Consider the following 72,089-nt stretch of genomic DNA (forward strand, 5'->3'; position numbering starts at 1 on the left):
TAAAATGAAGATGCTCTTCTATATTTCCTTCCATAGTGCTCCGCAAGCTCAATAGCTTTAAAAAGAAAAGTAGTGTTTTGTGCCATGACATCAACTGATAAAGATGGCTCTAAGCCATACATATACTTGTGGAGCTTAGCCTCATCACTGATGCTCTCTACATACATGGTTAGGTTGAGAAATTGGTTAGTGTACTCTCTTATACTTAGGCCTCTTTGCTCCAAACCATACCATCTCCGTGCCAATTTCTCTTTTTCAAAAGGGGAGACAAAGACTTTAGCCATAAGTGTCTTGAAAGCTTCCCAATTTTCTACAAGTATATTCTCCTTTTTAATATACCTCCACCAAGTATGCGCAAATCCCTCCAAGTGCAAGGAAGTAAAATGAATCTTCATGTCATCAGTTCTAGGAAATATGTCAAACTAAGATTCCATTTTGCAGATCCACTCTTCTAAATCAGATGGTAGAGATGACTGACCATTGAACTTGGCCAAAATGATATTGTCTTTCAGTTCTCTTTTATGGAATGGTTGTTGTCCCAAAATAGACTAATCATGAGTGTCATGTATTGAACCCCCAAAATGAGATGGAAATCTCCCAATAGGTGGCTAAGAACCACTATGCAATCTTCCCATTGGTAGAGGACCTCCAGAAAGTTGAGTATTCGGTCCAAAAGCTTGAGAGTTGGCTCCATTCAAACTGCCCAAATAGTCATCATGCCTTCGTGAAGTCTCACCTACTTCATATTGGCTATTTGAGATACCTCTTCATCCAATAATTCCATGACCTTGACCATTTTGGTTAGGTGGCTGAAGTGGGATTGAGGGCTCACTGTTTGAGATAGCTTTCTCCTTTGCTTCTTTAGATCCCATTTGCATTTGCATTTGCATCCATTCAAAGAATTGAGCCATTATTTGAGCATTGGATTCCACTAACTTGTCAATAGAAGTCTTTGTTTGAGACATTGAATCCACTAATTTTTCAATAGAAGACTTCGTTTGATAAATAAATAAGACCATTTGTTCCATCCTTGATAATAGGTCCTCGTGACATTATTTATGCCTTTGTTCATGTACACACAAGGTATTATTAAGTACACTGATTTCTCCAAGTTTTTGAGGCTCTTCAAGGCCCTCTTGGGGTGTATTCTCCAATATAGAATCTCTGATTTGCTGAGCGTAATCATCGTGGACCTTATATTTACCTTTATGCCCTGCCATAATAGTGCAATCCTGCAGTACCCCCTGTCAGAAAAATGGTTATAACTTGGGCTAGAAAACTTTGATTTACGACCTCTTCAAGATGAGTTATAGCACACTATAACATGTTTAGGACGGAAAATTCTGCAACTCAATCTTTGAGTCTAAACTGTCCAAGCCTACACCCTGTTTTAACCAATGAATGCTATGTTTCCACCCTGCAAGGTAAAATAGTAGCCCTAAATAGCTACCAAACCCTATAGAAGGCTGAGCAAGACTTGTGGGTACCCTGTAGTACCTACACATGTACTTTAGTAATGAAGTTTATACCTATAAGGACCTGTAAATGCAGTGTCCTATAAAGTCCCTGTTTTGCTCCTGAAAGTACTCGAGTCTTTGGAAACTCTTGAATCTTCAATTCTCCACTCGTTGTACCTATGTGAGGGGTAAAATGGTAGGACAAGCTCCCTACACGGGCTATGAATCACCAGGAGGTGGGCAAAGTTCCCCTTGGGTCAGTTGGTTGCACCCCTCGGGATCTTCAATAGTGAGGAAGGGTCACCTCTCTTTTGTCCCACTATCTCCCCCAGCATCCACCTTTTTCCTCGACGGGAATATCAACATGGCAATGGCATTCTGTTCTAATCAACCAGCATGAAATGCATTCCTGAAATATTCATTCAGTCCCTTTCATGAGATGCAATTGGATGAATTCTTGAAAATTTGGATAGGAAGATGGATCTTACCAATGTAATTCAATGACTCACTGATTGCTAGTACTTACCCTTTAACAATATTTCACATTGGGCAAAAGAATTTCAACCAAAAAAATCAAGGTTATGCATCAAACTTGGTAAATGATATCTATGATGAGATATGATTGAATCAATACTGAAATTCAATGAAATGGGTTGAGATTAATAGGAATAATGCTAATCTATAATCTATTGATCAATTCAGAGAATAAATTGATCAATAATCTCTCATCAACAAGTGGAAAAGCATTAGCAAGTGGATTATTGAGAGATTTCAGAGATTAAGCAAGAAAAGTATATTGATTAAGCTTGAAGAGGCTCGTAAATGTCAGCTCCAATCCTATTAATGGAAGAATTCTTCAAAATCCACCATGAATCCACCATAAAGCTTGAAAGATCCATGAAATCGGTCCATATGAGCTCCAATATGATCAAATCCGTGAAGAATCAAAGCCTTGAGCTTGCTTGAATGCTTGGATACCAAATATTCAAGTATCTTGAAGGAAAGCCCCAAAATAAACCTTTAATATGAGCTCCAATATCCTCCACGAACTGAAATCTTTACAATGTCTTCAATCTTGGAGTCCATTCAGCTTATAAATGGTACTAGAGAAGCCTTGGAGGTTGGGAAGATCCAAATATTGAAGAAATTTGAGCTTCCAGGTCTGTGACTATGGCTACCTTGCTGTGTTTTAGGGTTTTCAGCAAAGAAGATGGAAGTTGCTGAATATATGCTTGATGAAATGCTTCAAAGTATGCAACCAATTCTATAGGAGATGTAGAGCATATGAAGAAGAGGATTAGAGCAGGGAATTCAATGCATTTTTCGGTGCAATTTTCAAGCTGTTTGCTCCTCCATTTACTGCAAACAATCCTTGACCATGGTTCTCAATCTGAAGAGCAAGAGATAAGGGATCTTTGCCCCATGGTTTGGCTAAGAGAAAATGATCAATAGAGAAGGATCTTCAAGGATTTCTTGGCAGCCACCATTGAAGCTTCAAGCAAAAGCTTGGAAGAGAGATAAGAGAAGCTCCCTTTTGAAAAGTAACTAGAGATTAACCCTCAGCTAAGCTCGGTTAACTCCCATTTAACCTAGTTACCTCTAGATTGCATAAAATTTTGATGACAACCTGCTATTTTAGCCTCCCGCCGCCATATCTGACCTTGAAGATCACCAGATGTAGTCTCCTACTAACTGTAGATGGTCTGCATCCCTCCACTAGTCACTATCTTTGTTCAATACTTGTCTGAAATTGATTTTGATGGAGAAAATTTGGATAGAAATAGAAAGAAAAATGGACCAAAGACCAATGCTCTGATACCACTTGTCAAGAAGTGGACTGGGGAGAGAGAAAGAGGAGAGAGAAGACTGTAGAAGAGAAGAAAGAGTGCAAAAGAGAGAAATAGAGTGATGAGGAGAGAGAAAGACTAGAATAGGAAAGAGAAAGAAGTCATTGAAGCTGTGAGCAAGGAGAGAGAAGAATGACAATAATGTATTAATGTGTCAAAAGATAGGATAATTTACATGTCCTCTCATTTTATACCAATGTTAGTGTGACATGGCATAACATCAATATTATTTGCATACTAAATCCTTTTCTTCCCACCTTCTTACAAGCATACACCTAAGTTGATCAAGAGATTTATCATAGTGATAGTGAAAGGGATGGAACAAAAAGAGAATCAACCAATAATAGAATGTCACAAAGCACTTGACAGAAGATAATGTTACTTTCTCAATTGTATTTTCACAAGGATATCAGAGATTTACTGGAAGAATGTGAAAAGTTCTTCAAATAGCCAATGACATCATAAGAGCAAGAATACATTTCATGGAGCATGAGTCCAAAATCAAATCTAAGAAGTGTCATTTCATTCCCTCTTTCCACACTAAGCATTGTGAGAAGTGTATAGAGGAGGTGCAGGCACTAGAATGGAAAGTAGAAGGACAAATTGAGTTAAAGGTTAACTAAAGACTATACACTATGCAAAGACAAGCTAAGTGGAACTCCATGATCGATCCAACATATGTAGCTCCCACTTCCCTATAAGTACTCGTGAGTGTACAAAGGTTGAGCTAGTTCAACCAGTCCAAAGCCAACCTCTTGTGGACAAACTCTTCACAAAGGGAGAGCTAGATGTTGCTAGTAGAATAGGCCAAGGAGACATGGTAGTTGAAATCATTACATACATATTCTTTCTTGCCAAGGTGCAACAATTTCTTAATACCTATGCTTCATCACAATTTAGTTTAAACTTTTATGAATAGCTTATTCCGAGGCCAAGTGACATTGTGCCTCGTCCTTCCTCTCCTTCTGCTTACTAACACATAGAAGGCATCTTCATCCAATGTCACAAAGCAAAGTGATGTACATAAAACTCGTACTAACAAAGATACGATAGCAAAGAGCAATATAGTAACCCCCTTGATTCTAAGTTAGTAGCTACCACAACCATTGCTTAATCTATCCACTACTTTGACCAAGCCAAACAAGTCAAACTCATAACAATCTAGAGAAAACAACCTTGGTCCACCTCTAAATTAGCACTACTAAGCCACTCCCTCCTATTGGCCTAAAACTTCTACACAACTATTGATCAATTTGCAAAATGGCCACTAATATGGCTAAGAAAACTAACTTTTTAGACACATAATGCTTCATCCAGGTGGATTTGATAGAAAACAACCCTAATCCACCTCTAAATTAACATTGTCAAGCCACTCCCTCCTATTGGCCTAAAACTTGTACACAATTATTGATCAAATTGCAAAATTCCCACCAATATGGCTAAGAAAACTCTAAATTTTTAGACACATAATGCTTCATCCAACTAAACTTGACATTCAAACCCTTTGCAAGGGTTTTCACAATGATAGGTATGGGTCTCATCGATGATTGAAGTGGTCAAACTTATTTCCCAATGGTACCCCCTATGGGAGAAAAACAAGCATCTCTTTTGCAAAAGCATTCTACTATAGGAGGAATTCTCCAAAACCTTTAAACAAAAACAAATGCAATCAAGTAGATTAATGTTGGCATATGCATCTGAGTCCTTTCCTGATAAGTGGCATGACATAAGGTTGAGAACACATGCACTAGCAATCACCTTATGATGATGGTTGAGTATTGTTGCACTATTAGCACACTTCAATATGACCCTACTTACTATGAGACCACCTCTTTTTAGTCCATAATTCTCTCTCAAAATCTTACTTTCCTACTAGAGTTGCAACACTAGAGCCACTTGTTTGCCAGACCTTCCTTATTTTGTGATCTTATATGTATTCTTGTAGACTAGCCATCAAACCAATTAATTCTGATGCTTTTGTAGAGCTCAAGTATAATCCCAATGTTTAGAATTTCTGAATTCCTAAAGTTTAAATTCCTTAATCTCTATGCATACCTAACCCTGGCTAACTTTGTATACATAGCAATTAACCATACACATCAAAGTTTTGCGCACGCACAAGATTTTGATCCTTGCAATGCTTGGAATTATTGCATTAATTCTTGTGCAAAGAGGTACAAGCTTAAAACTACAATATATGTATGATGGCAATGGCTCAAATTGCACTCAAATTCTTTTAGTATTTTGAGCTAGAAGCAAATGCATGATGCTCTCAAAGCTTCACAAAGTGAATGTAGGATAATAGCAAGTGACAAGCTATGTGAGATGAAGCTCAAAGACAACATCAACAACAATAATTTTTTTGGAAGACCTAAGTTATGGAAACACCAAAGATGACAAATCACCTTCAAGCCTTAAGGATCCTCAATGACACATCACCTTAAAGCCTTAAGGATTCTCAATGACATGTAGGAAGCATCAACAACAATACGGGTATGTTGTACCTTAACTTCTACTTCAAGCTACTCTCAATTTCCTCAAAAAGAGTTGTGATTTGCTCCAACAAGAACACATGTCCACCGATAACTATAGTTCTTCTTCCATAACTTTTGTAGTAATATCCAAGCATTATGCTTCAATTGTATTAGCTCAAACTTCACTTACACACTTGAAGGTATTAACCATTTTGAGAGTCGGTTTTATTGTCTTCAATCATCCTTCCAATCTCATACAACTCCAATTCACACTATGTATGATTGCACCTAGCTATATAACATTTTTTTGATGGGGGAAAAAGAAAAAACAAAACAAGATTAGAAAATCAAAAAGAAAAAAATTACATACTCATGGGCAGCATTGCATTGCACCTAGGGGTTCTTAAGAACATTTGGTGGCCTTCCTTGATCAACTCCTTCTCTAACCTCCCATCCCAACTTTTTCACTTCCTTTGCATTTATCCATATCCCATCAAGGGTATAAGCCATAGCTAGGAAGCGTTGGTTCGTGTTGGCTAGAACTATCTCCCTAAGTTATTTGCACTTTTTGCCTCTTTATGCCATCCACCTTAGTGCTAGAAAATCAACTTCAAAAGCAAGGCAAAAAAGGTGTTTCAAGTGGAAAATAATATTTAACTAATGAATAGTATTAACCAATTAATAGTTAACTTATTAATATTTACTAATTAATATTTAAATATCTAATTAAATATTATAACTATTTAATGTTTTGATTTTGATTACAACTAACTAATTAATAGTTAACTTACATTAACTAGTACATTCATGAATTCTTAATTGATTAATATTAAAATTTATTAATTACCTAATAACTATCTAGTATTAATAATTAATAATAAATGCAAAAGGAATGTCTAAAAATTGTAAGAAAAATGAATGCATAGATGATGCATAATCTACTTAGGAAATTGAACATCCAACCTTCTCCTTGAAAGGCTCAAGGTCACACCATTACGCCATTCACCATCTCAAGGACTATAATGTGCAAAACTAAAATCTAAAATAAAACCTTTTTGTAACCCTGAGAGAGGGACAAAGAAGAGTATTTTGTGTGAGGAGAATGGCATCGACATCTTCCTCTTAGCAAAATATTTTCACTCTCTCTCTCTCTCTCTCTCTCTCTCTCTCTCTCTCTCTCTCTCTCTCTCTCTCTCTCTCTCTCTCTCTCTCTCTCTCTCTCTCTCTCTCTCTCTCTCTCTCTTTGTGGTTTTACTTTATATTAGCTATACATATGTGTGTGTATATATACACAAGATACTCCTATATATTAATATCAATATGTGCTAATTTAATAATAAATACAGCAATATAGACATTAATATCAATATTAGTATGTTTATGTCAATGTTATAATAAATATAATAATACTATTATATTATAGTTATATATTATATAGTAATAGCTACAATATTATTAAGTATTTGTTTTTTAATATAATATATTTATTATCAACTATTATCTATACATAATATATATAGTTAATATTAACGATAATGATTTATAGCTAATATAAAGTAAAAACAACAAAGAAGACAGAGAATGTGTGTGAGTGAGCGTCTATGTGTGTAAAAATATTTTGCTGAGAGGACGGTGTTGTTGGCATTGTCCTCTTAGTGAAATATTTTTGCAAGGTAGAATTGTCCTCCTAGTGAAATATATTTATAATGTTGTCTCCCAAGTATCATTGATCATGGAGAATGGCGCCAGGATGGCATCAGTGCTGTCCTCCTGGCAAAATATTTTTACACACACACATTCCCCTCTCTCTCTCTCTCTCCCACCTTTGTTTTTTAAACTTTATATTAGCTGTAATTCATTATATTTAATATTAACTATATATATTATGTATAAATATCTAGTTAACACATGTTAATATGTATGTATGTACACACACGCATGCATATATATAGTATTACCAATTTGCTTTGGAAATAGAAAATGGTCTTATCATACAATCCTCATTTGAACATGAGCCTTTTTGGGCCATGCTATAGGAAAGCACAAAAGAGATTGCTCTTAAGTTTGTATGACTATTACAACATTCAAATGGACAAAGATTTGTTCTTCTAGTTCACATAAGTGATAAAGATAAAACATAGAAATAACATGTTTCGTATCATTTTTAATGATTTCAAACTTGATAATGATATTGAGTCTCAGAAGTCATGTAAGTTAGTGGCATAACAAGATATCCTTCTATACAAGCACATTTACAATTGTATCTTGTCGATGTGTTCTCTATATGTAATAGAATTATGAATGTGAAGTTCATGTACATGCAATTGAAGAAGGGATTGCTACAAACTTTGCCCAAAGAATGCAAGGACTGGGTGGACTTGGAGAGGAGTAGTGCATGGATAAGAATCACCAAATTGAGTAGTAGTGGGACAAGGAGATGTATTGGAGATGCCCTATCTTCCTTGAATACCCTAAAGGTGAATTCCCCTCTAATGAGAAGGCATTCTACCAAAAATACTCAAAGAAAAGACACGTGTAAGAGACATAATGATCTAGAGCTTTGGTAGGTAAATCCACATGTAATATTTAGAATATATCACACTTTTATGTATTCTTTTAAAGAGACTATGGCTGATGGTCGTCTCACAGGAAAGTAATATCAACAATGCGATTGTTAGAAAAGGGAAACAAAACAGCAAGAAAGCTCCTAGTATTGAGCAAGAAAGGCCAAGTGGAGATTGATCCTTATTGTCAATTAATTTGGTTTCTTGAATCCCAAGAGGTTTGATATATTACACTTGGTAGCCAACACTTCTCTTGTATTGTAGTGGAAATATGTTGCCGTGAACATAACTTGTGACTACAATTTTGTAGGTCCCACAATTGAGACCAATGAAGAGCAAATCATAATTCCACCAGTGCAATGCAAGAGAGCAACAAATCTAAACAAAGTTCTATAAATCGAAAATTTTTCATTCATTACATATTCATCAAAATGTGCTAGATGTTCTCAATATTCCATATTGATACTTGTCTTAAATTGTCTAGTATTGCAGTGGAAACAACAATCAATACAATTCATATCATTGGTATGGATAGAACGACAAAGGAAGTCTTCCCAAATCTTGCATTAGAGACTCTTACCTTCCATACTGCTATATCAAGAGGTGCAACATTGGTGAGAAGCACAAAGAGGAGTGTTGAGGAAACAAGATTACACTCCACTCAAATGCAAAGTTTGGATCACCTAGCTTGTAAGATTGAATATATTGTAATCATATGATGTGAAAGCTTTCAAGTCTTCTTCTTTTATTTAATATCAACAACAATGTTTTAACTTATGTAGAAGAGGAAATAATTCAAGAGCGTAAACATGCAATGCTAGAGGACAACACTTACACATGTAGGTAAAAACAAAGGATTCATGCATTTTATGTGTGGAAATATACATACAAGAAAATATATGGCTGACAATCAACTCTATTTGCAAAGGGCCATACTAGTGTCTATGTGGAAGCACTCTCCAAGACATTATCTCGCATTGTTTAGTGATGAAAAAGGTGGAGCAACATATCATTCTCTATGACCTATTTGAAATAGGAAATGCTTTGAGAAGCGATCAACCAAGTGATGCATTCTCCCAATTCCTGAAGGCAGAGGAGGTTAACCAATACAAAATGGTTGAGGTTGACAAAGAAACCACAAATACTGAATGTGATATCATGGTGGTTTATGTTCCTAGTGATAGTATCGTGCATGGATTGGGGGATTGGATTCCATCATGGAACTCCCATACTAAGATGGAGCTAGTCGATGTCATGCATCTAGTTAATCGTAGACTCAAAGACACAAGAATGTTAATTTTCATTGCCAGAACACCCTCCATGGTGGAGCCCATTAAGCAAGTTATGGAGGACAAGTGCCAATCGAATAGAGTTAGGACAAAAATGTTGGGCCTTAAACATAACACAAGTTATTCATAGCAAGATGTCTATTTATGTCATTGGAAGTAGAGAGGTGAGTTATATTAAGTTAGAATATGGTAATGTTGGTTTCTTTGATAGTATAAAACTTGCTAGCTTCTTTTATGGATTGCAGTAGCCAATATTAGTATTTGTGCTTGAAATGCATCTATATTTGATACATATTTTAGCATACATGTGCATAGTTGTCTTATCCCTTCAGAATCCATAACAAATGTTGTAACTATGGATAAGTCGATGCGAGATATAATAGGAGTCCCAATGAGAGATAGGTATGAGATCCATTGTTGTCAAACTAATAAAAAGCTATTTTTTGGACTTTCAGTAAATTCCCAATACCTTAATATGAACTTTGTGTGTTGTAGGTGGTATGCACAATGTGATATGGCTTTTTGGAGGTCATTTTGCAAACATATACAAAAAAAGGGGACATTATCTTAGATTGCAATGTTGAGTGTGGTGAGTTTGGATCGATAACATTAGACTTTCAAAGATAGCTCATATGCTTGTATTGCTTTGCCAAAGAGGGGAGTTTTTTAATTTAATTAAACTTCTATAATATGAAATCTCGATAGAGCTCTCTTTTTTTTTGGTAGCAATACACACATCTACTCATAATTTCCTAATGTTCATCTATAGCTAGTCCTAATCAACAAGCTTATTGTGTTGAATGTGGATGGGGTGCTTCTACATAGGCATTTAAAGCAAAAGGGATCATTATCTCTCAAGCCATTGGAAGTAGGTAGATATTGGGCAACCAGGCCTCACTAAGTTTCTAGACAAAATGCATGCATTGTCTGACATTACCATATGGAGCTTGATGAAGGAAGAGAAGTTGAAAGAGATACTCCAAGTAATTAGAAATGATTGTATACAGCAAACAATGCAAGCACCACAATTTGTGTTTCAGTATGATCAAGGCAAGTGCAAGACAGTTCCCATAACTCATTCTTCGAGAAGAAGTTAGGGTAAGCCACATTTTCTAAAAATATTTTGATGTTATTGATTGGCCAAACTTTAGCCCTAAAGCAACACTATTTATGGATGATAGCATAGAGAAGATGCAATGCAACCCACCTATCTCCTTTATATATCCACCTACATTTTAGGAAAATCTTATGGATATTGTCCTATTGGAACACATGCTTCCCTATTTAATCGAGCTAGTAGATTTTCACAAGGGAGTCTAGGAGTTTGTTACAGAAGACCCATTTCACCCTCCAGCAATGGAGTTAGATTGATATAACATTTGTAGTAATATATCCTCATTTGCTTTGTACATTAGTAGCTCACTAGCTTGTAGATGCATTTGTAGATTTAGTATATATATTTTTGTAGTGAGTTCATGCAATACAATATGAAATTCATCATTGTATCAAAATGAAATTTGGAGTGTAAAGTGAAGAATTATTGGAAGGAATAACAAATGCAAGTAATTAAGCAATACAATATAGCTATACTTTATAGAGATCATGGAGCAATTGCTTGCAAGGTCTATATGCAAACATATACATAACTTCAATCCATACGTAAGCCTAATCAAACGAGGAGGAGAGGGAGTAAGAGAAAGAGAGAGATGAATGTATGTGTATGTGGTTTTAATCACATGTACATAAATAAAGTACTAACACATCAAGATGTAATTTTAAAAAACATGCAAAGAAGGGAGAGGGGATTTGAATGTATATGTGAGAGTGATATGGCATGTGTATGCATAATTTAACCACTAAAATTGTAATCATATTATAAAAAATAAGTACATAAGCTTAATCTAGTGATGTAAAGAAGTTAAGGAGAGATAACTACTAATCTGTTGAGAGAGAGAGAGAGAGAGAGAGAGAGAGAGAGAGAGAGAGAGTGAGTGTGTGTGTGTGTGTGTGTGTGTGTGTGAGAGAGAGAGAGAGAGAGAGAAAGTGTGAGAGAGTGAGAGAGAGAGAGATGAAATAAAATGATATGTTAACATCTACAAAAGGCCAAAATGACCTATGATACTATGAGTTACAACCATTTGTGATGATACAACAGTTTGAAAGAAAGTAACTGTAAAGGAAAATCAACCAAATAGGCTATGATATAGTGGATACAATATTGATGTATAAGATCCTCAAAAACCCATGAGGTAAAGAGCAACTCATTGGACCATTGATAGGGAGGACATCATGAAGGTACATATGAGAGAATATCATGGAGGTCCATGCGACCTCACCTTGGCCCAAGCAATGATCTTTTGTATTTGCATATGATGTGGTGCTATCATCGATATCGGGGCCTTGGGCATCAAGCTAGACTGTACGATCAATTTGCATCCCTCATGTAAGCATAGGTTGCTACAATGTTGTGTCTCCTCAATGGTCCTATATTAGGGTAGGGATGGGGCCTCATGGATCACCTTGGCAAAGAAGTTTGTAAGCCGCTTTTGTGTAGGACCTCTCTATCATGGGGCTCGACTCCTAAGGAGCATCTCTCTAAGTCATTGGATCTCCAGAAGGAAGAGGCCAAGGCATCTTTGATATGCATAATACATGACTTGATAGAGGACCAAACTCGTCTCTAAACAAACAATGAAAGCAGCCTCAAACCTCATAATAGGCTAGACAATGACATATATAGTGATTCTTGGTCTTTGGCTCAAGCTAGCAGATCTTGCATATGTGCTCCTTTGGTGGTATGGATCTGTATTTGCTAGTCTCAATCTCTAATTGATGTGAATATGTGCACAATTGGCCGATAGTACATTTGATCCCATAAGATAGATGAGCATCCATGTATCTTGGGTGAATAATAAAGCCATCATCTACAGCAGAGAAGAGGCTCTTTGTAGAAAGCCATCTTCATCCCTAGTTTCTACACAAGTGCTAGCTAGGTCCTCATGTTATCAAGCTAGGTGATGTCTACCTTGACGATCTTGCCAAGGGATGGCACATGCTGTGAGTACTAAAAGTGGGGTAGTTTATCCATGCTAAGGCCATGTAACTCAAACCACGTTGATATATGTGCATACCAACATGAAGTATCATCTTCTCTAGCAAGTTGACCGCAAGACTCAAGAACTAGTCGAGTGTATCTATGTTGAGGTAGGTACCATAAGCTGTGCATGCAAGCAAGGACTGGGTGAGGGCCTCTACTACAATCAGTATGGTTGCTATCTTGGCTCTAATGATCTCATGTGAGATTGAGACCTAACACACGATCATTCAAGAGATCGTGGATACAAGGGGTCCCTCCATCAATCTCCATCCATCATAGATATGACCTAAGTAGTTATAACGGTCAAAGCTAGGCCCCCATATCTACATTCCATACAACAATGTAGACATGACTAATGTATCAAATAGTCATAGCTTTTTGTGGGGTTCTTGGAACTAGGCATGTGAGCACATCCTCTTCGAGCTTCCTAGTGTTGTGTATCCCCTAATCAATCTAGTATCTACTACCTCTCTCATAGAGAAGGTGGGATCAGTGAATAGAACTTCCAAGTATATATAAGATTCCACATACTCCATCTCCTCTTGCCCATAAGTGAACTTAGGTGTTAATCTCCTAGCCCACTTTTATGTGGTATTAAATACCAGGACCTTGGTTTTACCGAGGTTCATTGATGACCCACTATCCCATGCATAAGAGTGTAATGCATATAAGTATCTTCATAGCCCTTGTGGAGAATCAGCTATATCAATACAATTGCCATATGCACAAGTAGAGGGGACATCCCTGCTTTGCCCCAATGGTGGAAATAAGCTCCTTAGGTACTCCCATGGCGTGCAATCTATGCAACCATCTATCTCTTGGTCCTACATTAAAGGCTTTGCAGAAATCTACAAAGTAGTAGTAGATCGGTCAACTATGAGCTCTACCCTCCTCAATAATTGCTCTGAGTGGATGTGATCCAATGTGGGGAGAGAGAGAGAGAGAGAGAGAGAGAGAGAGAGAGAGAGAGAGAGAGAGAGAGAGTTGGTCAAAAGGGGAAGGGGGGGGGGGGAGAGACTAATAAGTGTTGGAAGGGTTGTTGATTGTGGCTCTAACGAGAAGGGGGAGAGTAAGATGTGGTGGTGGTGCTAGTGGTGATGGTGGGGGTGGTAGTGGTTGGGGGGGATGGTGGCAATAGAGGAACAACAATGGTGCTTGATATATGGCCATGAGAAAAAAAGGACCGAGTGGACAGTGTGGAATAAAATTGGAGGTTGCCAAAAAAAGCTCACTCAAAAGCTTGCTCCAAAAGCTTGCTTCTCACACACACTCCAATGTGTGTGTGTGTGTGTGTGTGTGTGTGTGTGTGTGTGTGTGTGTGTGTGTGTGTGTGTGTGTGTGTGTGTGTGTGTGTGTGTGTGTGTGTGTGTGTGTGTGTGTGTGTGTGTGTGTGTGTGTGTGTGTGTGTGTGTGTGTGTGTGTGTGTGTGTGTGTGTGTGTGTGTGTGTGTGTGTGAAGGGCAGAGGCTTATAATTAAGAAAAAGCCTAATAGACTCAATAACACAAAACAAAGATGGTGTTTGGAGAGAGGGATCAAGTTGTATTTGTGAACAAATAAGGGATTCAAGTTGTAATTATGAACTTAGTCTTTCATCTTTATTGGTTACTTTATTCAAATAGCTCAACAGTTGAAACTAAAAAATTTAAGCGCTTGTCCTAAAATTGTTACAATTGTAGAGCAAGTGATAATAGCCCAAATTATCTAGGTGGATTCATCCAGGCCTTACATCACTACTTTAGTATGACATTCTATTGAGGTGAAAGATTATGCTTTACTCTATGAAAAGAAGAAACATAGCTCAATATTTGAGTTAGCCCTAGAATAGATCTCACATACAAATTTGGATAGAAAGTGACACAAGCCCTATTAGATAAAAAAGTAGGAGCAAACTTTTGAAATAACAACAAAAAAGGATGGAGCATGTAGCCCTATGACCCATGAGTGAGGCTTCACCAGCATGCAAAAGCCAAGTTGGGCACTTGCACGCTAGCAACCAATTTTGGAAGCCCTCCACAATCCCATTCAACTTATAGTTAGAAATATCCCTTTTTCCCTTTTAGCCCCTTGTGGCATCAAAACTTTGCATGCTCTTTTTCAGTAGACCATGCATTGAATGAACACATTCTATTGGCGATCTAATTTTCATTTTGCCATCTAGATAGTTGGATCCACATCATGATTCCCCTCGCATTCCTTATTTGTTGACCCTCACTCCTCACCTTTTTAATCTCTCATGAAAGATAGTGTCAAGGACCAGAATCCGACAGCTTGCATTTAGAATTAGATCTATCAATGACTTTAATGAATATATTTTTTAAGGAGACCACCAAGTGATATATTCTTTTTAGGTCAATTTATGTATTGTGACATAGTATTCAAGCTAGCCATTAGACAAAAAATAGAGTCATAACTCTAGCTAACACATTTTTGAGAAAACAAGGACAAAAGAGACTTATGTAAGGATTTGGATAAGTTTTTTGCTTGGCACATAGGGTTGGAAGATCTTTGAATTATACTACAGTATATATTCTAAAACATCTCTACAAATAAGGGTGCAAATTTCAAACATTTTAGAGAGGTTTTGCACTAACAATCTATAGATTGTGAGTTGGGCATAAACTTTACCCTAGAGAGGTACATATATCTATTAACTAACAATTGAGAAAGCACTAATTAAACAAGAGAGAAAAGAGAGGCAATAGTGCATGATAAGGCAATGGGTCTAGTTCTTAGCATGACCTAGGATAACAAATGGAAGGAGGATGAGAGATGTTTAGGGGAAGAGGGATGGGAGAAAGGGGACCATGAGTAGTCCATGTAGGACTATGACTGTGATTGTATTTCTTCTTAATCTCTTTAGTAATAAAAGACCAACCTTTGGTGGTTTGCTACATAGTTTGGTGAAGATGGTGGGCCTACTCTCTTTGATAATAGGTTCCTCATCTCTTCTAGTTTCCAAAACGAGTCTCCCTACTTCTCCCAAACAATAGTTAACATCTCCTCAATATGCTGACACCAATATGTACCCTAAATATTAGAAAATAACAACATGCATGGATCAAATACTTCAAGTAATTTCAAAATTGATGCTAGAAGTGAACCATACAAATTAGTCCTTTGATAAATTACCTCACAATATAGTCCTCTCATCAAAGGAACGTAGATATAAGAGTACCCTCGAAACCATTCTCAAGTTTACCAATGGAAGATATTCGCACCTAGATTAACCACTTTGAGAATGTCTCAACCTACTAGCAGTGGACACCACAAAGGCAGACATTGGAAGTGTGAACATTGCTAGAATGTATTGCCCCAACATGGTTTCTACAATAATCAAAAGAGGAAACACAACTAGATACAATTCAAATTTTTGCACCTTAGAACATAACTTGAAAACCTTACAACAATTACAAAAGCTCAAGTAAAAGCAGACAGAACTAGTGGCATTGTTTGCAGTCAAGTGTAACTACCATATCAAAAAATGATTGAAGTAATGAAATTATTATTCTTACGGCTGTAGATTCATCCAAACCTTGCGTGGCATGTCGGATCCACAACCTTTTGTGATGTCATACAATTTGCTCAAATAATAGATGTTAAGAACGCCACATATTTAACAAGAAACATTCGACCACTTTAAGAGACACTTGCACTGATGGAAATAGATATCCAAAATGCACAATGGGACCAACACCAAAAGCTTCTAGAAAGAGACGAGTAAGGAAGGCCAAAGTATTTCTTCTACAACATATATGGTCATGTTAGGAAACACAATAGAAAATATAAGTCATTCATGGCTAGTTAGAAACATTAAAATAGTCAAATACATGTGTTTGACTTAGCAACAATAGATGCTTATCGAGATAACATTTAAGTGAATGGATGCTAGAGGCCATTCATTCAAGACCACACATCAAAGCATTCTCCAAGACCTCTAAATGACTAGTATGCATAGCCTAATATGGTTAGGAAACAGTAGTATAGAGACTACTAGATTTAGGAAGCTCAATATCATCAATTAGCCAAGAATTAGTAGATATACTAGGTTTACAAACACACCGAGATTGATCGATCATGGTAATATTTGGAGATCATAAGAAACTCTATCACATCGATATAGTAGCTACATTCATATTCCACATAACACACATTCTATGTCCTATCTAGATAGATATTTCAAGTCACCTTGGTTCATAAAGACCCGAATACAACTAAACTTTAGAAACCTTACTTTAGAGATACCCAACATGATACCATTCCGAGACTAGCAAATTGTGCACCTTTAGATGTAGCATGTTTCCAACACATCAACCATCTAGACTATATATGTCAATCCAAATCAATGAACAAAGGGCATCAAAAGACTCAGAAGAATTTCCCTAGCTCTTCCAAGTACACCAACAAACCACAAAGATCAGTTACTTACCAAGTCAACATGAATGCATGATTGTCCTCTAATCAAGATGGCAATGAGGAGAAGCCCATAGAAATACAACAAATAAATCAAGTTGTTCATCAACCAATGAGATTAGGCATCAAAACCGCACTTGGTAAAGAAGAGTACTTGAGAATACAAGTTTTGCATAGGCATTTGTCCTCTAGATCAAATAACACATGATGTCTACCCCATTGCCAAGGTTAGGTACACTATTAGATGAATTAGGAAGCTCACACTATTTCACATCACTAAACCTTGCTTTAGGATACTTGCAAATATTAGTAAGCCTAGAAGATGCCCACAAGACAACATTTAAAGCCCTAATAGGCTAATACCAATTTAAAAGGATGCTTTTTGGTTTGCATGACACAAGAAGCACATTCCAAAGAATAGCTAATCCTATATTTGCAAATCAGATTGAATAAGACAAGGTGATGGTTTGCTTGGATCACGTATTAGTACACACAACCACTTGGACAAAATATCAAGATATCCTAAGGGAGGTGCTACACATTTGATTGAACAACACAATGTGCTAGTTTACTTCGATGACATATTACTACACATAACCACTTGGATAGAACATCAAGAAGTCCTAAGGGAGGTGCTACGCAAGATAACCAAGTAGAAATTACAACCACCCTTTAGAAAATGCAAGTGGGGTTCTACCAATTTGAAATTATTGGGCTTCAAAACAAACAAAGCAAGCATCTAGATGGAACCTTGCAAAGTGATGGCTATAAAGAAATATTTGTAGCCAAAGAACCCAACACAAATGCAAAGCTTCATGGGAATGGCCACCTTTCCAATTAGATTTGTGCCAAATTTAGCAGAGATAATCTATCCCCTTCGGTAGCTACTTAAAAAAAGAGTAAAATTCAAATAAGATTCAAAATATGAGGACATCTTCCAAAAAATAAAATAGATAATCAACCTCTCTCAAGTATCTAGCTTTTATAAGACCATTTGTCATTCTAATAGATGCATTAAACAAAGGTATAGGGGTATTGGTCTATCATTAAGAAGAGCTGAGCAAAACTACACTACAAGCAAAAAAGAGTTGTTAGCTATTATCTAGCCATCATAAGATTACACTCAAATGTGCATGAAAGTCAAACAACAATTGAGACCGATCATCAACCACTGACAACACTCATCAACAAAAGACATCCCTGTGAGTATTAGCTTTGCAGGAATACAAGCTCACCTTGTAGTATTGGAAATGATCAATAAATCAATTAGCTAATGGTCTCTCACATGCTCCACAAACCCAAAATACCCTACACGTAGAAATCAACATGGAAATCATTGCTCAATTACGACATCAATATCAAAAAATAGCAAACCATCACTCATGAAACGAGACAAAATGTGGATGACCATCATCATAAGCATTTTATGATGATAAAAAATAATCGATTGTATGTTATGCAAAATGAAAAATAGCCAAGACGATATTGTACCTAAAGCACTGCAAGAGCAGTACATAGCCTACCACCATGAACATCCACTATTTGAACATTTAGGAGTACTCAAGATCTTGTAAAATCTATGAAGCAAATATTATTAGCAAATGAATGAAAAACTCTAGGAATGCTCCATTTATTAGGCAACAAAAACACCAAAAGTCCAAGTGTAGGACATTTAACCCCAACAAAAGTGTCAAAACCATTTGATTTGGTAGGGTGGGATATTAGAAGACCATTCTTTGTATTAGGAGAAGGAAATAAATACATAATCATCATGATAGAATACCTAACTAGGTGATGTGAGGCAAAGGCCATTTGAGAGAGTGCCCCAATTTCAGTAGGGAATTGTTTAATGGATGTCATACGCCAACATACATGCCTAAAAGCAATACTATCAAATCAAGGTAAACACTTCATACGAGAATTGATTGACATCTTAACAAATAAACTAAGCATCAATATAAAGTTTAATCCCCATATCACCTTCTACGTTATGTCATCCATGCATATAGTAGATAGTTCAAGAGTCAATCAAGGTTCGCCCATTCAAAAGCTTTATATGTTAGGGATCCTTGATTTCCACTTGAATATCAAACAAATGGAATTGAAATCAACAAAGAAGAGGCTGTTTGGTGGCTCCAACACATACAACAAAACCTACCAATGATTAGATAGATGCTATTCCATAACCCAAAAGAGGCAGAAGTAGAATTATGATCAAAATAGGAGTAGTTAAAATACCTAGAACAACAGAGAATGAGTGCCCACTTTCCTTTACGAAAGGGTCTCAATGAATTATTAATGCATAGGTGGATAGGCCCTTACACCATTACCAAGTAGTATTAGAAGAGGCATAGAAAGTCAAGAGAGCTAGCAATGGGACCACATCAACATCTTATGTCTCATGAATCAAGCCCTATTACGCCAACACATCATCAACAAGAGATAGTCACCATGAGACAGAAACACAAACACTCCAACAAAGGAACCTTAAGAACACATAAGACCAAAGGAACCTACACCAACGACTAGCTTTAGAGAACATAGATGAAGAAAACAACCAAATCCTACCAAATCAAGGAGACCATGACACCTACAATGACACAACACAATGGTTAGAACACGATGGAGCCATATAGACGCAACCCAATATGTTGAGGGGGAAGGAAAAAAATATATGAAATGGCATACCCCCCAAAAAGGGGGGGGGGGGGGGGAGGTGAAACAATCAAGAGGTGTCAATGAGAAGAGATACCAACAAGAATGGAAAAGTTATGGGAGAAAGGAGACCATGAGCAGTCCATGTAGAATTGTGAGTGCAATTGTATTTTTTGTTTCTTGTTAATTTACTGAGTAATAAAAGACTTTAAGCTTTGGTGGTTCGGTACAATATAAACACCCAAAATAATAATAACTATCGCTCACCAAGATGGGCTCCTTTGAAAATAATTTACCCACTACAAACACAAAGCACATTAATTCCATGCCATTTGTCCACACCACCCTACACAATGTAACCGGTGTTGCACACATGCACATGTGCAACACATCACTATCATGCATGCATAGACAAAACATTAATCCATAAAGTAAACAAATTAATATTACTTCATTTTTAATGGTAATAAAATAAATAACAAAATGCATAGGGCTATGGTCCGGGCTTAGAACTTGTTTGCGAAGGACATTTGCATCATAAAATGAACAAATTTCTTTAAGTTTGAAAACAAACTAGGTTGACATGCATAGTCAAGCTCTTAACAAATATTGAAAGTAGTCGTTGATAATCATGTTTACTTATTCCTTGATGATTTATTTGATGAATTAATGCATTAGATGGATTCCATGCTATTCCTTGCAAATATAGTGGTAGCTATTTTGGTTGTTTCATTGTTAAATTGAAACCATGTTTTGCTTTTAGATTATACCTATTTGTGTCCTGGTTGTGATGAGGAGCTTTCTCACATGGATTAGAGATTAACTCCTCTAGATATCTATAGGTATGTGTATTGGTAGGTTGTTTACTTCTTCTATGTACTATTAGACTAATCAATTAAATATATTAACTATATATACTAGACAATACAATATCACAAGCTTTATCATGTGTATGAGATATTGAGATCTCCAGATTGATATCTATTGGTATGTGTATGGATAGGTTGTCTATTTCTTTTACGAACTATCAGACTAATCGACTAAATATATTGATTGCACTAGATAACTATATTAGCACATTGCATATTAACACTATTTCAATGGTTGCTAAGGCTATCAATGTGCTTGGAGATCATGGTTGGCATCCTCTAGCTTTACACTTGAATCCAAGTGCCAAGAGATTGGGAAACAAGGTAATGAGCATCGACCGACGGCAACTACAATTTGGACTAACCCAAACAATGCATAACTTTAACTATTACTACAAAAACTATGAATTGCAAAGGTATTTATGGACATTATAAACTACAAATCGCAAAACAATCAACAAAGGCACGGATCACAACAATTCTAAAGCAATCAGTGTAGGCATGAATCGCAACAAGCGAGCATGTCGTGAGCAAAGCAGTTAATGGACTGAAGGCACGAATTGCAGTAGGCGAGCATGCCACGAAGTGAAGCTTTATATGTTACAAAGGGTCTCTTGCTCTACGAAAAAACACATGCACTACTATGATACAAATTGGAGGGTTTTTGCATGTGATAAAATGCAAAATCAACATGATAATCTGCTAAGAGGCATCTAAGGAGCTTATCGAGTCCATGAGTGTGATTGGAGAAGTGGAGGTTGGAGATGTCTTTGTGGGGTGGGGATGACATTAGCCTAATTTAATTGTGAACAAGTAAAACGATAAGATATTTTTAATTCAAAAGATAAATAATAAACCTTCATTAGGTGCACGTGTAAAAACAAAGATTGGCTCTATGAGAAGCTTCTCTTAGTACGCATATATGAGAGAGAGGGAGGGAGAGGGAGAGGGAGAGAGAGAGCAAGCATGTTCCGGGTGGACCATGCACAAACTGTCCCGTGCTTCGGCAGGCTGCTCCGGACGTTGTAAGGTTCTCCTCGGCACCCTGTGTGGATTCACCCGGAGCTCTCATAATTCGACAGATGCAGCTCACTCCATCTACATATCCCACCATGCTGGGCAGCCCATCTCAAGTGGTGCCCTCTACCTCCTCCTCCAAGCAGTTGGTAAAGCCAGAGATCTTGCAGGAGCCCGTGCAGCTCACAGGCTCACGATTAGCACAGGTTTTTGTCTTTCGAATCCCTTGGCTGATTACCTCATCCATGTGTTTGCCCTTTGTGGGAGCTTGTTGGAAGCAACCTTGGTTTTCTGCAGCATTGACAAGCCGAGCGTCAACGCCTGGCACACTATTATCGCAGTGCACTCCCTCCTCGGGGAAAACGAGCTGGCCCTTGATATGTTTCTGCAGATGCAGGCAAATGGCACCATTCCTAACAAATCTGTGCTTTTGTCCTGCTTGAAAGCATGCAGCGAAGTTAAAGCCTTGAAGCATGCAAAGTTTATACATGGCCAATTTATCATGAGCAGCATGGAAGCCAATGTTGTCGTCGGAAGTACTCTTGTCCACACGTATGCAAAGTGTGGGAGTTTGGAAGATGCACATCAGGTGTTCAGTAGAACTGCAGACCGTGATGTGGTTTTGTGGGGTGCAATGATTGCAGGCTATATCCAACAGGGCCACGGGCTTACTGCCCTCAAGCTGTTTCTAGAAATGCAAAATGAGGGCACAACTCCAGACACAGCCATATTTTCCTGTGTTCTGAAAGCATGTGCTAGCATAAGAGGTCTATGTGAGGGCAAGTTGATACATGACATGATCATCCGATGTGAGCTTGAATCAAATGATATTTTATTAGGTAGCCTCATTCTTATGTATGGGAATTGTGGAAGGCTTGATGAGGCTCGGCAATTGTTTGATTCATTGCCAAGCCGAAGTTTAGTGTCATTGCATGCAATGCTTGCAGGATATGCAACTCATGAGTGTGGTTTTCCTGCTCTAGAACTTGTTGGGGAAATCCTTTGTAAGGAGCTAAGGCCAAGCAAGTTCACCTACTCTATCATCGTAAAAGCATGCACTAATATCAATGCCTTAAGCCATGGCAGATTGATCCATGATCACATTATTCAAACTGGACTTGAATCAGATCTATATATTCGAAACACTTTGATTGACATGTATAGCAAATGTGGTAGTTTAGATGATGCACGTGTTGTGTTTGACTCATTTGCTGGTCCGGATGAGGTTTCTTGGGGGTCAATCATTGCAGGTTATGCCCATTCAGGCTACTTTTATCCTGCTCTCTATTTGTTTGAGGTGATGCAGGAGAAGGGGCAACAAGCAAATGAGTTAATATTCTCTTGTGCATTGCATGCTTGTGGCAGCATAAAGGCAATTAGGCAAGGCATGATGATACACCATCAGATACTTAAAACTGGGCAAGAGGTAAATGAGATTGTTGGTAGCTCTCTTGTTGACATGTATGCAAAATGTTGTTGTCTATGGGAAGCACATAAAGTGTTTGAGAAAATGCAGCACAGAACATTGTCGTCTTGGGGTGCTCTAATCGATGGCTGTGCAGAGCAAGGCCAGAGCCTCCATGCTCTTGAATTGTTTAAGAGAATGCAGAAGGATGGCTTAAAACCTAGCATAATTGTATATTCATCTGTCTTGAAAGCTTGTACAAGATTAGGAGACATAGAGGAAGGCAGATTTATACATAATTTAGTTGTCAATAGTGGACTTGAATTGGATGCAGTAGTTGGAAATACTATTCTTGACATGTACAACAAGTGTAGTAGTCTAGAAGAAGCTCGTAAAGTGTTTGATAAATTACCATACCGAGATGTGGTGACATGGAATACAATGATTGCAGGGTATGTAGAACATGAGCATGCTCTGGGTGCTTTAGAACTTTTTGACGAAATGGGACAAGATAGCACTCTGTCAGACAGAGTGACTTTTCTATGCGCTCTGAAAGCCTGTGGTATATCTGGTTCCATAGTCAAAGGGAGGTTGATACACAAAAGGATCATTAGCAGTGGCATTAATGTGGATCTGACTATTGGGAGTGCCCTAGTTGATATGTATGCCAGATCTGGAAGCCTTGAAGACGCTGAAGAGGAGTTCAAAATGTTGACAAATCCAGATGTTGCTTCATGGAGTGCAATGATTGCGGGCTATGCTCTCTATGGCAATTGTCAAGGGATAAGGCAATGTCTCAGTGACATGAGGCAGCAGAGTGTGATGCCAGATGATAAAGTTTTCAGTAGTGTGCTTGATGCATATCGTCAGGCTGGGCATGGATATCAAGAGCATATGTTTTTTTCACACATGTCAATCAACCAAGGCATTGTGCCGAGTATAGAGCACTTTAACTGTACAGTTGACATTTTAGGGCGAACTGGCAATCTGAACAAAGCAAAGGAGATTCTTGAAAGCCTGCCTGTTTCCCCGGACATCATAGGGTGGACATCCTTGCTTACCGCCTGTAGGCTGCATTGCAATATGGATCTGGGAAGGAAATGCTATAGTCAAGCTGTTGAACTAGACCCTGATTGTGCGACTGGGTATTTACAGATGTCAATCATCTGTACTGGTGCTTAGCAAGAGGATAAAGTCATGAGAGCCCTGAGTGTGACAAATGAACTGTGTGGAGGTAAGAAGTCTGGCAAGACTTTCCTTGGGTTTTTCAACCAATCCCCAAGTTCATAGGGGGGGATGTTCTCCAGGCTGCTTAGATGTGCACGATAGATTGGACTGATTTATAAATCGGATGGAGATGATGGTTGTGTGCAATTGAGAGATGAAGACACCGTATCCTTCATATGATGCCACCTCTTCATTCCAGCCCCAGGATTGATGAAGTAACATGCATTTGGTGTCACTTGTGTTGACATTGGCGAACTCCAAGTTGAACCAACCATAGTCCTATAGCTTTGCTGCTAATTTGGAAATATTCGGTTGATCCTTGTTAACAACACATATTTGAGACAAAAGGCAGCCACTCTGTAGCACTGCAAGTGCTCTAGAACAGAGATGTCAGCAGGATACAACCATCAATCTGGGTGCAGAGGAGTATCTCTCACATTCTTTCTGCAGTCAACAGCATCAGAATCTCTAGTGTCTCTGCAATCTGCGACCAAAGGTGCGAGAGCACCTCAAAACATAAATTTATAAAGTTCTTCAAACAGCACGATGGTAAATTTTCACAAGTTGTGTTTATGAAGTATAACACCCTGGTATTGTCTCTTAATATATCAGAGCTTTCTACAAGTTTCTGCCGTATAATACAGCTCGGGTTGTTATTCTTAATTGGAAGGAGACACGTGAGACCAGTGGGCTCCAGAATATGCCAGTATATTCCTACAAGCCTTCTTTTTTTCTATTCATACAACCCCTTAGATCTCACTTCTAACAATTTAATAGTAGAGGCAGAATTGTGGAACTAGATTTGAACATTGTTCAAATTTTGTAGTAATGAAAAAGTTTGTTTTTGTACTTTGGTTCCAAGAAAAGTTTGTTTTTTGCACTTGAATTTTGACATGAAAAGAAAAACACTCCAAATATTGTTTTGCAGATTCTTTACAACAGAAATGACCGCCAGAAAAAGAAGACTACAGATGGAGTTGATTTCTGGAAACTCTCTATTAAAGCAGCCACCTTACAGAGTCAGTGCCAAACAACAGGGGGAAAACATGCGAGATGTGAATGAGCTACCGAAAGGAAATTTGTAAGACCTGATTCTTTTCCTCTGTGTTCTCCAATAATCTTTCGCACAAAAGAAAGGTGGTGTTTTTTTGGAGTGTGTGTGAATACTCGGTCCTATAAGGATTACATTTGAAATGTAGACGTGTACAGTTTCCAGATTTCAAGAGTGGATATGTTTAAATCAGGATTACCTATTGGAAAGAAATTTTGGATCCAAGGAGTGTTTGGTCGTGCTTTACAGATTGACAAATGCTCAAGTAATTTGCAAGAAGATGATAGGTAGAATTTCAGGCATCGTAGGAAGTCCAGAGGTGCTTACTTTAGTGACCCTTTCTTTGAGTGTGTCCAAATCAAGCTGGAAAAATGCAAACTGCTGGAGAGTAGATCTGTGAAACAAAGTTAAAAAATGGCTGCAAAAACAGTAAAATATCTGTACCAGCAAATCGTTAACAAATCAGTTGAAAACAGTAGCAAATTTGGTTGAAATGCAGGCCAATCAGCAAAATGTCTGCAGTTGCAAAATGGCTTCAGAAGATGGAAAATGCAGGCTGAAAACCAGCTGCCTGATGCTGGAAAACTTCCGCCCAGCTAGTTGTTGATGTTGAGCTCACGTGTCATGTTGCATGCGTATGTCATTGCCATCAGTCACATTGTTTGCTTGGTGCCTGCATTCGCATTGGTGAGCTCTGTTTAAACTGTTTGACCTGGTTTGCCTATGCATCATGTTGACCTTCTGTTTTGATAAGTCATTGTGGAGCTGTTGACTTGTTTTTAGTTTATGACTCGTCAAGTATCGATATTTTGGCCATGTCAGCTCTGTGTTCAACTGTACATTGTTGATTGTTGGCATTGACCTTGAACACCAGGCATGAGATGTCGTTTTCACATGCCTGTCTTTTTGTATGCAGCAGCTGCTGGTGTGTTTTTTATGTCTGTTTCTAGTGCTGACGTTTTAATAGTACCTTCAAGAACTTTTGCAAGTGTTCATACTCCCTTTCATACTCTCTTCCTCCAAGGAGACTGTCAAGCTAAAACACATGTATTAAACATTAAACCTCACTTAGCTCATTTTAAACAGCCCCAAAACTCAAAATGCCACAAAGTTTTTGTTTCCCATAAGCAAACCTCCAAACTTTGATTGTTGCGGTGCTATCCAGCCTGCCTCCAGCCTTGGCAAACTGATCAGCCCTGCCTTCAGCCTGCATTTGCTGATCACGACCAGTCTACATACATCCTAGAGCATCCAATAGCTGTTGCCTACTGCAAGGGCTGTGTAAATTGTCTGTTTCAATCGTGCAATTGCTGATGTCAATGTATCAATTGCTGCCCTATCTGTTTGAGCAGAAAACTGCTGCATTTGCTGCATCCAACTGCCCAATGCTGCCCTTCCATCTACCATCGACTGGAACTGCCTTACCCTGCATTTTCTGCACTATACAGGCTGCCCTACTGCATACTGCTGGATTCATTTTGTCTGGAATTCTGTCTGCGATTACGGCAGTTGATCACTTCCTGAGGCTGCCTGCTGTGAGTAGAGTACATCTCATGGGTGTATGAGTCTGTGCAGTCAGTCACATTTCTGATTTTATGTGACAGTATTTTGTAGCTAGCTGACCCATATTTTTGGGCACTAGTTTTACTGGCCGACTGGCCATCCTATCAGTGACTTAGACTTAGTGCCAGAGCCTTTGTTCTGTTCTTGACCCTTGATGCTTTGATATATGGATTCCATTTTACGAGAATATTCTCCTTGAGTTCTCGTGTTCTTGCAAATTTTTTTTTTTTGTTCTTTGTGTTCTTGCAGTCTATTATAGCAGTCTCTTTGCTTCCATTGCTACACAATTTTGTGACATGGTATTAGGGCCTGTTCCACTTGCTTCTGGTGCTGCTTGCTGCGTTCGACTACCGTTTTTCAAGTCTGATTGCGCATTGACTGACCAAACAACTTGCATTTATTGCTAATCCTTGCTCATTAGGTCCAAGCAATTGCAAGCAGGGTTAACGCCAACATCAATAGTACCTTGACAACAAACATAGATCTTTAGGCTATAAGTCACACATAAAATGTCACATTGGATTGCTTGCATGCATGTGTTGAGGTATGTTTGATGTACCTTTTCTTATGGTTTGACATATGGTCATGATTTACTTTTGCAGGAGTACATTGTTTCGGACTGGGTTGGAGATCCCACCACTTGGCACTCTCATGGAGGCTACATCTTCTCTTTGGGCAGGACTCCCATTTCTTGATCAAGCAAAAAGTAGGAGACGATGGTTGCTTCCACAATCCAGGTAGAGTATCGGCCCCTCTTTGATGGCACCACAAAGGTTGTCCACTTGAAGGGATTATTGGGAGCTCTTCACTTTCCATGTGCTTCATTAGTTGTCCTCTATTGCGACAACGTGAGTGTCATTGCTCTAGCTGGTAACCTGATCATCAGTTCACTTTCACTTCATCAAAGAGTAAGTTGAGCTAGGCACCATCTGCCAAGAGTGTATGTCTATATTTGACAATTTTGCAAACATATCGTTGAAAGTGGTCAATTGACCGGTTCTTTAATGAAGATCACAGTCTCTGATGCTCCTATTGTTGTTGGTGCATCCATTTGGGGCTGGTACAGCAGGGTAGCAGTTGATTTTGATCAGTTTTTCATGACAAATCTCAAAATTCTCTCTTTACAGCATTCTCTCATCTCCTTCAGCCTATCTCAGCCATTCTCAGCAATGCTCAGTCATTTGGAGGAGATTTCGGGTATTTTTGGTGGGATGATTTGTAATTTCTGCAGTAAATCCTAATTTACAACAGAAATTAGGGTTTAGCAGCCACCTTGGGATCTGTGCAAGAGATTGAAGGCTCAAGAGACTGAAATCAGTAGAGCTGATAATTGAAGATTATCTAGGGATTTCAAGAGCCATCCCATCCTAAATTGATTTGGGGCAGCATTTGGCCAGCCAAGGGTTAAATTGGAGAAGAAGTCCTGGGTGAATCAAGGGGCAAATGACCCAAAAGGCTTGTTGGTAATTTATGACAGCAATAAACAATTGGTTAGCAAGAGGGGATTGAAGAATCTGGAGTTGTACTTCTTCCAATTGAATGAAAGCTAAAGAAATACCGTAAGGGGCGCCAATTTTGGGGCCAATAGGGTGTCTATTGTCCAAGAATCTTATGGTAAAGTGTGTATTTCATTTTATGTGCATTTATTTATTGTTGTAATTAACTCTTAAATAAGGTTATCACGACCCATTCCAAGAAGGAAGGCTGGTTCCATGGTTCCATTGCCGGGATACATTAAATCTTTTGATTTGGTGGACCGGAGGTAGCTGATTGCAAGCCAAAGCTTTGTGCTAGTGCTAATCTTTGTGGTTAGCTGAGAAATTATATCAAGATGTCTTCATACAGTGGGATGCAATCAAGTAGTAATGATGCCTCTCATGATCCACATTCACATGGCGAAGAAGGAAATGCAATGCTTTATCTTGGACAAGGCACGAATCATGGACAACATGCTGAAAATGTCTAAGTTAAAGAGGGATCATATCATGTTTGAAAATTTATGTTGATTACTTCTCTTGGTTAATTTCTAGGGTAACTATTGCTTGAAAGGCCTGAAGATCATAGTATAGATATTACCCCTAGGAGTAGCCCATGGAATCAACCTTCCTTCTTGGAGAGGGTGGTAATTTCTTGAACAAGCGCTTAATTACAACAATTAGCAACTGAACATAATTTAAAATGCACAATTTACCTTCATAATCTTGGACATTGGATACCCTATTGGTTCCAAAATTAGCACCCCTTTCGGTATTTCTTTAACTTTAATTGCCAATGGATTGATAACAAGCCAAGATTTCACAATCTTCGTGGCTAATCTAAAAGTGTCTTGCTGATTGAACAACCAATAAACAAATGGGCAATTTGCCCCTTGATTTTCTCCTAAGACTTGCTCTAATTGGATCCCAACTGGCCAAATACTGCCCCAATTTTACAATGGATGGTTGGGTATTTGACATCCCTAACAATATAACAAATCGCAGGTATTGGTTTCAATGTATGATGCGTTCTTTTGATGGCATAGGTTTTGAGGTGGTTGCTAAAATCTAATTTCCGTAGAAATTTAGGGTTTAGAATAGAATTTTCTCTACTGTCCACTACATATGATTGAGATATTCTACAAATGGTTGAGAAATATTGTGATCTTGAATTGCTTGGAGAAGGCGAGAGAATGCCAGAGACGAAAGAGATTCTTGATTTTCATATGGAAAATGGTTAAAATTGATCGTTGTTTGCTTTGATAAGCTCAAAGTGCTGTCATGTACCGCACTTAAGTGCTCGCGGTTGATGTCGCTTGCATTAAATGGTGTTATCTACATATGTAGGTATCATAAAGATTGTCACCTACATTACTCGGGTCTCCTACAACAATTGGTAGTCTCTTGAATGTCTGCACAGTAGGAAAATCAGACGAACAACTTCCTCTCGCTCTCCCATAGCCTCCAAACTAATTGAATAATTGAGATCGAGCCCAAAGAAACTTTTTCTTAGTTTGCATGGGTAATTTTGCCAAGTGGCAGCATTTTAAATTCATTTTTAGCATTATTCAGTTATTAACTCAATTTTTAAAATTAAATAATTATGAATCAATTTCAATCCTTTTAACCTTGTCCAAAATTGAATGTGTCCATCCACAATTAAATTAGCTAGGCCATTTGTAACTTGGAGTGATTTCCAACCTCAATTGACCCTCAGATTGATATTAATTAATGAATTAATGCTAGTCCCTTGTGTCACTATCGACATTTATTGGCCAAACAATTGTCATAGGGTTAAAATTGATAACAATTGATCTTCAAAGCCTAGTTGGCATGACTTATTACAACTTTGTCTTTGACACCTATTGTATCCTTGGGATCCTTAGCATGTTACCATGAAATAATTACCATGTGCATCACATTTGCTAAACAATCTTGCATATTTGATTAATAACTTAATTAAACGCTCGCATGATAGACCTTCCCCTTGAAATCCATGAGATCATCCTCGATTGCATTGCATTGTACAAAAGAAAAAGCATATTGCATTAGAATTTCCATAAGGCATTACAGTCACAACCTTGGCTATATTGTCTAACCATGCTATATGTCTCAAAACTTACTGAAAATTTTCAACCAGCATAAACATAAGATAATATTAAGAAATAGTTGAAAACTCTTGTTAGAAATCCATTGGATGCATGTTTATCATGTTTCTCAATTGCTCTGGCTTCACAACCATAGTAAAGCATATTATTAACCTAAACCATAGTTGAAACTATTAATGGCATTTATTAACATGTTGATGTCTATGAAACTAGTTGTAAATAATTGAAAACCGAGCAAACTCTTGCTAGAAATCCATTAGATACATTCATTTATTATATTTCTCAACTGCTTTGGCTTCACAACCATAGTAAAGCATATTATTAATATAAGCCATGGCGAAAACTATCAATGGCATTTACTAACATGTTGATGTCTATGAAACTAGTTGTAAACAATTGAAAATTGAGCATAAATTGATTATAAATTGTTCACTTGTTGATTTGAGAATTGATCACAGACTATTGCATATGTGACTCGAAACTAATCACAAATTAATTGCAAAAATTGCTTAGTAGTCGATTCAAAAAACTGATGCAAAACTGATCCCAAAAGTGATCATAAACGGTTCTCAAACATATAAAAAATTGACTTAAAATTGATTTGAATTCGATCTCAAAACTAAGGCAAAAGCTTATGCCCAACTGATCATGAATTGACCCCAAATTGATGCAAAAGTAGTCTTAAAGCCATGGTAACAACCATACTCATTTGCATACATTTCAGAGTGACTAGTACATTGAGTAGTGACTGCATGGCAATCATACAATCATCGCAATACCTTGGATGCATGTAAATATATTCGAGATCCACTATATACGAGAGTTGTCCACAATTGAAGGAGTCGAAGTACTGTATGTCCCTTGAGCATTACCCGAAAGGTATCTAGGTGAAGTTGCAACAATTGAAGATGGTATGCAAAGTCTTTATCTTCTATTCATTTTACATGTATTAGTGAATAATTTTGAAAATTTACCAAATATATTTTGGGAACTTTACCTTTGACCTTTCTTTCCTTATGTGCCAAGATTTGCTCGAGTACTAAGATCTCATCCATCTCAACCTAAGGTTGAATTTCAACATATACATCCTTTGGCACATCACCATGTAAAGGCCTAAACAAATTGTAATGAAAGGTGTTGCATATTCGCAATGTGAAGGTAATTTCAACCAATATGCCACATCGTTGATATTCTCTAGTACTTAAAAGGGTCCATAGTATCTTATACTTAACTTTGGATACCATCTATCTTTCTTTAAACTTTTTCAACCTTGCTATTTTAAAACGTAGCAATATATAATTGCCCTTTGCAAATTGCAAAGCATGTCTATTGTGATCAATTGCCTTCTTTTGCTTTTCTTGTGATCTCTGAAGTGCATACTTTATATTTTCATAGGCTGCATCTAAGTTTTCCACATAACGATTAGCCTCAAACATTTTATTCTTTGTTTGCAAGATAGATGGTACCTTCTTGGTGTCTTGTGGTTTGAAACATAGAAGCTCCAAAGATCTAACACTATGGAATTTGATTCCTTAGACTATTTGTTTGTGGATGGAAGGATTATGAGAATTTCAGCGTGGTATCCATATTCTCAAACAAACCCTTATAAAATAAATTGGTCATTCGAGGGACTTGATCACTAATGATCGACTCTAGCATATCGTGATACTTAAAGATGTCTTGCAAAAACAATTATGCTATATGATCAATCTTTATTTTCTTCCTCATTGGAATGAAATGGGCATGTTTGCTACACTTGCAAATGATAGTCCATCTTCCATTATTTTCTATAGGTGTCTTAGGAAGCTCAAAAATAAAATCCATTGCAATGCTCTGTTAAGGCGTACCTACATATCTTGATACATGTCTTATGTGGCAATATGATTGATAGCTAGTTGAGTCCATTTGTTTATTGATTTTGTGCCCCTCTAAGGGTGTATTAAAAGCATTGTTTCCACCAATAATAGAAATTCTCTCAGTATGTTCTTGTTTGAATGTAGATAAAATATAGACACATTATACCTAGGCCAATTCTTGTACAAATAGTAGACTTCTTTTAAGCATCTCTCACTTTGAAAACACACACATACACAATGTATACGTATGTATAGACACATGATCACACATATATGCGCATATATACACATGTTACATATGCACAATTATATAGGCTATATCTAGTAATGCATGAACTAAAGACTTACCCATAATATATTGATTAGATGTTTAAAATTTTCAAAATCGCACAGCCAGAGAGAGAGAGAGAGAGAGAGAGAGAGAGAGAGAGAGAGAGAGAGAGAGAGAGAACTTTAAAGTTCTTGTAGTATTGTAAACCACTTCATATCTATCATGTTGCGCCTACTTTCACACAATGTTGATAGAGCACACATACACCATTAATCACATTGTTAAGTCATAAAGACTAATAAGATGCTCAAAAGTACCACTTCACACTTACCATGCTAAATACACTTTCACACAATGTTGGAGTGCACATTTTGTGTTGTCATAAAGACTCATAAAATAACCCTATTGCAAGTATTTCTTCTCCATGCACTATTATCATGCCTTGACATAATCTATCTTTTGAACAAAAGTTATTGGGTGGAAGCGACAACATGTTGGTTTATAAAAAGTAGTCCTTGATGAGGGCTTCAATTAGGTCTTGTATGTGTTATAATCAAATGATTATTCATTACCATTTTTAAGAATTCTTGAAAGAATTATATAATAGTATCCTAAAATATTGTCATGCCAAGGAGAAAAAACAACTCCATGTACATGTTATAGAGATGGCTTGCACATAATGAGAGATGATAGTTGAAGTTATCTTGTAAGGAGCAATCATAGAAAGAAGATAAGAAGGTGATGATAAAAGCCAAGCTATAGAGGTGTCACTCCTAAGACACCAGATCATTTAGGAGAACAAAGTTATTTTTGCAAAGGAGCTTATAACCATGTCTCCTTTTCATGCCATGCAAATAAAATGACATTATAGTGAGGTAAAAGTTTTACCTATGCAAATAAAATGATAAATACTAATTATTATGTACTATATATATATATATATATATATATATATATATATATATATATATATATATATATATATATATATATATATATATAATATTAATATAAATCTATATTATTATATATTTAATATATGTAATCATTATATATAATATATAATATATTAAAATTATATATTATATAGTATTATATGATTATTAATAATGATATAGAATAATATGTTAATGTTTAATAATATATAAATGTTTATTATTTATATTATCAATATCAATGAAGTATTAATATATTTAATGATGAATTATTAACAAACTATTTACATATATTATTATTGATATATTTATATATATTATTGATGAATTGTTAATGATTTATTTATTTATATTAACATATTGTTGATAATTTACTATACAAATTGTTGATGATTTGTTTATATATATTATTGATAAATTATTTATATAATTTACTAATAAATTATTTAGGTGTATTATTTGCAATTTATTTATCTACATTATTGATGAATATTATTATTATTATATAATATATGCATATATCTTTGTAATACTAGCTTCATATATGTATTTGCTTGTATATACTATTACGTATATATACACAAATTATGCATATATGCAAATTATATATACACTTGTAGATTGACATAGATGCAAATTGCATATACGATTTCATTATTTTGACACTTTTTTGCGATACATTGATGGAATGTAGGAGGAGGTTGTGTGACTGTTGAGTTTAGTCTTTTAATCTTCTCATTTAGCCACTAGCTACGAGATGGATGGAAAGTAGCCCTTGTAGCCTCGACATGACAGATGTAGGAGAAAGGCCGCGCAAGCTTCTATTAATAATGGAAAAGATTAGGTAATGGCATTAACATGTGGTGATGTTGATATGAACATTAATGGCAAAATACACATTAACAATAGATGTTAACATTAACATTAACATTAACATTAACATTAACAGTAGCAGTAGCAGTAGCACTAGCGCGCTAGCACTAGAGCGTTAGTGTTAGCATTAGCATTGGCATTGATGTTAATTGATATTAACATTAATGTTAAAATGAACATTAATAATAATAATAAACGTTAAGATTAAAATTGTCAACATTAATGGCAAAATACACATTAACAATAGATGCTAATATTAACAACATTAAAAGTTAATGTTGATGTTAAGTGGCATTAACATTAATGTTAAAATAAACATTGACAATAACAATAAATGCCAAGATTAACAAAATCGTCGAGCGTTAATATTAAATGCTAACATGCTCATCCAAGTGACAAGATCTTCTCAATTGTCCCAATGATGGTCTAGATGGTCTCAAAGTGGCAATTGCATAGGTCCCAATTGTTAGCACTACTAAAAAAGCTTGCACAAAAGTATTAGCTCAATATCATCCTATCCTCAAGTCTTCCAAATCCTTTTTTAAAGAAGATTTATCATCTTTCTCTTTATATATTTAGAAAATGGCTTTTATATTAATATATATCTATGTGTGTAGTTATCCTTATCAACCATTTTTAAGTATATTTTTTAGAGCATTCCAAAAACTTAGATAAATATGTAGTATCTTTGAAAACATGCTTGGGCCAAAAAATTTCAATACTTGAGATTTGATATAGTTGCATATATAACACCTCCAATGGATGTTAGATATTCATTATTTTTGAAACTTTAGAAAATTAATCATTTGAAATTATCAGCATTATATGAATACAAAATAATCTTAGCTTATTTGTACCAATTTATTATCTTGTTATATTTTCAAGTTGTCAAAATACTAGACATGAAGATAATAGGTCTTCCCATGACTTGTCTATATGAATGCTATTTGGTTGCATGGATTTGTAATGATCAATGTGCATCCAAATTGTATATTCTCTAAAGGAGATTATTTTTTTGTAAGTGAGTTATTGAGGCATCAATATATATATATATATATATATATATATATATATATATATATATATATATATATATATATATATATATATATATATATATATATATATATATATATCATCAAATGTATTTCAATCCTCTATTTGTGCTTGCATCCAATATTAATGACATGTACAAAGATTTTAATGGATGCCATTTGCATTTCCAACATTAAACTTCATATTACCAAAATGTATATATCAACTTTTGTATGAAGAATACTTTGTACTCCACATATTTGAAAAATTCAAAGATATTTTCAAGTTACAAAGTTTTTGAAAAGACACTAATGTGTTTTTATTTGCAACATAGTATATTAGCTTCAACATAGTAATGATTCTTGTCTTGTTTGTGTTGTTTATTGAAGTAGTGTGTGCCAAGATTGACTTTGCTTTCTTTTCTACATTGCAAATATACTTTGGTATTGTCATCTTATAGCCATTCTACAAAGCATGTATCGTGCATAGTGATATATTTATCTTGTTGGTCTCAATAAGAGCTTAAAATGAGACTTTGGATGGAGATTCTTATTCTTCTAAGAGTTTGACTTGCAATTGATTCAAATATCTCTCACTTGGTTGGCTTGCTCTCTAGCTCTAAACCATTTAGTTTGCATGCATTTGAAGGCTCATTGGTAGGCTTATGATCCATTTGGTGTGCTTTGATTCACATTCTTAAAATTTTCAAATTTGGTAAGGTTTGTGTAGCTCCAATGGTTGAGAGAAGAATACAAAGAAGAAAAGGGAGAACAAAAGTTTAGAGAAGAGCTTCCCTAATGATCCTTCACTTTGACTCATGTTTTTCCTTTCCTTCAACCTCTAACTTTATGTTTTACTCTTCAAATTATGAAAGCAAGAGAGGAAAAAGAGAAGGAAAGCAAGAGAAGAAGACGAGTTTCACTCTTGCAAGTTTGTCACTCGAGTTCTCATATACACATACTCACATACTCTTAAGCAATGGTGTGCAAGAAGATAGACAAGAAGGAAGAAGAGTGGAAGCTTCAAAGTTGCAAACACAAAAATGAGATCCCTATTCAATTGTACATTGTATATATTATGGTTAAGAGTTCTCCACTTAAGTTACATACCCTTATCCATCTTTCACTAAGGCATAGTTGCTAAGAAATCCATTTCATAATCTTAGAAAACTCATTTCATACCTATGCGTTTTAGTAACTTATAAAACACCTACTCAAAATGTCTAAGAAATTTTCACTCTTAAGAAATAAGTTTAAAACTTGGTAATCAACATTTGTTATGGATTCATTTAATACATTAATATGGATATTGACATCAATTGTTGTAAGTATTATTCTTGAGTTGTTTATGATGCATGTATATATTATTGGCTTCTTTTATAACTAATACTAGTCTTATAACAAAAAAGTCACTTTTGTGGTATTTTGGACTCTTTATACAAAATTATATTTTTCAAGAAGAATTATAAAGAAGAAATGGTTTTAAGAAAATGTGATCAACACAAGATAAGAGTTGAATTAAAACCATATTGGATTTTTTAAAATCAAGCTAAAACTTTTATGAAAAATGCTTTGATATATACGGTATGTACTCCCATTAATAGACTTGGAATTGGATAAAAATTGTCAACTTTTTAAAGATCTTCAAATAGTGTCAATTCTCATGCGCTTTTAAGAATCATTTTTTGTAGAAAATGAATTTTCACTCGAAACTTGTTTCAGTATTTTACTTTATTATCTTACAATATTGGGAATATCCCATTCAACTTTGGCATCATATGCATATGTTATTTCAAATATAGTGAAATAAGACTTAAGCTACCAAAGTGACTTACAATCACTTTTGTGGCAAATTACAAGACTTGTGTCAAAGCTAATTTTATCATGGATAATGGACTATGATGTGTGTGTGTGTGTGGATGTTATGTTGAATCTCCAATTGCATTGTATAGGGTTGTTAATTATGATAAATTACATTATATGAGTCTTAAACTCTTTTATGAGCTTCTTTGCTATAATGAGTTGAAAATCTCCTATGTTTTGGATTTTCTCTAAATGAATGAGCTATCGCTATGACAAACTCCACGTATAATTGAGAAAAGTTTATAGCGATTCTTTTGACTTGCTATAACTAATCACAATCTAAAACCACATCTATAGGGGTCATCTCTAAAGGAATCAAGTTCATTCGTGCTTTATAATTTTTAGACAAGTATAAGGGAGCTTTAGAGCATTTTTGTGTGTTGATCTGTGCATCACCATTGGCTACTTAACTACCTAACCCTTTATATGTTGTAATTCAATGGGAAGACAATGTAACCTATCTATTGCTTGATTAACAAAACTATGGGTATTACCATTGTCCACCAAAACATACACAATCTTGCCATGGATGCTTTTTTAAATTCTTAGTGTGCATGGGCTTCTAGGACATTGGTTTTTTATTTCTTTGAGAAGGCTCAACCACTTCATAGCTACTATTAGGAAGAGGTTTCTTTCCAATAATATCATGTTGTGAATTCATACTTAGGGTTGAAAGGGCCATCTTGCTTTAGACTTATCTCTGCTCTCTCTATTAGCCAATTGTAATGCCTTCAAATGAGAAATTTGAGTTAAAAGCTTATATCATGACTCCTTGGTTGACTGCTATAGAGTCAATGGACTCCTTTGTTCAAGAATTAGGGTAGGCCATCAGTTCAACCATTTGATCAATCTTAGATACCAACACATGATGCCTAATTTCATGTTGGGTTTCATGGTTGCATTGAGAGTGCTATATGGTTCATGCTCTTGTAAATCCTCATGATGATCCTCTTTGAGCATTCTTAGCCATTGACTAATGAATATGGAAAGATTAAACATTACTTTATGGATTCCACAACCTGAGGAATGAAGCATTTACATTATAAAAGAATGAAAATAAAGATATTACTAATCTAATCTCTCTTTCGACATGTGGATTATGAAGAGATTTAAAATAGAAATTTGATAAAGTACCTCTTTAGTTAGTGATTGAAAGTTTGAAGATACCAAATGTAATCAATCCTTTGTTATGAAGTTGCAATGATAGCTTCCAAACATGCTTGAAGCTCAATGCCACTCAATAGTAAGCCACACTATCTTGGAGATGATGTAACTTCAATCTTGAATGGTAATAGCTTCTTGATGAATAATACACTTCAATGCTTTGAATCTTTCACAAACTTGAAGTACTACTGTTGTAGATGAACCTTAGGACCAAGAGTTGAGTCAATCTTCTAAAAGTTTAAAGCTTAAAGGAAGGTTTGTTGTGTATTAGCATTTTTGAGAAAAAGGATGATAAAGAGAAACCGAATTGAGCTCAAATCTATTGGAGAATGGCATAAACTTGATACTTGATGATTGATTGATTATTGTTAAAATATGTACTTGGCTCATATTTCAATGCAACAATATAAGAAGAACTTAGAGTAATATCTTATAAGTTCTTACCTCATTAGTTTGAATTATTTTGCATGAGGTCTTTCAAATGATCTATGCCACCACATTTTAGGCATAAAAGGAGCAAAAGAAACATGAAAAAAATTGATCATTGCTTCAAAAGAAAAAATTTAAAAAGTAATCTTTTGGTGGGCTTTTTCAGATTGGGCCTAAATAACTTTGATTCCATAGCATTACTCATCAATAAATCAAAAGTCTAAAGGTACAACTCTCATCCATTGACAAAAATATTGATGAAGATCAAGCAATAGCTATGCTCTTAAATAGTATTAACAAACCAAACAAAGGTTATGAACAAGTTGAGGCTACACTAAGGAATGTACATGATAGAAGCTGAATTCAATGAAAGCCACTTTGTATGAGCAAAAGAGTAAGATTAAGGCAAAGGTCCAAGAGTCTACACCAAGCCTTATAACAATTGCACTCTATAGCAAAAAATCTTTCAAGATGGTTTGTAGGGCATGCAAAAAAGTTGGACACAAGGAGCAAGATTGTTGGAACAAAGAAAAAACCAAGTGTAATAATTGTGCGACAAAGACACATTGAGGATTGTTGGAATAAAAAAGGCAACTATGCACAAGCATCATTTGAACAATGTAATGAGACTCCTTTCTAAACAATTTTATTACCTATACTTTGTTTGATGTTGCATAAGCTAAAGGCCTTGCAAGCATTCAAGGGAAAAATCTACATCCTTAAGTGTATTTATCTAAATGATAAGCTAGTGCCAAGGGGGAAAGGGGAGTATTAAAAGATATGATGCTACAAACAGTGCAAAAGGCATATGCAATGTGTTATATCCCATAAGCAAAGAGAAGATGGTATGTTCTAGGTGAGAAGCTATCAATAGATAAATTGCTAGTCATTGCCAAAGCTTGCACCACTATACCAAAGGTAAAGTAGATTGTTTTAAAGGAAACATGTAAAAAAATGGATATAAAAATGGACTAAATGCTGAGGCTTTGATACCACTTGTCAAGAAGTGAATTGAGAGAGAGGAAAGAGAGAAGACTACAAAAGAGAGAGAATATGAGTGAGAAAGATTGGAATATTAAATAGTGAAAAAAAATAAGTCTCATATATGTTTTACCAAGCTAGTATAGATGTTATTTTTTTTTCAAACAAAAATACTAATATCTACTTGTCTTTTTACTCTTTATAGTGATAGGTAGTTATTAGGATACTGTTGACTTCTAAATCAACTAGGATTCCTCAATATAATGGTTTTTGTGTTTAACTAATATATATGGTACTAATGGTGGTTTTGGTTATGGTCAAGGATAACTTTAGGTGCTAGAATATATGTATGTTCTTCTAATAATGGAGGGTCAACAATCAACTACAACCAGAATTACTAGTGGGGTTTGCTTAAAAGGTTTCAATAAACTAATGTAAAATAAATTATGAATTAGCCAATGAGGAGGAATTTCCAATTGCATTATCATTGATCTTATGAACAATACATAATGATCCATAGTATCTTGGTGCTAATTTAATTTTAGGATGCCTTTCAATGGATTTTAACATCCCCTTTTCAGTGCATAGTCAAACTAAGTTATTTTTAAAAAGTGTAATGGCTTTGCTTTGCTTGTTTTCTTGGGTGACATATCTCAAGATATTCTTAAAAGGTACAATAACTTATAACTTTCTTTGATAGTATAGAAATTTTTTGACATATGTATAATGATAAAAAATAGTTGTGTTAATATTCTAAAATCAATGCTCAACAATAGAAAAATCAGAATCTGATGTATATATAAAAATTATAACATCAAAAGTTGAAACTTCAATTGTTGAAGTATATATGATTGATTTGATCAAAATGAACCATATGATGTGAAGAAATATTTTTGGTAGACGTATGACTCAAAACAAATACAAGTATGTTAGCATATCTAGGTTGGTATTAGATCATTAAGTGAAAATTTTGGATGAAGGATATTCATTTGATATGACGATCAGAGACAAGTGATTGATTTAATAAGTGTTTGATGGCTTGTTAATCTATTTTGATAATAACTCAGGATCCCATAAGATAATATTTTTAGATGTTCAAGATATCCACTACAACCAATAGTTACTTGTCATAGGTATTTTAATTTAATTTAAAGGTTTAAGTTTTCAACTTCTTTTAGAGGTAATAGAGTGATAATTTTACATTGAAATTATAGATGTGTATGCTTGAATTGTTAGTATTAGTCATCACTATTAGATAAAAAGGTTGAGAAAAATTTGGTACTTGGAGTATAGATGCATGGGTTAAAAGATATTTTAAAGTATCAAAGACTCCTATTGATAGGGATCTCATAAAAAAAATAGTGTTTTTACACAATAACATAGTTAACGACAAAGTGAGCAATGAAAAATTTCAAACAAATTTTCGATAGAAGCCCACTAATCCACTAAAAGATCTAAATTTATGCATACTTTTAGGGATATGCCAATATTTTATTATTAAAAACCTATTTAAATTCACAAGAATTTTTTCCAGCAAAAACTATATATTCCAAGTATTCAATTTGATTTTGAAAAAATAAACGCTTATTAGGATTTGTATACAAGTGATGTTTATGTAAGAAGTGAAAGATAATTCTAAGATGCTGCTTACGTTTCTCTTCTAACTTACTAAAGATAAGAATACAATCAAAGAAGGCAATCACAAAACCTTGATAATCCAAGAATAACATATTCATCATCTGTGCAAATGTAGTTGGTACATTAATAAGACTGCAAGGCATGACTATAAATTCATAAGGACAAAATCATGTCCCAAAGGCGATCTCAAATACATTAGTTGAATCCATGCAAATTTGATGATATGTTGTTTTGAGATTTATTTTACTAATATTTTTTACCTTATGTCCAATAAATCGTCTACTCTTAAAATAGGGTATTGATTTTTGACATTTATTTTGTTCAGTGTCGTATAATCAATGCACATTCTATAAGTTTTATTTTCTTTTCAACCAAAAGGATATGTGCACTAAACAATGAAGACCTAGGTATATTAAAACTTTATTTAACAATTGAGTCACTTATCTTTTTTTTTCTTTTTGGGTATAAAGAATTATATCTACATGGAGCTTTGGGCGATGGAGTTATCCCAAGTAAGAGTTCTATTTTTTTGATCTAGATCTCCATGAGATGGTGGAAATTTAAGAGGATAATCTCTATAAAATGATGCTTATATGAATCCAAGAACTTTTTCTATATAGTGGTTAATTCAAAAGATTCAAGATATTCAACTTCAATCATAAAACTCATGAAATTTTTTTGAGTGCTCCTTTAGCTTGTGTGTGGCTAATCAATGGAAATAATTCAATTTAGAAATCATTAGACAATGAGATAGATTAGTCTTGAAATTCAAAAGTATTTAAAGATGCATCATAAGATATAAGCAATGCGATCATTCTCATCTTGTGTGGATAGATTTTGTTGCCTTTCTTGTTCTTAATGCACTTTGCCAACTTCATTGAAATTATGTTGGACAGTAGTAATTTGTTGCAAGGTTATCTCAAGAAGAGGTAATTCCATGTCTACTTCATTGATATTACAAGGTCCTGACATTGTTTGAGATGTAAGTCTATGCATAGGGACAAGCTTTTAGAATCTTGTGAAATAAATAATCCCACAAAATAATTCTTTTGCATACAAACAAAGGCTCAAATGGCCTTACATAAAGTATTTTTTCTCCTTATTTGTGAATTGGAGATTGCTAGAGTTCTCTACGGTGAACTAGATATTTGCAAATGAGGTTTTGACTATATATATTAGAACATAGGCATATAGGCGTTATCTTTGGACCTTAGAAAAAAAAGTTTAGGTCAAGGGAATTGAATAATATAATCCCCTCTCTTGTTGCAGCTATCAAAGCTTATTACAACTATCAAAGTTTTATTAGCTTTGAAGATTTTAAAGCTTTTTAACATGCAACCCTTGATCAATCAAATGACCAAGTGAAGTCAAATTCTTAGTTATGGGGTAGATATACACAAGACATCTCCAATATTATTTTCTATCCCATCTCTAGTCACCAAAGGAACACTTTCAATGCGAGTTATCTTGTAGCCACATACTCTTTAGTTTACATTTGTTGCTTTCTATCAAACCATTTTGCATGGTATGCCATATGGTTTGTACCTCCTAAATCCAAAAAACAATCATCCTCTCTAGGGGGATATGCCATGCTTCCAAGTACATGCTATAGCAAAGAGATGACCTCTAGGTGATAAACCACCCCTAACACCATATTGTGTCCTTCCTTGACCCCTAGACAATATTTTGCTTATGATAGTTGTCCCTCTCAAAGTAACCAAACTATCCACAATAATGACATGCAACATCTCTTTGTGGACTAGAACTTTCTCTACCTTTAGAGTAGGATCTCCCCTGCCTCTAGGCACAAAGTCTCCATAACGAAAAGAGGTACGACTATGTGCAAAGCTATCTTTACAACCACATGAAGATCCTTTAGCTCTGGATGAGCTACCATGACCTGTACGATGGTAGAATACAATGTATTGACTTAGTATTTTTCCCACTAGTAGATGCATTGAGGTTCAACTTTATTTGTTCAGTAAGCAACAAAGTAACCAACTCCTCAAAGTTAGTTATAGATCCAGTGTGTTAACAAAGCAAGCAACTCCTGAAAGAGACAATTTGAGTAATCTATGTTGTTTTTGACATTATTGTAGCTACAAATTTTTAAAAAAACTAGTAAGATCTAGTGTGCCAAGCCATTATTAGAGCATGTGAACAACTCCTAACATCAACCTCTCAAATTTGAGACAAAAAAGCATTAAAAATGTCCAAGAAAATACACATAAACTAAGTTCCAATGAGATGATTATCATACATGTGTTAGACTAATATCACGTATATCCATATATCATGCTTATATATCATGCATCAGTTGTCCAACAAGAAACACTTAAAGCTCATGCTTCCATTGATAAGAAGACTATGTGCTTCAACAAGCTACCCTTGTGTTTCTTTCTCACAAGTAGACCCCTAGCTCAAGTTTTTGAGCTTTGGCATTCAACCATGAACCGATTTTTGATGAAAAAGAAATTGAAGTTTTACTATTATACATCATTTCTAGCCTCCTTTGGCTTTCCAAAAACATCCAAAGTAGTTGTATAATTTAATGGTAGACTGTAAGCTTTCAATTCGATATAGACCTCGATTCATTGCACTCCTCAATCCAATCTTTCGCTGTCGCACTCAAAATCTAATACAAATTGAAAGGATTTGATTTGGATGTGTAACGGAAGGGAGATGGCACAAGATACGCAGACTTAATCCATCTTCTTCATCTTCATTTTCATTCTTCTCTATATGCCATTGTCAATAGTATACACATGAAGTCTCTTTGAGTGATAGATACCTTTTGACTCTTAAGTCACGTTACACATAGTCTCTTGTTTTTTTAGTGCATACATAGGATATAGACTTACCCTATATTATATTTCTCAAAAAAAGAAAGAGTGTGTAACAGAATCAATGGGTACAATCTCTCGCCATGCATGGGTGAGCACCTCCCTCATGTATGTATTTATTAATCATTTGATTATCTTTTGTGCTCAAAATATATTGAAAGGGTATTCCTTTTGGGTTTTTGCTCTTATTCTCCTTGCATGATATGCTTTTGCCTAAAAAAATCAAACTATAGATATATTCTAAGAATTTTATAGGCTTTCTTGCAAGAAATTACAAATAACTTATGTATGTGCACATAGGATAACCTTGCACTAAGAAGCACCTGTAAAAATATAATAATCCCATATTGATAAAACACCCAAAATAAATAAAGCTCGTGTGCGATGATGTACTCTACTAAAAAATATTAATTCACCTAACTTTATCTAATCATCAGCTCACCACAACACAAAACACATTAGTTTCTTGCCATCTATCTAGCAAACATAATGCGATCATTGTCACATGTGGGTGGGTCCACATATAACAAGTTACAATCAAGTGATAAATAGATAAATAAAATCTATAAAAATAAATAAATAAAAATCACCTTATTTTCATAGCAATTTTCATAACACTTTCTTAGACCTTCTAGTGTGGCTTGATGGTGAAGTTACTACTTTAGTACAAATAATGGGCAAAGTCTTGTGTGTTTCTATTGTAATAATGAACATTGGTGTTCTCAAAGATCAAAGTCATAAATGTTTTTCCTAGGATTGTCTCACAAGGCACAACTAGGGATCTCAGATGTTTTTGTTATAGATACTTATTTTGGCCTTGTAGATACTTGTTTATTCACAAGGGGGATTATGCTAAATATAGAGCGAAGGGAAAATGGAGACTACCCAAGGTAAAAAATGACATTTTAGTAAAAATTATTGGTTTAAAGTCCAATGGCCTATAGCCAAGTGGATACCCCTTGTATCATGTACACTATATAGTAAAATATAACAAAGAATAAGGGTACCATTCTATTTATATGAATATAATGTAGGGAGGTGAGCCTTGAAGTGGAAGCAAGAGCTATGGTGAAAGGGGAGAGAGAGAGAGAGAGAGAGAGAGAGAGAGAGAGAGAGAGAGAGAGAGAGAGAGAGAGAGAGAGAGAGAGAGAGAGAGAGAGAAGATGTGGGAACTCCAATAGTCACAATGTGTGACTGGCCTTATCTTTATTCAAATGTCATTGAAAGAATAAAAAATGAAGTGACAGTGATGGGCACTCACCACCTGCAGAGTGTACAAGTGTACAGGTATGTTGGTACTGGCAGTGTAACCAATACACGGTGATTAGGCATATACACCTTTATCCCCAGCAACCTCCTACTTAAAGGCGAATATGCCCATAGTGAGAGGAGAGAAAAAAAAAGTGACATTATAAATATACATAAGTACAATAGGATGAGAAAAGATGTCATCTCATCCAACGCCCATCAATTTCATAAGGAAGGCAAAACACTATGTTGGGAGGCTTTTAGTGAGCAGATTTGTAGGATTTTGGTTAGTGGAGAGCTTGACAAGCTCAATGGACTTGTCTTCAATGACCTGTCGAATATAGTGGTAACGTGTGTCTCAATGTGCTTCATCTTTGCTGGAAGACCGAATTCTTGGCCAATTGAATAACACTCATAGAATTCGAATGTAGTGTAGGGACCACATTAGTAATGCCAAGGTCTGCCACCAGAGGGCCTAACCAAAGAGCCTTCTTGCAAGCCTTAGTGAATGCAACATACTCTACCTCTATAATAGATAGGGCCGTGCAATTCTAAAACCTGGATATCCAAGAAACATCACCTTCAGCAAAGGTGAAGACAAAGCTAGAGGTGGACTTTCTACTATCTGCATGTCAGAGTTAGTGTATCCCACGACTCTCCTGTATCTTGGCCACCATAATAGATGCACATAGCTGATGTGGCCTTCAGGTACCTCATGATGCCCTTGACAGCATCCCAATGCCATCTACCAGGTGTAGCCATATAGTGTGCCACAACTCCCATTGCAAATGTTATGTTAGGACGAGTGGCTCAAGGCATACATAAACTGTCCAATCTGGATGTATAAGGGATCTTGGCCACAAGCTCACTACACTCGAAGATAGATAGCGCGTCGGCTATGTGAGAGGTTGCCATTAGTGCTTGGTTTGGAATGCTTGAACAATAAGCGGTCCGTGGGTCTCGGCGGTTGATTGCCTCTACAAATATAATCAGAGGGAGATGGTAAAGGGATAATAGGAGATTATTGAAGAGGGGGGTAAGATAAATTATAGAACAAAGATATTTGAAGGGATAATGAGGGTGGAAAAGAAGGGAAAGAAAGTAGAAATTTCTGAAGGGATTTTGCTAGAAAAATAGAAGAAATAGGTTGAACAACAGAAGTAGATTCAATAGGAGTAGGCAAGGATATAGGATCAGCAAATAAATTGGGTATGTAGTAAAAACTAGAATGTGAGGGGAATCTGTAAAGGTAAAAGGTAAAAGAGGGATACTATTTGGATTAGATAGGAGGATGGCAATATACAATGGCAATCCATAGGAGATTAAGGAATATGATAGGATATCATGAGGATCATAAGGATAGATAGAACAATGGAAATCAAAAGCTGAAAATAAATCCTCAATGAATAAAGAATTGGTGGCAATATGGTTTAATAGTTGGGATCTCAATGGCTAAATATCAGACTTGTGAAAGACACTCTGTCAACAACGAGGCTCCAGAATAGCATCCTCTAAAGGAGGATGCCAAGCATAGCCTTTACACCACAATGTTTGCTGGATGATAAGTCTTCAGGCTATCAACTAAAGTCATTTCAACTGAATGGACATACATGACTACTTGCAAAATTATATCTCCTACATAAAGGTTCATATCCTCCTCATCATGGATATACAGATCTCCTCGAAGATACATAAAAGATAGTAGTTGAGCTTCATGAGAGATCAAGTCATCAACGAATCTGTCAAATACTGCTTCAAGTAAATCTATTGACCAAATATTCTACCACCCATCCTTTGGAGGTTCTAAGTCCACATTACTCAAGGAGATATACAATGCAAAGCACTGTTGTTGATACTGAATCCAGAAGGATGATGGAGGTGACACCAATTCAGCATAATGGAAAAAATCCTCCTGGACACAATTCATATGATGTTGAAGGCACTCTACCTTTACAGAAAATCCATCACACAGCTTAGCCTTTTATTGCAAATGATCTAGTTCTTCTTTAGACAACAAAGGAGACATCGTGGACTGGAGGAGGAATAGAAAGAGTGGCAACTTTCTGATTAAGCTCATTAATAAACTTCTTTTGACTCTATAGTTTCATGAGAATGGTGTAATTGGCCTTTACAAATACCAAGCTTGCGAGCTGATTCAATCATTTCCTCAAGGGCAACATTCTTTTCTTTGATTAAGGACACATATCCTTCCTCCAAAGTGGCAACCTTAGCTTCTAACTCCTTAATCATGGCCTGCTGTGAATCCATCAAAGCCATAGATGCAGTCATTTATGTATGGATATCACTCAAAGCTATCTTTTTAGAAGCTAAATCCATAAGAGCTTTGCTAAGTTGACTAGTCAAAGAATCCACCTTGTCTTGCAATAAAGTATACACTTCTGTATAAATTATCTAAAGACATGAAGTCATGGAAGTCTCCAAAGCATTCTGAACACCAGAAACTAGCTGTGACAGCATAGATCCAAAAAGTACTGTTTGCAAGGAAGGAGGAATCTTTGGATCCAGTTGTCCTTCCCATTGTGCAGCAAAGAGATAAGTACAAGACAAGAATGAGGGAAGAGAGCTACCAGACACCTCATGGATCAGAATTTGTACCACAGGAATTAAGACATGTAACGGATTAAAAGGACCCTGTGTGCGTCGCTTCTTTCAAATGATTTTGGTAGGTGCTACATCCACTAGATCTGAATTGGCTTCCATAGGAGAAGGAACATGTGGAGGAGACTGCTATGTAAGGGGAATAGGACCATGCATAGGAATGCCACGTGGGAGATGTGCCAACTAAATGATTTTCTGTAGAAAAACTCCATAGGACACATTACTGAGTTGACCTTTCGTGACTTGCGAAAAATATTGATCCATCTTAGCTAATAAGAAGGTTGTCCAATTAAGCTTAACCCCTTCTAGGATCTTGATAGAGACCATGAAGAATTCTCTAGACAAACCCTTTGAAGTAGGCTTGCCTCACATAAAGTGGTCCTAGAGGAATTGGCATAATTGTTTCCATAAAGGAGAGGAAATATGTGCCACTGATACTCCTGAACTAGTGATAACTTTATGTGCTACCAAAGGAGTAGGTGTTTCCTTCTGCAACAAAGCAAGGATCTCCGTAGTGGATAATAACTGATTGCCACTAGGCATAGGGAAAGCTACAAAAGGCAAGAATAAGGCCTCATTGATAGTAACAGGGGATAAACAAAATTGATGACCATAAACCAAGCATGATAGCTTCTTGTAAGTCTCTAAGAAAGAATAACAAAGCTTTGCATCCACGAGAGGGAACTTCAAGGCCACAAAAAGATGAAGGCGAGTCTTTCGAATACAATCAACATCCAAGAGAAGAGAATAATCATGAATTGGTAATGGTACATGCTGGATTACAAGTGGAGGAGTGGAAGAAGATGCCATTTAAACCACACTAGAGTATCCACATACACACAACCAAAAAATGAGGAAGGATTTATGCAAAACCCACACATACCACCACTGAGATAAATAATAGGGGAAACAAAAATAGCAACAACAACACATTGACTTGACTAGACTAGACCTCCCCAAGCATTTCACATCCTATCAAAAAGTCGACATGACCTACGCACATATGTGATCGAAAGCTTTATGTGATGCATACATTCAGGCACCCATAAACCACGTAATCAAACACTCAAAAGGAAATAAAATTTTACACATATTGTATCCCATACATAGTACAGAAATCAAGATGAAACCATAAACTCCGACCATCACAATAAATATAACATACAAGACCTTGAACTTTGACCAAGAAAAATCCCAATCCCCATAATTGTATGGCATATGCCTAGGGTACCGTGAAGTGAGTGAGTGAAGGCTACATGACTCATTTTTATTAGATGATCAATTAAGCATAGTTTATTATTAAATTAATTTGTTAATGCATGGTGAGTCGTTGGTGTATCCCAACCCCTACTTATACTAACTTGACTGGACTAGGAGTCTTTACAAATGCAATTCATTTTTAAAAAGTTACATGATCTACAGCGCAACAAAGCACATACATGCATGACTTTGGGAGGTTCATTATATTAATTACAAATTAATTGTGTGTATAGCACTTGTGCGAGTGTACTTGTGAATGGATTTTAAGTTACCAAATTAATTGGTTATGGTGCTATGTGCTCATGTAAAGGCAGGGTTTCTTTTATAAATTAACAGCCGATTTCTTTTAATTAAAACTTTAGGATGTGCATTCTGTTAATTTTGTGCGTGCAATGGTCGATTGATTTTTAATTACAATTACTTGTGTGTGATGGTGCATGTGAATGAGGGAAAGAGGAAAACACTTGCAAGGTCTATAGTGCAAAACCCCACTTCCAAACAATCCAAAAAATAGGAAACTCCTTGTATGCAAATGATAGGGCAACTAAGTGTGGCAGTCGGCCTCCTGAAAGTTACAAAAAAACCAAATACAAATATAAAAAGAATGGGGACATAGAAGTGTTTGGCATTTGGGTGATTATGTGTTTATTTTTTTATTTGGATTTTGTTTTGTGTGTGTTTTGTTTTAAATTAAATGGATTTTCATAATGTGGGACACATGATGCACTAATAACCTTCTGTTTGTCCAATTAGCATCTCACTGAAAGTTGGTGGACAGAGTATTCTTCACAACATACACTATTGAGTCCATCCGAAGTTGGCATTACTATGATGATGGCACTACAATGATCCTTAGAAGAATAAGCTTTGATACCTTCAAAACTATGTATCTTCCCCTCTATAGTTGACTGAAAGCTAAATTCATAGACATTGAAAAGAAGAAAGAAGAAGAAATGTTGGCAAGAGAGTCCTCCTAGAGACGGAAGCCCCCTCTGATTTTGTTTTGTAGGGTACAAATAAACTGGTTAGAGCTAACTCCTTGATGAATGTGCAATCAAGAGGTAACCACTAGAATGCATCCAGAGGTATGTGAGAAGAGAAAGGCAAAAATAAAAGTCAAGAACGAGCTAGTAGGAGAAGCCTCCTTTGATGCCCTAGTGGCACTCTTTATAGAAGTTTGCATGGTGACTCAAGGTCCCCTTCCTAGTGAGATCCATCCTAGAAATATTGATGACATGCCAGCAAATGTAGTCCTGTTGCCCATCTTTAAGGGAGAGTACATTAAAGGCCCTGATCTTCATGTAGCTGAGTTCATGGTAGTGTGTGTGGCTAACAATGTCAGAACCCCCGAGCATTGGTTGGCGATATTCCCCGCTACTTTCAAAGGTGCAGCGTTTTAGTGGTATGAGAGACAAGCAGTAGGAACTTTTGGCACATGGGATGATCTAAAGTTGGCCTTCCTCACTAAATTTAGGAGTGAAGGTTTTGAAGAGCAGATGTGAGAGGAGTTCATGAACCTAAGTCAATAGCCCTCTCGTGAACAAATGGAAGCTTATATCTTTGGAATGGAATCCATACTGAAGAGATGGACCAACCATCACTTGGATGAAGGCATCTGGAAGGGAGTTTTCCTTAGAGGCCTACAACTAGAAGTTCGTAAGTTTGTGGAATTGAGAAGACCAGTCAATTCGCAAGCTATAGTGGAAGGTGCAAGATTGTGTGATAAAGTTGAAGAAAGATTGTCGATGACCTTAGGAAGAGGAGTCCTACCTCCTCCCATGCTTGGAATGGCATACCCACCAAATGTAGTCCCATGGACAGTTTTCTACCCCTATCCTGAGATGCAAATAGTGCCACATTACAGTGCACAAAATCCACAATAATGGGAACTCCAACAGTCACAATGTGTGACCGGGCCTTCCTTTATTCAAGCTGTCACTAAAAGAATAAAGAATAAAGTGACAGTGACGGGCGCCCGCCACCTGCAGTGTGCAGTGGCGGTGACTGTCAGTGTAGTAATACATGGGCGGCTAGGCAGAGGCGCCTTTACCCCCAACCACCTCCCACTTAAAGGCGAATCTACCCTAGTGAGGAGTGAAAAGAAAACAAAAAAGACAGTACAACATGTACACATGTACAACAAGATGAGGAAAGACGTCATCTCATCCCACGCCCATCAACCTCCCGAGGAAGGCAAAGCACTTTGTAGAGAGGCTTTTTGTGAGCAGATCTGCAGGATTTTGGTAGATCTTGACAAGAGCAACAGTCTTGTCCTCAACGACCCCACGTATGAAGTGATACCTCACCTCAATGTGTTTCGTCTTCGCATGGAAGACCGGATTCTTGGCTAATTGAATAGCACTCATAGAATCTGAATGCAGTGTAGGGATAGCATCAATTCCAAGGTCTGCAACCAAATGACCCAACCAAATGGCCTCCCCACAAATGACAATACCTCAAATGATGGTTCAACCACGACAACAGTGGCCTCAAACAGTTTCCCCAATGGCAACTTAACAACAATAGTGGAACCCTACTAGTTGGAACCAACAATAGTGGAACCCTACAACTTAACAACAATAGTGGAACCCTACCAGTTGGAACCAACAACCCCCAATCTCAATAGGAGCTTTGAATCAAAACTAGAATAAAGGACCCTTTGGATCAACCTAACCAATCTATGCGGTGATCATAGAAGCTTCCCAAAACTCTACTACAAGTACTTCAGGAGGAGAAAATTTGAAAGACTACCAGTCCAATTCAGTCGCAAGCATCAAGGAGTTGATATATGTGATTATAGAATAACTACAGATGCTGAAGTTGAATACAACCAACATATCCACTCCTGCAGGAGGTGAAAGAGATGTGATGTGATCTAATACCTAGTGTGAAAAATGCTATCAAGCGAGACATTTAGCTACTAAATATACTCGGCAACCAACTATCCATGGGACCTTCTATTCATACTGTTTGAGGAAGAACCATACAGAAGTTATTTGCTCTCTGAAAGAGATGCACGAAAGAAGAAATAAAGATGAAGAATCAAGATTCAACTTGTTGTAATCCAAGATGACTACCCAGGATATAAGACCAAAGCCTAGGGAGTTCAATCCCAATTTTGGCCCAAGGAGGTTTCCCTCTCAAAGTTATAGAGGATGACAATCTGGCGGTGGCCAAAGATCAGAGGTGGAGTGTTACAAATGTGGAGAAAAGGGACATATCTCACCAAATTGCCCAAACCCTAGAAGGTCCATGGACTACAAACCCTTATGCAGTCGATGCAAAGGAGAAGGCTGCATTGCAAAATACTATCCTAGTCCAGCTCCTGTAAAAGCTATTCCTGTTATCCAATAGAAGACCTAAGAACCTACTTTCAATTTGGTGGAATTGGAAGTTGCCGCAATAACGTGCCAAAAAAGAAGAACCTGTAGTTTCAAAAGAGAATGTTCCCTCTACCAAGACGGTGAAATTCAACCTTCCCAAGGAGAAACAAAAGAGTGTAGAGTAGAATGTAGTATAGAGCACTGTAGTGCCAGAGAGAGCTACATAGAGATTAGTAGAGATAGGACCAGATGTCCAAGAGATAGAGGATACCGAAGTACCCCTAGAAGTAGAAGAAATGCAGAGGCTAGCTCTCTTAGAGGAAAGAGGAAATATAAAAGTAGGTATTGCTCCATTCCCTAGTTGATTGGAAAAGCCTGTAGATCCTATCAAAGAATATGACTTGGTCAAAGGCCTAGATACCTTCAAACTAAACCCAACATTTTGGCAATGCATTTGACACTCTTAGGATCCAGCTTACTTCTCTTGTCCCTGGGCACATGGCAAAATGCCTCACATCCTAAGATACGGAGATGCGTATAAGAGGGAGGTTTTCCAATCCATACCTCCTCTACAACCTAGAAATCCAAACCACTAGAAGGTGATCTGTTTATGACATGCACAGCTGTACTAATTGCCTCAGCCCAAAAGCTCTGTGGTAGGCCTGCATGGCTAAGCATACTACGTACACGCTCCTGGATAGTTCTATTCATCCGCTCAGCCAAACCATTCTGGGGGGGGTGTAGGGGGCTGTCAACTGACGGTTAATACCCTTCTCATCACATAACTGCTCAAAAGCACGTGAGACATACTCACCCCCATTATCTGTCCTTAGGCATTTTAGCTGATACCCAGACTGGTTCTCAACCAATGCAAGCCATCTCTGAAACACAACCAAGACATCAGATTTCAGCTTAATGGGATAAGCCTAAACTTTCCGTGAAAAATCATCTATGAAAGTAACAAAATACTTTGCACCACCCATAGACTGACAAGGCATGGGCCCACAGACATCCGAATGTACCAATGCCAAGGTCTCACTCATGTGTGGCCTACCAGACTTCTTATGCGTAGACCTAGTCTGCCTACCATAAAGACAATGCTCACATGAATCAAAACATGCATTATCAAGGGGCGGTAAGTACTGCAAACTAGAAAGCATTTTCATTCCCTTCAAAGACATATGGCCCAAACGGGCATGCCAAAGAGATACATGTGGGATAGAACCCACAGGCAAAACATGATCAAGGGAAGAAGCGGATACAATCAAGGGATAGAGGCTGCCAGCCTTGGCACCTCTTGCAATCACAAGTCTACCACAAGTGATCTTCCATGCAGAGTCTCCAAAAGATACATGATAACCTGCGTCATCAAGCTATCCAATTGACATGAGACTGCCTGTCAAAGCAGGTACATGACGTACATCCTGCATAACAAAACTGCTGCTAGAAGGAAACTGCAGCCTAATATCACCAATGCCCACAATATCAAGAGAGCTATCATCACCCAAGCGCACAGAACTCGAAATAGTACGGTATGAATGAAACCACTCTCGGCAAGGTGTCACATGAAAGGACGCACCTGAGTCCAAGAGCCAACATTGTGCATACATAGAGTGTCTCTCTGTCATCTACGAAGCACTAGAAGAAGCTGTAAGGATATAATCATCATCATCAACATCCTCAGGCTGCATAACATTGATCTCTTCAATTTTAACACTGGACTTTGCAGGCACTATGCTGCGATCAGAAGACTTATCTTGCACTTTGTCTTTCCCCTTATCTTTGCACCTTTCATTGCGCAGTTTATGGCATTGTGGCCTAATATGGCCCTTTTTCCCACAATGGTGACAAGTAACATCTGCATTCCTGCCACGGGATTTGCTATTGACTTCCCACGAGACTTGGACCGAGATTTCTAAGAATCCTGTCCATGGCCACTGCCATTGCCATGCTTTCCATATCCATCGTTCCTGCCTCTAACTGTCATAGCATGCGACACACGAGAGACGTCCAAATTCTTACGGTTAACCTCTTCCTGCAGAAGAGCACTCTCAATATCAGATAATTTCAAGGTAGTAGCAGAGGCACATAATGCAGTGTGAAATACATCCCATGACTCATTAAGAGTACCAAGCAAGAAAAGAGGAGTGACATCCTCTACAAAAGTGATGTCCTACAAAGTCAAGTTCTTGAGTATAGCATGGAACTGGCTCAAGTGAGCAGGCATGGTTACATTCTCCTTCATGCGCAAATCCATAAGCTGCTTCAGCCAATACATTTGACTCGCTGGACTTTTCTTGTCATAGAGATTCTTGATTTTATCCCACAACTACCATGCACTCTGTTCTTCCTCAAATACATTGTAATGAACATGTTCTATGAGAGATAATACAATAGTGGACTTGCATAACTTATCAAGCTCAAGCTGTTCCTCATCTGGCATAGTTGCAGGCGGATGCCCGCTCAACCTCAATGGTTTGATATGTGATTTCTGCACTAACACTTGCCAAATCTGGCTCTTCCAATAAGAGTAATTTGTACCATCAAGCTTAGTGATGTTGAAAATAGCATGTTCAGTGGACGAACTTGCCATAATGTAGGCTGGAACACTGTAGACAGTTCAAAACTGCTTGCTATTTACTACAGAAAATGACGAAAAAATCACCAAAATTGAGAGAAAATGGCGAGAAAAGTGTAATCAAAGCTGTTGCCCACCAAGTACTAGTGAAAGTACATCATTTCAAAATATTTCAGCATGAAAAATCCATGTCAGTCCGGAGTTATATGCTTGCTATAATAAATGACAACAGGGTACTATGAGAGGCAATTGCGGACCAAATCACTGCACCAAGTCAATAAATGATAGCCAAGACATGACCAGCCATAAATGGGCATAAATCAGCACCAAACAGTCATCAAGACCCTGAGCAAACACCCAAACATGTCACCAAAGCATCCGTCAGTGAGTAGGCATATCCCCTGGACAATAGGGTAAAGTATACATAACACTGGCAAGACTTGACACCAGTAGGTGTATACTCACAAGAGTGCAAAGCCCAAGCTCACGTCAAAATCAACTCCAAGATATCAGTGCATGAACCATGCAACATTTCAGTGTAAGAGATCCCAAAGTCTCAAGTATATGCAAAATGCTCAAAATAGCATAAACCTCCTGCTCAATGTCGGTCAAGCATACCAGCTCAATCAAACCAAGTCAGAGTACCAAAGACAGGTAACCAAGACAATGCCTCAATAGCATCCTAAGAGCATGACAACTACAAAGCAACTGTAGGTAGCATCCATGAGCAAGACATACATCCCAATAAATATCTCTGACAACCAAAGTGACATACAAAATTCCGGAATAGCAAATGAGAATCCAAGTCAAGTCTTCAGAGAGCACTGAAGCTCAACAAGTACATGGTACACTGTGCCAAGACAAATGCATCAAGCCGTAGGCGTCGAGTAAGCATGTACCCAAAGAGCATGTAGCTGTCAAAGCACTGACCACTGTCAAGCATAAACCAATGTCAATAAGTGCGGGCTGAAATAAGCTCAAGCTTCCAAAAGCATCCAAATCCAATGACAAGCTCAAAGTCATCCGTTGATGATCAATACATCATAGCATAACCCAAGACATACACCCGGAACCAATAGGCATATGTCAAAGCATGAAAGGTAGCTTTAGCCCAAAAGTATTCAGCATGCATTTACTGTTATAAACTAAGTATTTCCAGCCCTACAATCAGGCCAAAATCATAGCATTACATGTAGCTTCAATCCCCCGATCAATCGGGATGCAATAGGCATCAAACCAGTTATGTAGTCATGCCCAAACAAGCATAGGCATAAACTGTGAATGTAGCACTAGCATCAAATGTTAGTGGACTATTTATAACAGTCCTGAAACACTGTTTTCAGCCACCAACCAATACCTAATCCCAAAGGATCAATGCCAAGCATTGATACATGTGCAAAAGGCCTGAAATGGAGCCCCAAAAAGTGCTTAATGCCAAGCTGAAGCTAGGGCTGGAGTGACTGATGTGTTGCTATCCACAAAACATGCACAAATCTGTGTGGAGTTGCTGCTGGTTCTACTAGTCCACATGGCAACTCTGGGGTGGTTGGAGGGCTCAAACATGAGCCAAGGGGGACCTGGAAACAAACCTCTAGCAGCCCATAACCAGGCGCAAAGAGATATGAAGGTTGGAAGCTTCAATGTGGCTGCCCTGTTTGCCTAGACTTGTGGACTGAAATAAAACTCTAAAATAATGAAGCAATACCTCAATGTCAATACCCTGATGGTGCCTCAATAGGCCGGGAAGAAGCTTGAGAAGCCGGGGAGTGACAGGAGCTCAAGAGAATGAGCTATGGCTGTCGGGAAGGAGACCCAATGCGAGTGGGGAGTCAATGGGAAGCTAAGAATTCCACAAGCCAAGCTCAAGAGTCGGGAAGCCGTGCTCTGATACCAATTGAAAGGTGAGAAGGATCAAAGCTTGCACTTGAGAGCTATGGCGGGAAAGCAAGAGCAAGAAAGAGAGAGACTTGAAATGGGAACTCCAACAGTCAGAATATGTGATCGGGCCTTCCTTTATTCAAACTGTCACTAAAAGAATAAAGAATAAAGTGACGGTGACGAGCGTCTGCCACCTGCAGTGTGCAGTGGCGGTGACTATCAGTGTAGTAATACAAGGGCGGCTAGGCGGAGGCACCTTTACCCCCAACACCCTCTACATCATTGAGCTAAAAGCCACCTTCATGAGGGTTTGCTTACCATAAGCATATCTGAGCATAAAAAACAATGTCAAGCATCAACACAACCATGTAGTATACTTGAATAACATGTATGCATTCAATACATAGGTATTCACTAGGAATGCTTGCTGTCTAAATTTTGCTACAACAATAAGCCCTTAAAATGTCAAGCTATTTGATCTCTAATCGATCCAAGATGGTTGCCTAAGTATCAAACCAATATCCAAGAGTTTCAAAAGTGCCTTAAAAGCATTACATAAACCAGAAGCATTCGAATACATGTTACCCATAGTGTATTATAGCAAACCTACTTTGCCAATGGTTGAGCAAAAGCACTTCAAACAAAGCTCAAGACCAAGCCTCCAATATCGAGAGGAATGACCAAGAGAAGGAGCAACACCCATGAGCCAAAAGAGGATAGGAGGAGCTGTTGTATGGCAAGGACACACAACCCATGAAATAGGTGCAAACAACATGGGCTATTCTTGGGCTCTTGCTAGGTTCTAGTAACTGAGTATGGCACAAGAGAGCACTTGCCAATGCCCAAGCACTCCCCTAGAAGGGCTCAAATAATTATGGAATGGGTTGGAGTAGACGGAACCTCAATGGGATTGATGCATACCTCAATGTGTGACTGCCATGAAATCTTCAAGCAAGCTCTTCCTCTCGGACTAAATGAAAATCTGAAGAAGCTCCTCTAATGCTCACTCTGACACTAGTTGAAAGGTGAAGCATGAGTGGAAGAAAGAGCTATGGAGACTCAAGCAAAGAAGAGAGAGACCAATGTGTGGGAACTCCAACAATCACAATGTGTAACCTACCTCCCCTTATTATATTGTCATGTAAAGAAATAAGAATAGAGTGATAGTGATGGGTGGCTGCTACCTATAATGTACAGGTGTGTAGGTGATAAGTACAAGTGAATTTCGTTGGCTAGGCATAGGTGGCCTTAAACTCCTAACATCACATCTACAAAGAGATTTCTCACCGACAACCCTAACACTCATGAAAAAAACTACTTCATGGTGGAGGAACTTAGTAGAATGCTTGGGGATGGCCGCCATTACTACTCCTTGTACCATTTGTGCAAAACTCATCAGTCAATGCATGATGACATGCAAGTCCAAGTCAAGCAGTATTTCCTTTCCAAAAACAATTCTTTCAAGAAAACAACCCTTTCCAAACATGCCTTCTTTAATTTATATGCACTACTATAAAGATAACCAAGCAATGAATACAAAACTCAACTTAAAGATTTTCATAAATCCTTAGATGGTTTTAGGAGTTTTCCTTGAGACTTGATTATCTAATTTTACCATTTGTGGACATGAGATATGACTTTTCCAAGAGCTTATGTCATTTTTATTATTGTACTAGAGTGAAATAATTTGTTTGAGAGATTGCAAAAGATAGTTAAAGTCAATTATCCAATATGTTTCCATCCATGTGTTTTAACAAGGCTTTGGAATGCCTTTTATTGAATTAATAGTTCCAACTCTTATTCTAGACCATTCCCAAATACAATTCCATATGCTACCAGCTTCAATACATAATTGCCTTGATTTAGGGAGACAATTTATCTAACTAAGTACTATATTGTCAAGTTACTCTTTAAATTTGCTATATGCTCAAATATGACTAATTTCGTGTATGTAATTTAAAGTACTAATTAAACAATATTTTCAAGTTACTCTTTAAATTTGCTATATGCTCAAATATGACTAATTTCGTGTGTGTAATTTAAAGTACTAATTAAACAATATTGTCTAATGCTTTATGGGGTCTTGTCCTTGAATATTTAAGATTTTTATTTGACTTACTAGTTTAAAGTGGAAAGATTATCCCGAAGAGCATGCCACTTGGGTAGATGAAGGTACTCTCAACCATCAATATCCCTAGTTTATATCGAGATGAGGACATCTCGATTCCTCTAAGGGGGAGAGAATATAACAAATCTAAATTCTATCACGTGTGAATAGGGCTTTGGGATAATTCATTTTTATTAGATTAAGGCAAAAAATTTTTACTCCCTCCTTCCCCCAGCCGACTGTCGAGCTGGGGGAGAGGGAGGGAAGCATGGGACACCAAGCTCCTTGCTGGAGCTTGAAGCAAGGGGGATTCATGCCTCGTGACATGTAGAGAGGGAGGATCTCCCTCCCCTCCCCCTATAAAAAGCCAGTCAGTGACGCTGAGCAGGAAAGGGAGAAGGAGGTGCTGTGAATCGACACAATAGTTACTCTCATTATGTTGCAAGTAATATTATTCATTAAATTTCATATTTCCTAATTAAACTCAAATGCACGAGGCATATGAGGGGATGGTAGGAGTAAGGGGTGCCATGTTGGTGATAACTACAACGTACTCTGCTCTAGTTGTAGTCATGACTTGCTTTACTCATCGATTGTATGTCTTTTAGATGCAATATTATTGAAAATCCTTGAGATATGCTTCCATAAGTGTATAGCTCCAAAGGGTCGTAGAAAGCCTTTATTAGCTATGGGTGCATACAACTAGTGCTCCTATGGATTCTCTAGTTCATGCAAGAGTTATCTCGAATTACTAATCACTCAAGGACCCTCTAAAATGCAATTTCTTCAATTTCTCTAGTTCATGTAAGAGTTATCTCGAATTACTAATCACTCAAGAACCTCTCTAACATGCAATTTCTTCACTCTCTATAGGGTCTAAAATAGAGATCAAATTGGGGGAAAAACATGAAGATCTAGGATGAATCAATAAGATGCATGAATAATAAACTAGTTAGATTGGGGATGGAATTGGAATCAATTTCAGCCATGAAGTTAGTTGGAATTAGATGTAGTTGAGGAACGGATAGCTTGCTCCTCTCAATGATACAGTGTAAGGGAGGCAGGTAATTGGAAAAAAATAGATAGAGTATTGGTAGGATTTTGGTAGAGGGTTGGGGTGTGGGTTGAATACATTGGTATAGGCTTGGCTTGCACTCATGTACTCAACCATGGGGATTTCCCCAAGCTTTGCGGAAGTGGCCAAGCCTTTGCTTTGGCCATCTTTGCCAATTTAGAATCCTATTTTTGGGTCAATGGACTAAATCAATTTACTAGATCTAGGATTGGTTTAGAGTCAATTCGAATGTTGTATGCTTCTATCTATAGCCTTTTGAACGATCTGTTTTTGCACGAAATTAGAGTGGAGAGATTCTCAATGATACAAAACCTAGAAATAATGAGAAAGTAGCTAGCTTGCTATTTTTTTTCTTCCCAAGTAGGTCAAGAGGCTTGAAATCTACACCTAAGCCTAGTCTCAACATACTTATGTAGCAGACAACCAATTCTTGGCTATTTGGAGCTATATAAGGCTTGATTTTAACTTTTTTTAAATCATGAAGATTACAATTTTCATTTAACAACGTTTTCATATTCTACTCTTTTTAACATATTACTTTTCCTACTAAGATTCAATGCTTATGGAATGCTCTAAAGTACTATAAATATTACCAATTTATGCATAATCTAGTCGTGTTATGGTTAGTTGTCAGGCAACTTGGAAATAGTGTCAATTATTCATGGAACATGAAGTGAAGTTAATGAAACAAAGTCGTATAAAAAGCATATTAACTTCATGATACTATGGCAATGGTCTAGTCAGGTTAGAATAAATCTAGGTACATTACATCGATACAAGATTGATAACCTCTCAAATCTTCCATTAAGAAATTAGAATAAACCAACCTAGTACATGCATGTGCACATGTGTGTCTACATGCGTGTGCACACACACAGACACACATGCGCATGTGCGCATTAGTGTGTGTGCATGAGTGTGTGTGCATGTGTGTGTTATAAATGCAAGGCTTTTCAATTGATCATGAGATGCACTATTTCTAGAAGTCTTTTTCTAAATGTTGGTGTGGAATAAAGTGAAAATAATGTTCCATAATGACAATTACCTATCAAAGAACCGTCCAACTAGTGCCCTTAACATTGTAAGAGCTACACTGAGAAACTACAACTTGTAAGCAATTTTGCAAAGTGTCAAGATTATGATAGTTATCTAACACTTAAGATTCCCCCATGTGCCACAAAGTATGATATGTTGGGAATGGATTTTGATGAAAAGTCACACACATGCCTCCATGTAGTTTATCATGAGTTCTTGAAGACCATAATACCACAATATCTACTAACATATTGGAAATAGTAATCATGCTCATTATGAGGGCATTATAAGAACCAATGTAGCAATAATTAATGAAACCATGATGCAATATTAATTGCTATTACTATGAAACAATAAAAGACAAATGTAGCTCACTCTCAGTGTGCTCTAAAAAATACAATCCAACTAATTGGATGATCTAAGTTTGAACCTATATAAAACCACAAAAATGAAAACTCTCAACATTGTAAGGTTAACTTATCTTAAGTTCTATAGGTTCTCCAATCCAAAGTGAAAGAGTAAGTCTTTCTAGCCTTAAAGAGAGACCAAAATGGCAATCCAAGAGAAATACTTCGAAAAGATTTCACACACCCTCCAAAGAACAACACTTAAGGTGTCCACTACTTTGGATACCTTAAATAATGTAATTTGAGTTTGTCAAACCATACATAAGGAAACAAGTTCTCTTAAAACAATTGGTACTTGAAAACCATCCAAAAGACTACTCACAAAGTTCTATGTGGTGACACTTACAGGAGCAAGGCCACCCTTGTTGGCTGAGCTTGAACAAATTTTTTTTAAAGGGAGTAAGGGGATGCTCACATGAGCTTTTGAGTTTTACCACTCCTCAAGCAAATATAACTTTACACATATATGTAGATAATTTAGTCATCATGGGGACTTGTCGTCTTGACATAAGGGATACCAACCCTAAATGTGTTAATGCTGCCATTTGATCCAATATTTAGGCAATAATATAACAACTAAAAGGACCTCACTTCTACCACCAAATTGTGTCATTCTCATGCGTACAAAGCCTAGAAAGAAGGCACAAGGCACATGCTCTCTAAGTTCTCCTTCTCCTTTGGGTTTAATTTTGATGTTGCTCCAAGGCAAAAAGATGCTACTTTTCGTGCTATTAAGAGTTCATACAAAAAAGTAATTACCTTTGCATTGAAAAAGTAGCTACCTTTGCATTTGCCCACCAAGCATCATATACAAATTAGTAGTCTTGGATTGAGCTAGGGTCTAATAATTGTCCAATTGTCTCTGTCAAGTTCTTGTACCCATTTATACGACTTACTAGATTACTAACTTCAAACTTTATCAAAATTATGTCTTAAATATGACTTTTTTTACTGAAACTTGTGACAACAACTAGTAACATGAAGAGTCGAGTAGATGCTCTACCATCATTAACATTAATCAATCTATGGTGCGATTTGCATATCAGATCATTAGAAAAAGGCGAACAAAAGGTCAAAATGTTTGATGGAATTCTTTGAAAAATTTGATGACATTATCAAATAGTAACCACCATCCTTAAACCATTTTTTCAAGGTTTAATGACAAACACAGGTCTAATTGCCACTACAATTTACATAAGGCATAAACGATTTAGAGAAGGCATGCGTAGTTTGGCTAATATGACATCAGATGCCACTTACTCCAATTAATGAAGTATTAGAACTCTCAAAGCTTGCATCACACTATTAAATTGAAGGAACAATAATAATCAAAATTTGAAAAAACTATAGACAATTTGCAAAGCAAAGAGTTGAACATGTGTATACAGCTCTCCTTCTCTTTAAGTTAGCTTTAATATTTCATTAATAGATCTTAAACATATTAACATTGTAAGGGATAAATCTTCTAGCCTATTGCCAAATTCATATGAGTTTTTATGTTTTACTATTTTTTGAAGATATGCACTTCACATTCAAGTAAAACCATTAACTATAATATGAGAAGCCAACATTACGATTCCACAAAGTCTTCGAATAGGCCTTTTAAATTGTTAAGAAAGTTTAACCTATACTCAAAAGATTCTCTTAAATCTTTTGAAAGTTGCATCTATCATGATATATTCTTAACTCATGCTCAAGCGACATAATCTGATGTTAAAGATTTGAATTTCTCCATTACATTCCACTAATGTATAATCAAGTGATATGAACATAGATTGAATATATGGGCGTATTGAATGGGCAGGTTTGTTAGCAAAGAATTAGTTTTTAATAAAAAAGCACTTGTAGACATCATGCATAACCTTGTCTACTATTATGGCATTTGAATTCAAAGAATGAGTATATTATTTTTGCTAGTATAATTGCACATAAAGCCAATTTGCATTCACATGAGTTTGGGAAAATGGAAACCCTAAATTATTTTCAATGTCACCTTGATTGAAGTTTATTATAATTTAGCTTTTCATGGATTTTCAAACAAATTCAATATCGAATCATTGCATGTGTGAATCAATAAGGTCAATAAGGAAGTAGAAACCAACTTGGTGTATCTTTTGTATTATGTTGGACTTTGTAGCTAATGAAGGCATGCATATTATGCAACTCATGGATTGTGATGTAATCTTTGATTCTTTTATAAGTTTTCTATGAGTCATAACATTGAATTTATCATGACATGAAGGTCTACTAATTAAAGGTTCAAGTTTCAACCTGTGTATTTTTGTTAATAGATTTAAGAGTGTTAAATTGAACACTTTTTGATTGATGGTAATATAAGTAAATAAAAGCTCCCTACACTTTACCTAGTGCTCGATTGTTGCATTTATGTGTCATGGTTGTCTATTTGGTAACGTCTCCTTGAAGAATAATGAATTGATTTATTTACAATGATCATGGGTGTTGGTATACTCTGGCTTTTAGGTTGGAAGATTTCAGGTAGAACTTTATAGCATGCTTCCTTACGTCAATGATCTTGACATGTATGGACTATATTTAGACTTCATAGAATACAATGATGTAGTTCAAGAAAGGTTATTCCTAAAGATCTAAGAATTTGGCATTCTACAATTAAAAAATATCGAGGGTCTTGAAAAATATTTGTTTGGTCAACTTAGCTTGAGAATGACATTCAAATGTTACATTATTCATACATTGCTAGCTACTAGCTTTATACTATTGTGCCTTTGGGCTTCAAATGGCAATATGAATGAAAGGACCAACTAGGAAGCTAATGCTTGAAACATTTGGATGACATGAAATTGTGTACTACAAAAAACTGATAATCTCATGATTAAAGAGTGTTTATATGCGAGTTTATAAAATCTAACCAAATATATAGCTTGAATAATGAAGCTAGCATGGGCCATTGCACGAGAAATAACTATAGTAGCTATATGGTCCTTGTCTTACTTCTTTTTCATAAAGGTGAAGTAGTGGTTGTCAACTTGGTTGAGTGTCGTGGGAAACAAACCAATTGTGCTTGTGAAAGTTGTATGTTTGCATACATAAAGTAATTGATGGTGGGACTAATCACACTTTATTGCATTATTTGGTTGGAAAAGAGAGGCATGTGGACACAAGATTCCACAAGAAGCAGAACCTATTGCAACTATTGCAAAATGATGCGCCTAATGCATGAAATCTCTTTCATGCACCAAAGAATCAATTTTAGGTGTTAGAGAAGCTAAAGCTGAGTTATGGAAAGTTGAGCATGCCAACTTCAACTTGCTTAGCAATCAATGTTGAAATAGTACTCTAAGAATGATAACCAAACATGCAATGCTATCAAGGTTAGGCATGCCACATGCAATCATTCTAATAATGCTTTCACAAATGGCAAAGTTGTAAATACATGAAACTCTTTCTAAAAGGTAAGCCAGAGAGTCATGACTTTCTAAATAACATTTTAAACATGTTAAAACGACAACACAAGTTTAACAAAATATATCTTGCATATGCCAATGATGCATACATGTCTGACCAAATCTAGCTCATTGTTCTAATGATAAAGAGGAACCTTGCCCTTGACTAGTTCAATGTTGATCATTTTTCATCACATTGTTCCAAGTGGTACTTGACTTACCATCTACACCTTGTTTTATAACTACCTCTAAATTGCCAACTGGGAGTCATTGATCTAATTGGTTGACATTGATGTGTTGTACTAGTATATAGCTCATGATAAAGTGTAAGTTAGATGTGTTGTACTAGCATATAGTTCGTGACATATCAAAACCATTGATGCCTCTTTTTAGGTACAACAAAGGTAGACCTAAGTAGTTTATATTGGCAACCCCCACTATCACAAAGTTCATTATGCCAACTTTCAATTTGTTTGTGCCAATACAAATTGGACTTGTGTAAAGCAATAAATCAAACTTTGTCTTTGAAGGCTAATGAGACAATCTAGAAACCTTGTATAAGAAATTGGTATATATAAATGATATCCACCAAACTCAAGAATTTGAATCTACCACTTGAAAATTGTTAAAATGAGTTATTAGTCGAATGAAAGAAGACCCGCCTTACATGCTATTGACTTTTTATCTTCTTACAACTCCATCAACCCTACTATTGGCATTTGGTTTTGTATAAGCACCAAAAGTAGATAACAAAATAGGAAGGTGAACCATAATACTTTCATAGGGAAGTATGCCAATAAATTCTTACAATTGAGGAGAGGCTTATTGAGAGTTGTTTATTTTAAGTATGCTACATAGTAACATGAGTTGAAAAAAAAAACTCCGTATGGCAAATCATTGTATTTGAAGTAGAAAACACAAAAACTCTTAGGATATGGACTAAAATGTACCTTTCATGGGTGGAAGACACTTCATGTTTGGTGGAATTTATACTTCTTCCTTTACTTAAATAATTTTAACACTTGGCTCCAAACATGGAACATAGTGGGTACCCTCCAATGGGGTGTTTAGAGGATCACTAGGACATTCATAGTGATTTAATCTTGCTATTGTTAACCATGGCATACACATGCATAAGCCTTTTAATGATCCATATGTCATGAGGCCAAATAACATCAACTTCTTTCATATTTTAAAAGCTCTTTAGTTACCTCATTGAGCTTTTTAATGAAAAAAATTCAAAATCGTAATGAGGTTTGGATCACATTTTCTTCAAAATTAGGGGAAAAATAAGCTTAATGACACAACATGGGTGTATAATTAATGGATGTGGATGGGTCTACATGAAGCTATTACATAAGGCACATTCAAACAAGGATTTTAAAAGGGTGAAACATGCTCCATACATTTATATTTATGTTCCTGCACTACCCTTACAATTGTGTTCTAGAAATGACATTGATCACTTTGATTTATAGACATGGAATATGCAAATGTTTTGGGAAAGGGAACCATTCTTGGTGAGTGGAAAGGACTAAACATGTGGGGTTAGGGTGCAATGTCAACAAGGAGTGGAGAAGAGAGTAATACTTATATAAAGCATTAGTATCTGATTCTTGAGAGAGAGAGAGAGAGAGAGAGAGAGAGAGAGAGAGAGAGAGAGAGAGAGAGAGAGAGAGAGAGAGAGAGAGAGAGAGAGAGAGAGATGCTCTTGCAAGCTACATGAAAAGTGCAAAAAGACCATATTCTCTAATATAGTATGGTTTAGTTCATAAGACAACTTTCCTTTTCCTTCACTTGTTGGAGTGGTGTTGTGACAAATGTTGTGTTTTGGCATGCATATAAAAAACATCCTCCCCTAGGGTTTGGGAAAAGAGAAGATAAATGGATCTCAAAACTACTTTAATATGATAAGGGTAGCTTTTGTGATGCATGTTCATTAGGCACGATGGAGGAGTTTACGCAAGCCTCACTTACACTAATCTAGAATATGCGACAAGAAAGAGCAGGAAATTGTGTCACATCATCAAAGACATCATAAAGTGCCATCATTTTTCTTAGTATACAAGAAAGAGTAACACACACACACACACACACACACACACACACACACACATGCATGTGTGTGGAGAGAGAGAGGTTGGAGGAGAACATTGAGAAGCATATTTCTCTTCTTGATTTGAGGACTCTAATCCTTGATTAGATCAAAGTTTTAACCATCTTGATGATTTTCTATAGCGTTTGGCAGCTGCAATGTACCATAAGATGATAGCAACTAAAAGATGGGTTACAAAAAGGCTAATAGGGTGTGGTCATGTAGAGATGGCCGTACAAAATTGTGGGATATATTGCTACAATTATGGAAGTCAAAGATCTTGTATTAGAGATAGGGTTTTGTTTGGATAGTTCTTATTGGAGGCCTTATACTCATGAGACAGTGTGATGAGACAAGATTGCTAGTCTTTTTATTTCTTCCTTGGTTGGTGGATAGATTTAAGATTTTATTATGAAGGTTTAGACTTTAGTGACATCCTAAAGAATCACTAATTGCACATGGATCTTGGAAAGATTACCTTCTATTCACATATTGCACCAGCAATATCCTCATTTGTTTCACGTCTTCCATTGGATTAGACTTTGGCATACCTCGCATACTAGGCAATGCTTTTACATTGGACTTTGTCTCTAGAATTCATGGTCATATTGGTCACATTAGGGGCTTATTGTTGTGGCAAAGTGGCTTCTATGATATCACTAGGGGTTGTTATCCACAATGTGGCTACCCCATGGTTATAGATTATTCCTATGACTTTGACCACTGCTCATGCAAGATGCTCTCACTATTATAGGACTTCAACAAATTTTTTTCACTTTCTTGCTAGCATCTCTTAGAATTTTTTGGTTTTTGTTTTTCCCAGTGTGGTGAATATGGCTTTAAATAACACTCACGCGCGCGCACGTGCACGTGCGTGCGCACACGCACACACTCACGCACGCACGCACGCACACACGCGCACGCACGCACACACGCACACACACGCGCACACACACACACACGCACGCACGCACGCACGCACGCACACACACACGCACGCACACACGCATGCATGTGCTTGCACACACATGAAAAAGTAATCACTTGACATGGTATGCTTGGTCACTCTTTGGCTTAGAGATTTGTGAATAATATTCCATTTGAAAAGCTTAGGTACATTTGGGAAGAGGGATTGCTAATGACTCAATTTCATGATTTGTGATTTTTATGTTAAATGGGCATTAGAGTCTTCCAGCTTGAACCAAAAGTGGGAGGTAACTCATTATTTAATCCATGCCTTCTACACAAAAAGGGCATTGAGGAAGATGAAAAGTATCTCTTCTTGCCAAACAAAAGTAACAGGTTCCATGCCTACAAATACGTTGATGGGTGAGTTTTATCATCGAAATTGATAAACAATTCACGTGAGTGTATAGATGACTTGAAGCAAGGGTTGATCTAATGAGTCCTATTGATAAAACAATTGTTGACAAGAGCATAGAGATGCACTAAGTAGGATTAGCTCATATGGTCATGCATAGGAAGCTTGAAAGACATTCAGTTATAACAAATGTTGTTTAGTGCGAAGAGTGAGCTTGAATAAAGGTGGCAATAATGAGGTGGGCATCCACTGGGACAATTGAAGGACCTCCTAGAGGAAGAGTAGACTCTATAGTTAGGACTCTAGATACTATGGTTGATACCCAAGTTTCTTTTAAAACCCAACCAAATTCATTACGTGTGCTTGAGCTTTTGAACATGTGGGAGGACTTTGAACTCAACCTATTACAAGCAATGAGAACATAATGTATGCATAGTCACCATGGGAGAATGCAAAGACTCTAGGATGATGAATAAGATTACTTCTCAATGGTCGAATGGTAATAGCTGGTAGAAGGTAAGGCTAGATGGTTCTATTGATGGTAGGGGGCCACCCAACCATGCATAAAAAGTTGCATGTAGTAGGGAGCTTAAATTGCATATGGTGGACAAACACTTGTAATCACAACAAGGTCTAAGGGGTTTCTTGTGGGCAACTTATTACAAAATAGACAAACAAATTTTTGAAGTTAGGCACTCTACTTCAAGTTCTTACTCTCTAGGAATGTTTGAGGGTTGCAATATAGAGTTTAAGTGACTCTCGGTTGTATAACCACATATGATCATGGGTATGTTGGATTGAGAGCAATTTTGTGGACTAATAGCTATTGTTATAGACATCAACTAACTAACTTAAAATTTTTTGAGAAGACTTGAAAATTTCTTAAAAATGCATTGTCGTATGATGATTAATATAATTTTTGGAACATTGCCCAAGCACATCTTGAAGGATGGGCAGACGTTGCAAAGCACGTAGGCAGTTGGGAGGAATTGATCTTTCAATTGGTAGAGACGCACGCACCCACCTTTACCAACTAGGCTATGCTCATTGGCAAGAAGACTTGAATTTTGAAACATGCCTCGAGGATGTATCCAAGGATTGAACTCATGCACCCATGCACATATCCACATGCTCAAACCACTTCAGTTGCAACCCCATTTTAACAAAAGAGCGACTTTTTTCACCTCGTGAAGAATGCTTCGTGGCTTCTCAACACATAAAAAAAGGGATAGATGGTGCTGCGGGGGTGTATCTAAAGGTTAAACTTGTTCACATGTGGTATCCCATTTGAGGGTGATGTGGAGGTAAAGGTGATGGTGAAGCTTTCTTCTCCTCTAATTTGGGTGTGATAGGGGAGACTCTTTTATGAGCATGGGGGAGGAGCTTGGAAGCATGATGAAATAGTCATCGACAATGATGTGATGATGGTAATGGATGTGCATGATGGGGGTGGGGTGGCTGGGCCTTACATGATATGAGAGAGAGAGAGAGAGATTGTTATGGATGGAGCTGAGAGGGGTATACAATGGGGGGGGGGTGTGAAGAGAGAGAGAGAGAGAGAGAGAGAGAGAGGGAGATTGTGATGGATGGAGGGGCTGGTTTTACATGATACAATCTCTAGAGAGGGAGAGAAAGAGAGAGAGAGTTATGGATGGAGAATGGTTTGTGGGTTTTTGGGGGGGGGGGGGGGCAGATTGTGGATGGGGGTGGGGATAAGATGGCTATGGATGGGGGACCCGAGTTATACAATGGTAGAGAGGGAGAGAGAAAGGGAGGGGGTCATTGTGTTGGTTGTCAAGGAGCAAAGGATTTTAATTGTATGCCTCTGTATTCTCCACTAATGTCACCTTCTGGTGAGCTGTGCGTGTTGTCGCTTCTCTCTGCTCTATGGCAGATATAGTCATTCTCTCTGCCAAAAAATACTTTTATAATTCTCCTTTCTTACCCCATCGATCTCTTCTTCTTTTCTTCTTAGTTTGACCCCCCCCCCACCGTCATTTTACCCCCCCCGTCTTCCTTGACCATCTTCTGGCTTTCTAGTGTCTATTTTCGTGTATCTTTTTCCCCCCACTACTATGAAATAAAAAATAATTGCCATTACCTCTTCCAGTTTTCTGTTTGGCATCTTCCCTCCAAATATATCAATTTATTTTTAATTGTGTAATTTGTACAACCGTTTAATGATTATTTATAGCTCGAAAGAATGAAATCTCTTACCGGCTTCTGCCAATAAAATTTTATCATTTTCCTTCTTGACATCATCGCTCCCCCTCTGGGTATGTAAAAAATGTTAGAAATTTGCAAATTGCAATAGCATTTTATAATTTAGCGCAAAAGGACAAAGATAGAGCTCTCTCTCTCTCTCTCTCTCTCTCTCTCTCTGTGACATGTGCATCTAGCCTCCCCTGTTTCTGGCCCTTCGAGAGAGCGAGTTTGTGAGAGCGGGTTCAAGTGGGCTTTGCTCCTGCTCGCATTGGGTTTTCCCTGTTCTGGGGCAATGTCCACTGCTCTTTGTGGGTTCTCGCCTCCCTTCCTACAGGCTACAGCTCCCTCCCTCTCTCTTTTCTCTTTATTTCTTCTCGTGTTGACTTTAGTGGGCTAGTGGGTCTTCCCCTCTGCCCCACCCCTTCATCGCCATAGCCGCCTATTTCAGCTTCCCCTGTCTTAAACTGTCTGTCTACCCTGTCCTTCCTGGTCCCCCCCCCTTCTCTCTCTTATGCAGCCATGGCTATGGTCCCCTGTTTTTAAATTTAAAACCAGTGTTGATATTCGGATCCTCCCCTGCCTCTGCCCTCTTGCGTCTTGGAACTGGATTTCGTGCAAAAGTGTGAATTACTTCTTTTTTATGCTCCATACTTTTTTCCTCTCCTCCTCCTCCTCCTCCTCTTCTTCTTCTGCCGCTGCCGCTGAGCCCAAGCCCAGATTTGCAGCCATGCGGGATGGGCAGGGCTGTCTTCTGCCCGTCCTGCGCTGTCACGCTCAAGGGCTGTTGCTAGAAGAAGACAAGGTGCTCTCTTCCCTGCCTGGCCTGCTTCCCAAGTCCTGTCGCGCGGAGGTCGGGTCCTTTCTCTTCGAGGGAAGAAGCAGCACGGAGAAAAGGAAGAGGCTTAAGCGAGGGAAGGCCAAGACCCCCGTCAAGGATGCGCCCAAATATGAAGGCCGCGTGCCTCTGGAACAGGTGCCTGAGAAGACAAGCTGTAGTGAAGTGCACCTGGTGACGAAGGCCTCTGCACAACCCATCATTGGCGCAGAATGGGTAAGCTCATCACCATCTCTTCCACATCAAATGTTAAAGAAAGCCCTTGACACACAGTGCACTGTCAAG

The 72,089-nt window shown here is 37.0% G+C and overlaps 2 protein-coding genes across 5 annotated transcripts in view; both read left to right on the forward strand.

Moving 5' to 3' along the window:
• Positions 1-21,586: 21,586 nt before the first annotated feature.
• Positions 21,587-36,530, forward strand: LOC148020716 (pentatricopeptide repeat-containing protein At5g27110-like). 3 transcript variants are annotated; one of them, XM_087698536.1, is made up of 4 exons: positions 21,587-24,808; positions 24,925-25,018; positions 25,241-25,393; positions 36,199-36,530. In XM_087698536.1, the coding sequence occupies exon 1, from the start codon at positions 21,646-21,648 to the stop codon at positions 24,265-24,267; it is 2,622 nt and encodes an 873-aa protein (XP_087554662.1). In that variant the 5' UTR covers positions 21,587-21,645; the 3' UTR covers positions 24,268-24,808; positions 24,925-25,018; positions 25,241-25,393; positions 36,199-36,530. The 3 variants fall into 3 exon arrangements, with proteins under 3 accessions (XP_087554662.1, XP_087554661.1, XP_087554663.1); XM_087698535.1 differs by lacking the exon at positions 36,199-36,530 and adding an exon at positions 27,529-33,533; XM_087698537.1 differs by lacking the exon at positions 36,199-36,530 and adding an exon at positions 25,557-27,475.
• A 34,608-nt stretch (positions 36,531-71,138) lies between these two features.
• The window catches only part of LOC148020717 (F-box/kelch-repeat protein At5g60570-like), a 2,667-nt gene continuing 1,716 nt past the window's right edge, over positions 71,139-72,089 (forward strand). Inside the window, exon 1 of one of the 2 annotated variants that reach the window (XM_087698538.1) lies at positions 71,139-72,089. This exon is cut by the window's right edge and continues 1,716 nt beyond it. In XM_087698538.1, the coding sequence (XP_087554664.1) occupies positions 71,481-72,089 (609 nt within the window). In that variant the 5' untranslated portion in view covers positions 71,139-71,480. The other variant, XM_087698539.1, reaches the window with a different exon arrangement.

This window comes from Lygodium microphyllum, chromosome 18 (genome assembly GCF_053477565.2).
Source record: "Lygodium microphyllum isolate KBCC chromosome 18, Lygodium_microphyllum_v1.1.10, whole genome shotgun sequence".
NCBI classification, from domain to species: domain Eukaryota; kingdom Viridiplantae; phylum Streptophyta; class Polypodiopsida; order Schizaeales; family Lygodiaceae; genus Lygodium; species Lygodium microphyllum.

Excerpts from the sequence above, each read along its gene's own strand:
- LOC148020716 (XM_087698536.1), top strand. The coding sequence starts at position 21,646 with ATGCACAAACTGTCCCGTGCTTCGGCAGGCTGCTCCGGACGTTGTAAG.